Source organism: Apium graveolens, chromosome 3 (genome assembly GCF_009905375.1).
Source record: "Apium graveolens cultivar Ventura chromosome 3, ASM990537v1, whole genome shotgun sequence".
Lineage (NCBI taxonomy): Eukaryota > Viridiplantae > Streptophyta > Magnoliopsida > Apiales > Apiaceae > Apium > Apium graveolens.
Window position 1 is genome coordinate 58963494 of NC_133649.1, and position 72089 is coordinate 59035582.

At 35.5% G+C, this 72089-nt stretch overlaps 1 protein-coding gene across 3 annotated transcripts; it reads left to right on the forward strand.

The window, feature by feature from the left end:
• Positions 1-20287: 20287 nt before the first annotated feature.
• On the forward strand, positions 20288-38929 carry LOC141712321 (RNA-binding KH domain-containing protein PEPPER-like). 3 transcript variants are annotated; one of them, XM_074515211.1, is made up of 6 exons: positions 20288-20605; positions 21079-21093; positions 35021-35264; positions 36359-36461; positions 36978-37703; positions 38522-38929. In XM_074515211.1, exons 1-4 carry the CDS (start codon positions 20570-20572, stop codon positions 36379-36381), a joined length of 318 nt encoding a protein of 105 aa, XP_074371312.1. In that variant the 5' UTR covers positions 20288-20569; the 3' UTR covers positions 36382-36461; positions 36978-37703; positions 38522-38929. The 3 variants fall into 3 exon arrangements, with proteins under 3 accessions (XP_074371312.1, XP_074371313.1, XP_074371311.1); XM_074515212.1 differs by having other exon boundaries at positions 37068-37703; XM_074515210.1 differs by having other exon boundaries at positions 36359-37703.
• The last annotated feature ends 33160 nt before the right edge of the window (positions 38930-72089 follow it).

Genomic DNA, 72089 nt, shown 5'->3' on the forward strand with positions numbered 1-72089 from the left:
GAGGATGATGTTGAAGTCTCAATAGCCTCTCATACTATTCTTTTATCAGAGGAAGGTGATGATGTTGATTCTATAAGTTCTGATGCTGCTAATATTGAACTTACTGGTGAAGCTGATGTCAATGTAGATGTTGATGCAGCTGATCCATCAGGACATGCACCTCCACAAGCTCCTTCAAAAGCTGATCTTGTTAAAAAGTTTGTTAGAGGAGATGCACCAGTACCTTGGAGTGAAACTCTTAGAGGAAGGGAGTGGACCAAGGAATGAAACAAAGTTGATTTCGTTTCTACTTCACACATACTTGTTGAGCACTTGGCAAAGGTTGATGAGATGCTAGTCAATGATGATTTCAAGACACGGGTCAGGGTTACTGCACTCAGTACAAGACACCTTCAAAGTCAACAATCTGTAACTCAGGCCAAGGTAGACAAGATTCAAGAATCCTTAAATCAACAAGATATAGTTGCCAAGCTGGACAAGAAAAGGTTTTTCAAACCTACCTTTGACAGAATTGAGTATATTGAGAAAACTCAGGAGAAGCAAGAGGCTCAGATTGATGACATTTTGAAGAATCAAGCTTCTCATCAAAATCAACTCAATAAGATCCAATCCTCAGTGGAATTGCTTCTCTCTCTTCTTTTACCTGCTGATTCCAAAATGGGGGAGAAAGTAATTAAGTCCAAATGCAAAACTGTTAAGTCACTGAAGGGAAAGGTTGATGAAAAAGATGACCAGGGAAACTCTGGAATGGGTGGAGGTCATGATCAAAGTAAAGGTTTTTCATCAAGTAAAGCTGGAACTACGAGTCAAAGAACAAGTTCTGATACTGGGAGAAGAATAAGTTCTGATACTGGTAAAAGGATAATTTCTGATGATCATCTGGAACTTGATGAGGAAATTTCAAGACAGTTATTTCTGAAAGAAAATCCAGGAATGGACTTTGAGAGTCTAAAGGAAGAAGAAGCTAGACTTAAGTTAGAAAAAGTCAACTCCAAATCTGAAGCTTCTGTTATTGAAAAGAAAATGCCTAAGGCTAAAGGCATTGTGATAAAAGAAAGGATAAATCCTGAGGCAACTAAGGCCAAATCACAAATGGAGATAGATCCAAGGTCTAAAGGCAAAGAAAAAGTTGGCGAACCTGTAAAGGTTTATGTGCCTAATATGGATGAAGAAATATCTGATGAAAATGCTAATCTTACTCTGATTTCAAAGAAGATTTCTCAAACAACCTCTGACATGGCTCAAGTTATTCAGAGTTAAGATATAGTAAGTTCTGATATGACAATGAAGCAAGCAACCTCTGACATAGCTCAAGTTGGCTTGATATCAGAAGATAAGGAAAAGGAAACCTCTGACATTGCTCATGTTAAACCTTCAAAGTTACTCCTACCAGGATTCACCAAAGCTAAACAAACTCAACCTTTGAAGACTGCAACAAGTGGTTTTGAAGCAAGAGTGGTTACAGGAAAAGAAGCAAGAGATAAATCTGGATTGGGTAGTGCTGATGAAAGAAGAATACAGAACACAACCAATGATCCAACTTCTTTGAGTGAACCAGGTGTTGGAGCAACTCCTGAAAGATTGAATCAGCTTGAATCTATACAGATGGTTTACCATACCTTCTTGAAAGAACACATCTTGTTATATTTTATGACAGATGGAAGGGTATACCATATTAGGCAGAATGCAATACCACTGAAGTATTATGAGGAACTAGAACATGTTCTATTCTTACTTCAAGTGAAGAACAGATTAACAGATAGTGCTGCAAATTATTTGAAGACTCAAATTCAAAGACGGAAGAAGCTTTATTCTGTAAAGTCTGACAGCACATACTATCCCAAGTACAGAGATCACAAGGGTGATATTGTCAAGATGAAGCCTAACTCTGCTAAGATTATAACTACCTTTCTGGGTTATAAGGCTGTGGAATTCAATCTTGAGTCTGACAAGGCATATTTGATCAGACTAGATCAGGACATAAGAAAAGCTAGAATAAATGATCTCAGGGCTGCTATCTTTCAAATTGGTGAAGATACAGCTGAATTGAAGAATGCTGAAGATACAGGACAAATCAGTACTTAACTGGAAATCAACACTTATACTGAAGTCAGAACTTAAGTTGTCAGATCGTAAGTTATCAGGAGATATTTATCAGAAGATAATATCAGGACTTAAGGAGACTTTCAGATAAGGAAGGCGGCTGATTGAAAAGAAAGAAGATCAAGACAAACGCAAGAAGAGATATGCATGAAGAAGGAATTCTATGAAGAAGAGATATGCTTGGAAGAAAAGATAACTAGTTGATATATTTTAGGAAGCAGAATTATATTTCATATCAATTAGGGATTATCTTGTAACTGTGTAGTATATAAACACAGACATAGGGTTTACACTATATGTGTTATCATAATCGAAGATATTATTTATTGTAACCCTAGCAGCTCTCGTGATAATATGTTCATCACTGAGAGAGGACAGTTCCATATTGTAACAGAGTTTAATAAAGCTTTTTTAGTTACTTGTGTTCTTTAATTCGATTTGATTGTGATAAACACTGTATTCAACCCCCTTCTATAGTGTGTGTGACCTAACATGAGAAGCTTGATCGAAGGGTTCGCGAGATGATGAAAATATTGGCAGAGCAAAATCCAAATTTGAACATCAACCTCAATGCTTTGGATAAATCTGCAGAAGATTTGGATGGGTCTGGATCCGGATGAGTTTGAGTAGTAGTTGTCATGGTGACCCTTTAAATTTTATGAACTAGTACATTGTTAAGTTGGAAAAGGTACTTAAATTTGGTCAGGGTACTTAGCTATATATTATTGATATTAGATGGTATCAAGTTATTTTGCTTGCCTTGGATTGTTGGTAGTAGTTTATTTGGACTGCCTTGGATATATTGTTGGCAGTAGTTATATTTTGGCTAATTATGTATTGGATTGTCATTGTGGATTTTGGATTGAAATGATTGTTGGTTATGTAATGGGAAGTGGTATTTTCAAACACTATATTGTCTTTTTTTTAAAATAAAGTGTTAGCATAGCCTTTTAATGTGTAGCCACTGTGATGTAAATGGTCACAATTTGATGTTAGTAATACTTTAAAAGTGTAGGTAAAGCCAACAAAAACTGTTAGTAAAGCTAAATAATGTATATTAAAAACATGTTACTATATAAAAAGTGTTACCAATGAAAACAGAGTTTTTCAAAAAAGGCGTTTTGGTAACAACAATTTGATGTAACAAAAAAAAATACTGGTGTGACTATAAGTCTATCGTTACAGTACTCAAAATGTTACTATAAATGTGAAAGTGTAGGCGTATACCATCTATGGGCACAGTTTTGTCAATGTAACCTAAAAATTGAAAAGTGTAACCATAGACCCTTAAGGTAGCGGCCACATTGGTTACGAACTGTTTTTTCACAAAAGTGTAACCATAGCCCTTTTTTTAACTTACATCCACACTTTTTGGGCTTCAACAACACTTTTTTTACTGTTACAATAGGCCACTTATGGTGTAGTATAGGCAACTATTGGGTCATTGACACAGTTTCCATAGCTACACTAGAAAGCAAAGAAATTTGTGAAGTTGGAAGAGTGGAGACAGAAAAAATTACCTCACTTACCTGAGGTCCCTCCATTACTGGAAAGTAGTATAAGGGAACCTCCTTGTGATGGTTTGCTCTATTTAAATCTGCAATGATCCTTCTTTCTTGAACCCAACAATTAACTTGTTGGTTGGGTTCTCAAACATAATTTCTTCAATAAGATGGTTAGCAAGCATCATAAAGAATCTAGCATAATAGACACTTTTACCTCTCTTATTGATCTCTCCTAACTTAAAGCCTAACTCAAACAGAACCAAATCACTGAAATTAAAGTACTTATCAGTAACTAGCATGTAAAGCATAAAAATGTTTATAGAGTCAAAGTTACTAATTTTACCATAAAACACCTTAGTTACTACATCACATAGAAAACTCCATTTTTTTCCTAAGACCCTAACCTCTTAATTTCACTTAATTTAGATGTAGTGAGTGCATAGCCCATGGAATTAAACATATTAACAATGTTAGTGTCTGTGTGTGGAGTAGTTACAGTATTATCAGGAATCTTAAAGCATGCTTTAACAATATCACTATTTATGCAAAACTGCTTACCTTTCAGAGTGAATGTGATGGTCTTGTCTGTCGAGTTGTACACTGCAGTTGTCCATATCTCTTCAACAACCTCACAGTAAATGGTGGGTGATCCCAGCATGACATAGTTGAATTTGCAGTTCTTCACAAAATCCATCATTTTGTAATAGTCACCAGACTGTTGAATCTCCTTGTTCACCAAAGCTGTGAAGTTGTTTTTCTCATAGATATAACCGGTTTGAGACATGATTTTCACTACAGGTTCCATTGTTAGAGGTTTGGAATTTGCAGAGAGAGAGTTTGCTTTTGAGAAGAAAGAAATTAAGAAATTGAATCTTGAGAATGATAAAAGAAATGAATAAAAGTGAATTTGCTTTTATACTATCTCAGAAATTAACTGTCAAAAATAATAAAGTAAAATAAAGTAACCAATAAAAATTGCCCAAAATAGCTGTTTAAAAATAAATAAACTGTAAAAATTCCGTCACTTAACCGTCGTGTCATGCTTAAAAGCTGTAAGTATACTCGATGGATAATGTTCAGGAAATTAACGGCTAGGGTTGAGACAATTCGACGAATGAGGATAAATCAGTTATCCGTCGAGTTATAAAATATTCCAGAAAAATAATTGATTTTATTGACAAATTATATTCGACGGATGATTAAACTCGATGAATAATCATCATCCGTCGGGATGTAAATTTTGACTTAGCCAAAATTTCATCCAAAACAGAAAAATCAATTAAATTTCTGGCTACATACCCACTTGTAAAAATATCTGAAATGATTCAAGAATAATTAATCATACCTAACTCACTTACCAACCTTGAAAAGGTGGATTCATCAAGTGGCTTGGTAAATATATCTGCAAGTTGCTTTTCACTTGGAACAAAATGCAGTTCCACAGTACCATTCATCACATGTTTCCTTATGAAGTGGTACTTGATGTCTATGTGCTTTGTTCTTAAATGCTGTACTGGATTTTCAGTGATGGCAATTGCACTTGTGTTATCACAGAAAATAAGAATCCTCTACATTTGTAGACCATAGTCCAACAATTGGTTTTTCATCCATAAAATCTATGCACGGCAACTACCAGCAGTAATATACTCAGCTTCAGCTGTAGAAGTAGAAACTGAATTTTGCTTTTTACTGAACCAGGACACAAGCTTGTTCCCTAGAAATTGACAGGTTCCTGTTGTACTTTTTCTGTCTATTTTACAACCTGTATAATCTGCATCTGAATAACCAGTTAGATCAAAACCAGAATCTCTAGGGTACCAAATGCCAAGTTTTGGTGTTCCCTTGAGATATCTGAAAATTCTCTTAATAGCTACTAAATGAGATTCTCTAGGATCAGCCTGAAATCTAGCATAAAGACAAGTAGCAAATATTATATCTGGCCTACTAGCTATTAAGTACAGAAGTGAGCCAACCATGCCCCTATAGCTTGAAATATCTACAGACTTTTCAGTAGTGTTTAATTCAAGCTTAGTTGCAGTGGCCATGGGAGTTTTTGCAGATGTGCAATCCATTAGATCAAACTTCTTTAAAAGATCATGAATGTATTTAGTTTGACTAATGAATATTCCATCATTAACTTGCCTAACCTGTAAGCCAAGAAAATAAGTTAGTTCTCCCATCATGCTCATTTCATACTTACTTTGCATCAATTTGGCAAACTTTTTGCAAAGTTTTTCATCTGTAGAGCCAAATATAATATCTTCTACATAAATTTGAACAAGTATACTAGAGCCATTAACATTTCTAAAGAAATGAAGTTTTATCCACAGTACCTCTTGTGAAGTGATTTTCCAAAAGGAACTTTGATAAAGTGTCATACCAGGCTCTGGGTGATTGCTTCAGTCCATAGAGTGCTTTCAAAAGATAGTAGACATGATTTGGGAAATTTGGATCTTCAAAACCAGGAGGCTGACTGACATAGACTTCCTCCTCCAAATCTCCATTTAGAAAAGCACTCTTAACATCCATTTCATAGACCTTGAAATTAGCATGGGCTGCATAGGCTAAGAAAATTCTAATGGTTTCAAGTCTTGCAACAAGAGCAAAAGTTTCATCAAAATCTATTCCTTCTTGTTGACAATAGCCCTTAGCAACCAATCTAGCTTTGTTCCTGACCACTATGCCATTTTCATCCATCTTGTTTCTGAATACCCATTTGGTGTCAATTGGATTCTTTCATTTAGGCTTGGGTACCATCTTCCATACTTTATTCCTTTCAAATTGGTTTAGCTCCTCCTGCATAGCTAAAATCTAATCAGGATCCAACAAAGCTTCTTCTACCTTCTTTGGTTCTTCCTTAGATAGGAAGCTGCTATATAGACATTCTTCATGAGTTACTCTCCTTGTTTGAACTCTAGAAGATACATCACCAATGATGAGCTCAAAGGGGTGATATTTTCTCCATTTTCTTTGTTGAGGTAGATTAGATCTAGATGAAGCGGTCTCATTGTTGTCTTGATGTGTAACTGAGTTTTGATTATTAGAAACTCCCCCTGAGTTTATGGATCTTTGATTTGAGAAAGGGGAACTTTCTGTAAGTGATCTATTCTGACTTTCAGCTTCTTTTGATGACCTGAAAGATGGTGCATTTTGAGTTCTGACGGATGAAGCTGATTGTCTCCCGACAGATAAAGCAGATTGTCTCCCGACGGATAAAGTAGATTGCAACTCGATAGATGTTGAATTTTGCGCTTCATTAGTAATATATTTTTCTGCAATATCCTTTCTCATTGTTTCCTGATTACTTTCATCATCACTATCATCACTAAGCATCTCCACATTATCAAATTTGAGACTTTCATGAGAATCTTCATCTTGTAGTCCTTCAATCTTTTTATCATCAAACACAACATGTATTGATTCCATAACATATCCAATACAAATTCCTTCATCTGCTTTAGCATCAAACTTCCCATGTTGATCTGTCTGATTTCTCAAGATATAGCATTTACAACCAAAGACATGAAAAAAATTTAGAGTAGGCTTCTTGTTCTTGAACAATTGGTAGGGTGTCATACATTTTGCTTAATTAACCATAGAAATATTCTTAGTGTAGCATGCAGTATTTACAACTTCAGCCCAGAAGTATGTTGGTAATTTTGATTCTTCAAGCATTGTCCTTACAGCTTCAATAAGTGATCTGTTCTTTCTTTCCACTACTCCATTTTGTTGTGGAGTTCTTGCTGCTGAAAACTCATGCATAATCCAATTCTCTTCACAAAATGTTCTCATAACAGAATTCTTGAACTTAGTTCCATTGTCACTCCTGATTCTTCTAACTTTGAAATCAGGATGATTGTTGACTTGCCTTATGTGATTGATGATGATTTCACTAGCCTCATCTTTAGACATTAGGAAATATGTCCAAGAGAACTTTGATAAACCATCTACAATTACTAGGCAAAATCTTTTCCTTGAGATGGACAACATATTGACTGGTCCAAACAAATCCATGCGCAGCAGTTGCAGAGGTTTTTCAATTGTTGAATCAAGCTTCTTCCTGAATGATGCTTTAATTTGCTTTCCTTTCTGGAAGGAATCACACAGTCCATCCTTAGAAAACTCCACTTGAGGAATTCCTCTAACCAGTTCTTTCTTGACAAGCTCATTCATGGTCTTGAAGTTTAGATGGGATAGCTTCTTGTGCCACAGCCAACTTTCATCTTGACTTGCTTTACTGAGAAGATAAGTAATAGATTCTGCATTTGATGAGTTGAAGTCAGCTAGATACACATTTCCTCTTCTCACACCAGTGAGAACCACTTTGTTGCTTCTTTAGTTAGTCACAGCACAGGCTTCTGAATTGAAGGTTACTGAATTTCCCTTATCACAAAGTTGGCTGATACTCAGCAGATTATGCTTGAGACCATCCGCTAGGGCAACCTCCTCAATGATGATATTGTCTTTAGAAATCAAGCCATATCCCACAGTATAACCTCTGTTGTCATCTCCAAAAGTAATACTTGGGCCAACTCTCTCCTTGAACTCTGTGAGCAGGGTAGAATCTCCAGTCATGTGTCTTGAACAACCATTATCCAAGTACCATAGATTCTTTCTGTTTCCCTGCACACGTCAAAACCAAATCAAGTTAATTTTGGTACCCAAGTTTCCTTGGGTCCTGCCTTGTTAGCTTTTTTCTTTTGTTTCTTAGGTTTGATTTCATTTGACTTGGGGATATCAGATTCATCCTTAGTCATCTAAGTTGGACCTTTGAAACCAGTCATTAAAATAGAATTATCATGCATATTTTGATTAACAGGAAAATGTATGTTGTCTACAAACATGTTATTCCAGTAAGGCATGCTAAATGACATTTGAGGCATACTAAATACAAAATAATAAGGATTAGGTGTAAATGGCATATTAGCAAATTGTGCATTCATATTCTGTGCAAACATAGCATTCATAGGCATAGAAGGCATGGCATTCATGCTGGGAAAAGAAAATGGTACATATAGGAGTAGGCATAGCAAGTTTAAAATTAACAGACAGATGATTAACACTACCACACTTAACACAGATTTTTCTTGGAGCGTATTTATCAGGTGTGTAGTTGTTATGTTTATTAATCCCTACTTTCCCATTTTTATTATTTTTCTTTTTAGTTTATATTTTAACCTCAATATTTTCTAATCTGTCATTCAATTGTTTGATGGACAGATGACCAACATTCACTTTCTTCTCCTTCTTCACTTGACTTGATTCTCCTGGAGCAAAGTTTTTGGAAACTGATCCATATTTTTCATTTAACTTAGCTAGTTTGGCTTTTCTCACAGGTTTGCTCACAGCTGACAGATGAGGATTTATGTCACTCGACGGATAATCCTTTTGATTATCCGACGGATGACTCTCATCATCTGTCGAGTCCACATCTGTTAGCAATCCTTCAACCAAATTGGATTCCAGCTTTTCCTTACTTTTTTTCTAGGCTGCATCACAAAAGGACTCAATACCTTGAACTCTGGTGATTTGAGCATGAACATCTCTAGATGATTTCCATGCTTTAATCACCTCCTGTTCTCATTCGAGTTGCTTCTTCAAAATCTCTTCTTTCTTCAAGGACTCAGTTAATTCATCTATAGCAATCTTACATTCTATTCTCAATTTTTCAAATTCAATAAATTGAGACTCTAGCACATTGTTGCACTCACTTAAAAATAGATTGTTTTTTTTTATTTTAGCACTTTCCTTAGTGAGGGACTTAAGTGTAACACGTAAATAATATAGTTCTGTAGACATGTCATTAATTGTATCATTACACTCAGCTTTAGATAAATGTGCTAGGTTAGTGGTGATTACCTGATTACTTCAAGAACTTGTTTCTATTTCATCAAACTTGGCCATTAGGGCTAGATTCACATAACTGACATCTTCATCCTCATCCAAACCATCTACTGCCCAATCATTTTCTTGTGTAATAAAAGCCCTTTCCTTTTGTTTGAGCAACTCAAAATACTTCTGTTTATAATCCACAAGCTCAAACTTCTTCTTGTTGGAATCTGACTTTCTACACTCACTAGAAAAATGCCCTGCCAAGCCACATTTGAAATATTTGAATTTTGATTTATCCACCATGCAAGATGTTCATCAATATCATCCATATCATCTTGGCTCAAAGAATCTTCATTTTCAGCTACCATCCCCTTGCCCTTGTTTTCACAGACCTTTGTAGTAGACTCAACATCTTCTACCTTCACCTCCTTCTCCTTTTCCAACTCAGCAACCAGTACTATGGACCTTCCTTTATTCTTTCCTTTCTTCATCCTCTCATCTTGCTCTATTTCAAGCTCATAAGTTTTCAGGATGCCATACAGTCTCTCTAAGGTAAACTCCTTGTAATCCTGAGAATTTCTCAGTGAGACTGTCATTGGTTTCCATTCCTTTGGAAGAGATCTAAGGAACTTGAGATTGGAGTCTTTTGTCTGATAGACTCTTCCATGCAACTTCAGAGCATTTAGTAGCTTTTGAAACCTACTAAATATGTCAGTGAGAGTTCACTGTCTTCACAATGAAAGTGCTCATATTGCTGAATTAGCAGTTGCATCTTATTTTCTTTAACTTGCTCAGTACCATCACAGATAATTTGGATGGTGTCCCAAACCTCCTTGGCTGTCTTGCAAATGATGATGTTATCAAATATGTCACCATCAACTATATTGAATAAAATATTCATGGTCTTTTTTGTCCTTCCTGACTTGCTCAATATCAGGATCTGACCATTCATGCCTAGGCTTGGGGACTGAAGGCTCAATGCCAGTAGCAGCTCTTATTGGAACATGAGGACCTCTCTCTATGCAATCAACATAGGCCTCATCTTGAGAAAGAAGATGGAGGTGCATCTTCACCTTCCAGTGATGATAATTGTCTTTATCCAGAAATGGAATTTTGACTCCAACATCTTTCTTGTTCATCTTGCTATTTTATTGTGATCTTTAAACTCTTTTACTTCAAGAGCTTGCTCTGATACCAATTGTTATTCCCTAACAATACAACAAGAATTACAGAATGGGGGTTGAGTGTAATTCTGTCTTCTTTTTTAGTATGAAAAATGGTTCTAACTCAATTTATATCTAACTACTTGATTTGCAAAGTGCGGAATTCAGAGTTAAGTTAATCAAATATAAAGTAATAAAAACTCAGGTCTTCAAAACTTTCTGGTGGATTTAAATGTATCCACCAGATATATATATATATATATATATATATATATATCAAGAGAACCCTGTGAGACTTGAATAGCTCACAGCTGCTTTACAAGTGAACAAACAAAACTACAGAGAAATTCTACAGAATACAGCTTACTAATGTTTCTCTGCTAAAAATGTGTTTGCTTAGTTGTTTGTTCTACTAGCTACACTTGGTTGATATATCACCAAGTTTACATGGTAATAAGACAGGATAATAAAACAAAATCTATCAAGTCTAACTCCATGCTTCTTCACTACTCTATTCCAACATCTTTAAATATCTTCAAAATAGCATGGAAATGGTAATGCTTCCTAATTCTCAAAACCCTGCTAAACAGGCTGCCACATTCCTTTTGCAAACACCCAACGCATATGACTGTGTTGTCACTGTCCACAGATATTTGAATTGATCATCCATCGAGTACATGCTTGTTATCCGTCGGGTAGCTTTGTTGATCATCCGTCGGGTAGCTTTGTTGATCATCCGTCGGGTAGCCATTTATCACTTGACTCCATTTCATTTGTGCAGAATTACAAGACATCTTATATTTACATTTAATCAACCTATTATGCATATCTACTAGTAGTCTACATGATTCATATGCTACTATAGAATCTATACAAAGTTATTTGCCGAAATTTGTTAAGGTACTTATTTTTACATAAGCTACTCACCCGGTGGATATCAATTAGTCATCCGTCGGGACTATATTGAATCATCCGTCAGGACTATAATTGATCATCCATCGGGTGCTACAAAATTTACTAAGTTAAATCTACTAAGGTATTTTTTTAGCTTATCATCAAGTACACAACATATTCCTAACAGTATCTTTGCCTGATCAGCAAGATATCGGGTTTATGCCAAAGTTTTTCTTCTTTCCAAATTTATTGGGTATTATAACTCTGTTTATACTTTTCATAACAGAGGTTTTCAAGGAAAGTATGAGAGATATATATATAGGTGTGTATATATATCGGGACTTAATGAAGTATCTCGTAACTTCATTTCTTTTGAATGATATTTCAAAGATTGAATCTATTCGAGTCTTATCTTGTAGTCTCATGTATGTGATGAACTTTTGAAATTGATTATACCTTGAACGGTGGTAGTTCAGGTAGTATTCGGAAAAGGTATAAGTATATTGGAGTATTTTGTAACTTCATCTTCTCAACTTATATCTATTTAATGATTATCTTATGCATGACAAAGATTTTTAGAAAAACTGTTGAGACAAGGTTAGATATATGTGATCACCTTTCAACGATATTTTTATACAGTTATAAACTGGTAACTCTGTGTATATTATACATGGAAGAGGATTTCAAAGATTTTGAAAAGTATTATACATATATACTGAATATTTTGTGACTTGTCACGATAAGATATCAAACTTGGTTCATTTCTTCTTGACCAAGATTTTCATGAGTACTATAAGAATGCTCATATGTTGTTAATTATTATACATGTTATTTTGGTGGGCTTGTTGCTCACCCTTACTTTATTCTTCATCACACAACAATATCTAGACAAGATGAACAGGGCCAAGCTCCCAATTCACGAGCGGATAGGAAACGGTCCGCAGCTCCATGTAGGTGTTGATGCCGCCGCAACTTTTGATGTACCAGACTTAAGTATATTTATGAACTGTAATAATGGCAAATAATGTGTAAATTTATTCAGAAACCCTTTTGAGATGTAATGACTTATAATTATGGAATAAAATGACTTGTATTATTTTTTGTATTCATATATGAGACTATAACTTGTGGTGTGTGTGTGTATTGTGGGGCCACACTACGCAGTACTTGTTTGTTTATTAAGATTGAGTGTTATTAAGGAAAATGGAACCCGTGACAACCCGGATCCCTGACCCCGGATTTGGGGGTGTTACACTTGTCTACCCAGCTTGACTTGTAGCCTCCTCTAGTGCTTGACCCTGATGAGTAGCTTCCCTCCTGAAATTGCCCAGATGAACCCCTTGATTTGTAGTTGGGTTTTCTTCTGAATCTAACATGACTAAAATTTGCAGCCATGTATGTTATAGATTTATCCTCCAACCCCTCAAGTTTATCTTGAGTATAAAACTCACTTTCATCCTCTAGCTCACCATGAGCAATTTTAGCTACAACAATTTCCTTGATTGTTGAGGAGGGTGCAACCTTGACTTCTTGAGTTTCAGGTTCACGAGCAACAAGTGCAGTGGTTTTTGTAATTGTCATACTCTTACTGGCAACAGAACCAGGGCCATAGGTAATAGCTCTCTGCTCTTGTTCCAATTTATGGGTTCTCAGCTTTCCATAAATCAAGTCCTGGGATATAGTAATAAAATCAACTATTTCCCTGATTGATGTGTATTTGTTCCAGGTGAACTGGTAGAGCCAGCATAAACTTTCTATTAGACTCTCGTATCGGATAAACTTTCCCTTGTAGCTTCAATTCACTTAATAGTCTTGCATATCTTTCAAAGAGTGAAGACAGTGTTTCTCCGGGTTGAAGTTTAAATGCTTCATACTGAGTCGTCTAAATATCCATCATGTTTTTGTTGACTTCGTTTGTACCTTCCATCAGTAGCTCAATGATTTCCCACATATCCTTCGTACTATTACTTCCTAGAAGTTGATGACATATATCATTGTCGGTCGATTCCACTATTATGAGTTGAAGGCTTGTGTCCAGATTTATCAACTCCTTGTCAGCCTCCGTATATTTAGACGGATCCCTGAGAGTGGATGTGGAAGGAATTCTTACACCAGCCGAGGTAGTCGATTCAACAACTACTTCCATTGAAACATAAGGGCCATTTAGTAATATCCCAATATATAATGGATTCAAAGCTTTAATAAATAGCATCATCTTTTTGTTCTAAAGGTTGTAATTATCTCTATCAAATGGGGGGAACTTTGATACTTCCAATTCTTTGGTTGTTCATCATCTCGGAGGAATTAAAATGATTTAAAATTCAAAATTTCAAGAAATGAGAATTTTTGAAAATTAAAAAATTCAAGAAATTTTTAAAGAACTTTTTTCTTTCTCCGGATCTTGATTTGTATGTCAATCAACAAGCTCTAATAGCTTGTTAGTCCCAAAGTATCGTAGAAGGGGGGGTTGAACACGATACCTACAATCTTTTTTCGATTCATTATTCTTCGTTATATATACAGAATCAATATTGACACAAAAAATTCGAGGAATATATTATTTTATTAATATAAACCTTGAGGTTTCTATAATCTAATCAATTTAATGATTAGCTACAATAAATTGGATAGCATAATAGTATGTTTACAAGCTTAAACAAATAGAACCTTTAATGGAGCTTTGTAAAAATACAGTTGGTTGTTGAGGAAGATAACTTAACGAATTGAATTCATTCTGCTTCTTTTGTAGTCTTTCGATTCCTTCGGACATGTGACATGTTTATATCCACACAATACAAATCAATGGCTTTTGTTATTCAATGAAAATAATCAAGTCATTTACTGACGACTAGAGAGAATGCATCTTTCCTCTTACTTGCGACCGCAAGGTGATAGAATTTCCTTAGATATTTTCCTTGTCATGTTACTGGAGACTACAGTGTGACAGAAGCTCTATATGTTTACTTGCGACCAGAGTGTGAGAGAGTTTCCATATAACCTTTTCTTTTTACTAGCGACCACATGAGTACTATTTTCCTTATCCAATTTCTCGTAACATCTCTTGACTTGCGACCACAAGCCACTTGGCTTTGCCTTAAAATTATTTTTGTCTTACGACCACTATCAAAGAGCTTTTTTTCCTGACTTGCGACCACTAGTACAATATTTGACTTGGCATATTTTTCCCTTTGTGAACTTTAATAATTGTATCAATATCAATTCTTCTGTATAATTGAATTAAATCCAATCTGATATGTTGATTATTGGTGCACTGCTCTGGTTCACTAAAACAACTAACATGAATTGATTTAATTCAATTTCTTTACAATTCTGAACTGATACATCTTGATTGATTATTCATTGCTTCAATCACTGAACCCTTATCTGTAATACTTCAAATCAAATCATTTTACTGACACAGGAAGTCCTTTGATATTTTATTCTTCATGGAGGCTTGAAATATTAATGAACTTATTCCTATCACCTGGTTACGGACTTAGATCATTAATTCCATCTTTTGATTCTTTGTATTTATCTAGTCTTCATCTTCAGGGTTCCTGTGCTTCACAGCTTTATATTATTCATCTATTTTTGTTTCATGTTGAGTTATAATTTCCTCGATTATAAACTACGTTACATTATGATTTACACTAAAAAATACCTAAATTCATACAATTTGGAACATGTCAAATCCCACCTTGTTCTTGACCCAATTGTCTCTTCTTCAAGCACCAAATTTAAACACCATATCACCTCTGATTCTTCTCAAAAGGAATCAGTCATAAGATCAAAACCAATAGCTAAAACTGATGTGTCTCAGAGACAATCAGGTTCAAAGGTTGGTTCACCCTCACCTAAATCACTGGAAAAACAAGGTGAAGGAAGGAAGAAAGTGTACCACAGCCTACAAGCATCAAAGAAAGTATAGTTGGAAAGAAAAGAAGGACTACAACTTGTATTAAGCTGGTAGATGAGCCATGAGATACTGATTGTGATGGACTAGTTATTTTTAAACTGCCTGTTAGACCAGTGGAGGGTACTGGTGCTAGTACAGAGGAAGCAAGAGCAGAAATTGTAGCAGTTAGTCCTGTGCAAAAGAAAAGAAGGCTAGTTAAAATAGCTGACAAAGATCAGGCTAAGCAACACAAAGCTGGTTTGGAAGTTTTAGCTCAAGTTGCTCTTGGTCGGGAAACTGCAAATACTGATAAGTCTTCATCAGTTCCTGATCCATCACAGTCAAATTCTAATGAAGCTAAAAAAAAAGTTACATACACCACGGTATATGTCAGAAAGCAGTCCAAGCAGAAGTCTCCACAGAAGGGGTATAGTACACAATAACCATTTTCTCAATGTGAAGATGCAACTGTTAATTCCCCTGCTACACAAGAACCACATGCTCAAAGTGTGTGTGCAAGCACTAAAACTCATACTATTCTTGACATTGCTCAAGGGAGTCATATTTATGTGGGTGCTGATATTCAAAAGACAGTACATTAAATGGAAGCACATCAGAAGTACATTGCTCAACGAGATGCTGTCATTCATGATCCCATCTTTGAGGGAAGCACACAAGAACCTTCAGTTCAAAGGATTGAAGAAGCTTTTGAACCTCAAGTCCCATAAGAACCAATAGTTCAAAGTACTGTTGCAGGCTTATTATTAAATCCTTACATGGGATTAGTTTCTGACAAACAGAAATTTCTGACACAGGGTGCAGCTATTCCTGTCTCTACAAATCCTGATATACTGGTCACTGCTAAGGACAACACTAGATCCATCTTGATACAACCACTCAAAGCAACACCAATGGCTTCCAATACTCAAGGTATAACTCGTTCTAAATCTCCTTAATCTGCTAGCATGATTATTAATAGACCTATTACTAGGGATACCTTTATTTATATGACTACAGACTAATCCTCTTTTCCACCACTTATTTCTTCTTTTCCTAGTGAGTTGAGCCTTTCTAGTTAGATTGTGAGAAAAAATCAAGAGAAAAATAGAATTATTGAGAGGCAGTCTCTTGTACTGGAAAAAGGATAGGTAGATTTGAGTGATAAAAGTGAGCAAAATATACTATTAAAAGTAATATATGTGTGAGAAGCGATGAGATCACCTTAAATATAAAAGAGAGATTTAGGTTTTGCTTCTTTTCTTTTAGGTTCATCATAGATAACTAAGCTTTCTAAGTCAAATTCGGATTTAAAGCTCAAAGGAAAAGTTCTCGACTCTATTCCTGATGTTCCTGAGACATTTTCTGATGATGATAATGAGTCTGATGATTCTGATGCTAATCCTGATGATGCTGCACTTAAAGCTGGAATAGAAACTTCTAAATTTTCTACTTTTGGGTCAACATCAGGACATGCACCTGCTCTTAATGCTCACAGAAATCATGAATGGAATTATTCTTGGAGATTACCCAGTGAGAAGATTTCTCTGGAATCTGCGCACACTCTAGCTGATCATGTTGCTACTCTTATTTCCAATCCTGATCTGAAGCATTTTATCAAGGCCACTATAGTACTAGTCAAAGGGTTGCATTCTTCTGTCTCTGTACTCAAGGAAGATAATGTTGATCTTAGAGAAGAGCTTGCTGATCTGTCTGTGAAAGGTACAAACAAGAATAATGGCTTGATTAAGAGGATGTTTAGCATGGAAGCTAAACAAGATCAAATGTAAGAAAAACTGACAGCTCTTAAAGCTAGTCAGAATGCTACAAATTCTAAGTTGGATGTTATTCTCTCTCTATTACAAAGTCTAGATGCCAAAAAGAGGGAGATAGTAGTACCAAAGATAAAATATCAACCTGAATCAGTTTTGAGGGATCATGCCAATCCTGATGATGATGGTGATAAACAACAGAAGAAGACAAAATGTCAACATAAATCAGTTTTGAGGGATCAGGCCAATCCTGATAATGATGATGATAAACAACAGCAGAATACCTCTGATGTTGTGGTAGTTCAAACTAGAACTGGAGTTCAAAATTAAACACAAACTGCACAGTCAATTCAAGTCTCAAGGGATGGATCTAAAACTGTAAAGACAAAGATAGTTACTCACTCTCAAATCCTGATGGAAAAGCACCAGTCAGCATCTGCAAGACAGAGGAGAGGTGATAATTGACAATCCTAAAGATGCAAAGAGATTCTACAAGATATTCAGAACTTCATCTGGAGCAAGCATCACTCTATATCATAAAGAAAAGAGAGTGGAAGATATGTTTGAAAGAAGAGCTCTTACCCACCTGGCTGAAGAATTTCCTGATATGACACAAGATGAAATGCTCAAACAGTAAGAGGAGATTCTTAGTCAACTACAAAATCAAAGTGCTTCTAGAGGAAGAGGCAAAGCAAGAGGTGGTAAGGAAAAGCTGTTCAAACCATTCAGGTGGTTGTTCCTGTGGTTGTTCCTACTAAAAAGAGAACAAGCTCAAGTGGTGTTAGAATTGAGGAATTACCTGAGACATCTCAGTCTCAAGGTCCAAGAATAATTGTTGATCTTCTTTTCTTCATCCTGTACCAAGGCCTGTTTCTAAATCTATACACTCCCGAAAGTGAAGAAGAACCAGAAGCTCTCCTTGTTAGAAGATCAAGACAACTGCAATTAGAAGCTCCACCTGCTACTACAAGGTTAATTCCTGATAACAAAGATGCAAATCCTGATTCAGTTCCTAATAGGGTAAATCCTGACACTGTCAATCCTAGCAGTTCAGTTCCTGATACTGACAAAGTAATAATTATTCCTGATTATGTTAAAACTGAAGAAAAAGAAATTCTATTTCGGGTAAATCTAAAGATTTTATCTACATATGTTGAAGCTATTAATGCTGAAAACTTCAAGGAAGAAGAAGTGATTTTTGACAGCGAAGAAGGGGCTCAGGAAAGCAAAGTCAGGATTGTTGTTGACAGAGCAAAATCAAGCATACAGAGACATGCTTAGGAATTCTGAAAGGAGTAGATGGAGGTGTAATGATATAAAGTTTTTAAATGAAAAAGAAGAAAGGAAAGATCAAAACTTTCCCAAGATAAAAAACAAGTATGAGTGGAAGAAAGTTTCTGATCTCAATTGCAATGATGAGATGAATTTTGTTCCTGAAGGTATAAGGGTTGATGGTTTACCTAGTTCTAATAGCATGGGTGATAAAAAGTCTTGTTTGGTACAAGCCAAGAATCTAAAGTTAAATGAACCTTATACAAGAGCTGGGATAGGACATTATGAAGCTCAACTAGTCAATCTAAAATTGTTGAACTTCACTCTTGCTGATAGTCATGGTCAGGGAGTTACAACTGATCACTTAGACGGCTTGAAGCTGTGAAGATTATACTTGATAAACATGATGGTTCTGAACTAAAGCAGAAAATCTTACTCTTATTGCAAAATGATCAAGTCCAAGTTCTCTAACTTGATGAACTATTGATCATGTCAACAAAGGAATTGAAATAAATTCATTATTTGCTAAGAGTTGAAGATGAAGCTTCCAGAGAATGGTCAAATATGATTCTTGCTACTATTAAAAAAAGGATATTGGATAATGGTTCATAATACTTTGGATCATACATTCCTACTTACAATAATTTCAGAGGGCAAGAAGTCAACATGAAGGATAGAGGAGCTGTGATTGAGAATGTTCTCACAGAGAGATACATAACTATGAATCCTAATGGTTCTAAAGCTTTCTATGTGCCACTGAAGGAGTTGATAATTGAAAGAACTCCTATCAGAAATTTAAGAGCTTCTATCTATCAACTATCATATAAATCTGGATATGAAAAGAACTTGAAGATCAAATTAGAAGAGATAATGTTGAAGAAGATTGATGATAGGGTTAAAGCTTTTGTTCAGAGATAATTCAGAGTTTATCAAGAAATATGAAGATCAAAATCTGAACAAATTATGCTTTACACTCTACATTTTGTCTCTCTGGTTTTTGGCACTAGATGATACTTTAGCATTTATGCTTATTTTATAAAGCATAAATTATGGGAGATTTTTGGAAATTATCTATGTCAGGAATCAGGATCTGCCAAGGAGTCAGGATCTGACAGAGGTATCAAGATGTGTAGCCAATCAGAATCTGTCTGACATTTAGGATGTGTCAAGCCGTCAGAATGTAAAGACTTTTAGGATCTGAGTGGATAAGTCAAAGCTGCGGGATAAATCAGAATCTACTGATTTATAGGATCATAGTTGTTTATTTAGATATGTATAGAAAGTAGATAAATTATACTATAACATATCTTGTAATTAATAGAGATTGATTGTAGTTGTGTGATATATAAACACAGATTAGGTTATCACTTAATTGTGAGTGCACAACTCGAGTATTATATAACCTAACTGCTCTTAAGAATGTTGTTCTTGAGAGATTTTTGTAACAGTTTATTAAAGATCAATATAAACTATTATTTGATTCATCTGTGCTTTACTATTACTACTTCACTACTAGAAATAGTAGATACGACATTGGTGCTTAGACATCGGCATGTAATGCACCCGATGTTAAAATCCTGTTTAACATTGGTTTAGAAAAAAGTGATGTTGAATACGAATACTGACATTGATTTCATATAGTAGGCGTTGTCTATGTTCAAAAATTTAAAAGGCTAAATATATGCTTTTAACTTTGACATCGGTTAATTTTGTTAACCGTTGTCTATGGTCTTTTTTAAAAAAATAAAAATTTACTTATCTTTTTCCCCCCAGTTTCAGTACACTTTTCCCCGTTTAATTTTAACAAAAAAATTGTTCCCCCTTTACACATATTTCATTTTCCTTTTTCCAAAACTATCTCCCCTCTTTCCCTCTTTGCTTGCATGCCCGACTCTCTCTCTCTCTCAAACATCGATGGCAATTCTCTCTCTATCTCGAACCTCAACTTCATCTCAAACACCATGACTCTCCCTCATCTCTCTTCTCTTTCCTTCTTTTCTTGCCACCCCCTCTTGTAAACCCTAATTAAAAACTAGTACATAATTGACACTCAAATTGGACCTGATTAGGAACCAAATCGAGCTTCAAATTGGTAAGGTTAGACCTAAATAGTGGCTTTAGAGCTTGAAAAGGTCCATGGGTTTCGTTCCAAAAATATCGCCGAGTTCTTGTGTACATCTCTCTCTCTCTCTCTCTCTCTCCCTCCCCCCCTCGCACTCTCTCCTTCTCTCTCTCTTTCTCTCTCTCTCCCCCCTCCCCCTCCCCCTCCCCCTCCCCCCTCTCTCGATCTCTTTTAGTGTTAGGGTCTCAGTTTATTCATTTATGTTAAAGTACATTCTTAGCTAGTATAGTTCTATTATATATTTAGGGTTTACCTACTGCTTATATTTTCTATTCTAATTTGGTGACTGTGAGGTGCTAATTTTATCGAAATTAAAAATCTCTGTGTCTTCTCATAGACAACTGGTAATGATTAGTAAGTTAATTTAATACTAAATAAGGTATTATGTTTTTTTTTTGTATATTTATATTTGTTTGGGCTTAATTGTTGTTTATTTAGGCTAATAGGGATAGGGGTGTGATATGGTTATTGGAAATAATTACATGAAGTTGAAGGTATAATGCTTTGTTTTGCTGATATTTAGGTTTTGATATCGGGTAAAGAGTGTAACACCCCCAAATCCGGGGTCGGGGATCCGGGTTGTCACGAGTTCCATTTCCCTTAACAACACCCAATCTTAATAAATAATCAACTACTCTGTACTGTGACCCCACAATAAACACACACACCACAAGTTATAGTCTCAGAGATGAATATCCAAAAATAATCACAAGTCGTTTTATTCCACAATTATATGCCAATACACCTTAAACAGGTTTCTAAATAAATTTACATTTCTTTGCCATTATTACAATTCATAAATATACATAATCTGATACATCAAAAGTTGAAAGCCTAGCCTATTGGTAGTTCCTACCTCAGCTATGGCGGCATCAGTGCTTCTAGAAAACTGCGGAACGTCTCCTAACCTCTTGCGAATCGGGAGCTTGGTCCGGTTCATCTTGTCTATCTGATGTTGTGTGATGAAAGAAGAAAGCAAGGGTGAGCAGCAAGCCCACCAAAATAATATGTATAATGATTAATAGTATATGAGCCTTCTCTTAGTACTCATGAAAGTCTTGGTCAAAAGAAATGAACCAAGTTGATATCTTAATGCGATGAAGTCGCAAAATATTCAGTATATATATATACATATATACTTTTCAAAATCTTGGAAGTCCTCTTCCATGCATAATATACACAAAGTCCCAGTGTATAACTGTATAAAAAAAATATCGTTGCAAGGTGATCTCATATATCTAACCTTGTCTCAACGTTTTTCTGAAAATCTTTGTCATACATAAGACAATTATTAATTAGATATAAGTTTAAAAGATGAAGTTACCAGATACTCCAATATACTTATATCTTTTCCAAATACTACTTGAACTACCACCGTTCAAGTTATAATTAATTTCAAAAGTTCATCACATAGATGAGACTATAAGACAAGATTTGAATAGATTAAATTTTTAAAATATTATCAAAATAAAATGAAGTTACGAGATACTTCATTTGATGTAAACATCATTTTGAAAACTTGACCCTGCCAACACCCAACAATCGCCCAACCGTAGCCTTTCCATCGAAGTGCTCTGGGTAGTGTTGCAGAAATTATCCAATTGGATGATGAACTCATTACGGGAGTTTGCCGCGCCAGGAAGACCACTTACGATGATCAGTCGTAGTAGTACAACCCCACCATTTTCTACATGTAGAGGAGAACCTGTCGGATTTACTTGTCAACCGAACACTGAACTCCTAAGGAATGGACCGCCTTAGCGGAACTTCCAGGCCATTTGGGCCAATATAATAAGGCTGGGCCGGCGCTACTCGGCCACTTACGCCACTCCTAGTTCAGATGAAATCCATGACTCTGAAACGTAAAGCTCGTCCCCACTTTCCCCAAGTAGAAACTTGTTGATACGGCTCCACCAAGAAGTCGTATCTATTTGGAAAGGAGAACTCACTGATATTTCCCAGGCGATGCCTGTTAATGGATTAACTTGTTCCAAGAATTTTACTTCCCGAGTGTTGGGTAAGTAATCAATTCATTTATCAAAACAGCAACCTTGTTGCGAATATAAAACACACCACAGAGCCGGATCCCTCAGGTTTTGAGCGAGTATTTAAATCCCCTTGAAAAGGAAGATCTTAAATATAAAAATGAGTTTTGGGATCCGCTCTAACTTTTAAAAATCATTTTGAAGACTCGAAAACACTTTATAGAGTGTTTGGAGTATAGCTGATTTAATGAAGTAAATCAGTCCCCAGAATATTTAGAAAATAACTGAATATTATTATTTAAATAATATTCCCATAAAGAATAATCTTTATAAAAATAATTGAAGTAGAAGTATTAAAACTTATACTTGAAATGGATATCAAATAACCAAAGATATACTTATATGAAAGTACTATCTTTATTTGAATAATCAAAAATAAGTTTGATTATTGACACCTTATTCTTTAATAAAATAAAGAATATATCTCAGCAAATAATCGGAGTCATAGATCCTCAAATTAATATTCAAATAATATTCAATAAATAAAATAAAGGAGTCATAAGTCCTCGAATGAATATTCAAGATAATAATCATTAATAAAATCAAGTTATCGAATAAAACTTATTCGATTAATAGTTTTGAAAACTATAACTATATATATATATAAATATATATATATAAAATCTACTCGGGATCCTCGACTCCCGGTTTTAGAAAATGTTTTCACCTTTGGGTCCCTATACTAAGGGTATATGCAAATTACCGCTATTCTCTAGCATAGGTATTATCAACTGAACCAACAGATATATATGGCAAGAATATGAAACAGGCATGCATATATATACCATAGCAGCATGCTTCAATATATTGCAACATTTGCTAATATAAACATCATGCATCTATCGCAAGATAATGCATATACATATATACATCACAACAACAGTATAACGGGTAGAAAACTTGCCTGAGCGACTGGGGGTTACGAATGGCTCGGGACGAGTCTGGTAACCTATAAACAACAAGTAAGTTGGAATTAAACCAAAGTCACTTGTAAATCTATACTTTAACTAACTTAGACTCTAACGCTTGTTTTGCGCTTACTGATTCTCTTAAGTCACTCGAGTACCCTCGGCTCCACCATTTTTAATAATTTAACCTTTACGAGTTTTAAGGCGATTCCTTCGCGAGTGTCTTACCAACTGCCTAACACACTTACCATAAATGTTTCATACATTAATTAACCCTTTTTGGTCTTTAACCTATGTTTCAAAGTAAGGCGAGGGGAAAAGTTTCGTTCGCGAAACGCCGTTACCTGAAACGGTCGTTTCTCCTAAACCGTGCATCGGAATCGAACGAACTATATATCAAAACGAAGCTCGTAATATGAACTATCTAAACATGGCAATGGTCAAAATCTAGCAGGGGGTTATCGGGTCCTAATGTTATGCACAAAAACAGTCCAAAGAAAATCGGACATTACGACGGCTATGTTTACGCGATTACCAATGTTTAAACTACTCCAATTAACCACCAACCAACTCATAACCATCAATACAACAAAACTTCACCTAAACCATACCACATCAGTCCATAATCTCCAAGGTTTTCAACTCAAACAACCACAATCAAGACCTATGAACTATAATCAAGCTTCAATTACCAAAACACTTCCAAATCAAACCAAACTACTAATAATCACAATCCATGCTTCTCATTTCACAACACCAACCATTAAAATTACTAACAAATAAAGTAAAGGCTAGGGTTTGAATTTTATACCTTCCTTGGGAGGTGTTAAGTTGCTAGGAAGCCTTAAGGAGCCTCCTACAAGCTTGATCTTTCCAAAGAAATCAAGAACACAAAGTTAGGCTTTGAAGTTTCTAAAAGTCCGATTTAAAGAACTGTAAAAATGAGGGTCTTACCATGATTATTTGGACGAGACTTGTGAACAAGAGTTGTAGGCCATCTCAATACCTTTCCAATGAGCTATAGAACACAATATTTGAGTGAGAAATGAAGGAGATACAGCAGTTTTAGTGTTCTAGTTCTGTTTTGGCCGAGAGCATGAAGAACAATGCCTTGGTTTCTTTTTGATTTTGATGAAAAATGATTTGCTTGGCTTGGTTGGTTTGATTTTTGTGTTTGTTTTAGTCAATTACCTTGTTGCCCTTGAATTTGTGTGGTTCTCATTCAACCACACCTCCTTCCTTCCCATGTCATGCTTGTGTCATCCTCATGATGTCATCCTCCCCTCCTTGTCCTCTTTCTATTTGTTGGGTGACATCATCCTCTTTAATCCCTTTGATTAACTTCCTAATTGTTTGCCTAATGACCGCTGATCTGTTATACTGTTCGCTTAACTTTCGTTTTCTTTTATCGTTTGAGGGATCATACCCGGGATCTTATTACTTAGGTTCCCTTAACCTTTCTCAATACATTATATTCCTTTTTATGATCCTCTATTATAATCCTTTAATTTAAATCCTTTTATCCTGTTACCTTATACTCAATTCTTTCCGTATCTATTGGATTTCCGGGAAAAATCAAAGTGTTCGGATTTGGATTCTGACGATCTTTACATACACTTATATCCCATATAAAGTACTAATAAAATCTCAGAATATCCATATCAGAACCCCTACATAGTGTGGCATGAAAAATTTTCTCATTCAGCAAAAACACTATTCATAAGGGTTTCAAAAATTTCCAAAAATTGGGGTTATTACAGTCTCCCCTCCTTAAAAGGATTCCGTCCCAGAATCAGATAGAAATGAATAGGGATACTTTCTTAGTATTGCACTTTCTAACTCTCAAGTCAATTTTCCCACATTGTGGTTCTACCATCAAACTCTGACTAGTTTGATAACCCTTCTCCTAAGCACTTGTCCCTTTTCGATCTATAACCCTTTCTGGTTGCTCCCTATAGGTTATGTCTGGTCGCATGCCTATGCGCTCATATGCCCCTATTTATCTGGCATCCGAATTACATTTTCTTAACATTGATACGTGGAACACATTATGAACTTGCTACATATTCGGGGGTAGGGCTAGCTCATATGCTATCTTCCCAATATGTCTTAATATATCCAAGGGTCCAACAATTCGTGGACTTAACTTCCCTTTCTTTCCGAACCTCATCCTTCCTTTCCAAGGAAATACCTATAACAACACTAGGTCCCCCACTTCCTATTCCTTGTCCTTTCGTGTCAAATCAACATACTTCGTGTTCCTATCTTGGGCTACTACCAGCCGTCCTCTTATTAGATCTATTATATCCTTGGTCCTTTGGACCACTACTGGTCTGAGCATCTTGCGCTCTACAACTTCATCCTAACATAAGGGAGATCGACATTATCTTCCCTCAAGGATCTCATAAGGTGACATCTCGATAATGACATATGATCTATTGTCGTGATATAACTAAATCCGCGTTAAGTGATCATTCCAAATTCTTTCAAGTCTATTGCACAGACTCTCATTATAGCATTTAGCATTAGAGCTTTTGCTTCTCAATACCCATTCTTTTCTAGTTCGTAATCGCTACAACCTTCCGTTCCTAATATTATACTAGTTATACTTTTGCTCGTTAGCGTTCTATAACCTTTTAATAACCACTTCAACCTTAGTATCACGAATGTGTTTCCATTTCGAATACTACCACAACTTTATTACTCCTTTTTTCTGCTGTTTCTATTTCCCAAAGTTTGATCAATCATATAGAAGTAAAGGAATTTGTTGAGAGATCACTATGATCATGAACACTTGTTATATTGCATAGTTAGTACAGAAGGTGGCCAGCCTTTAGTACTTGACAAGCAACTAAACAATAGATGGTATCCAACTAGGCTTCTATCACAAAGATAGATAGTCATTCGGCAATACCTCCCCTTCTGGAAGGGTTGTTCTTCTCAGCTTACTTGAAATGAAAAGAAGAGAAAAGAACGAACTGAAGAGAATTGTATATATGTAAAAAAAATATTGCCATAAAATATCTGGCTTGGAATCTACCTCTGAACTATAGAGGTTTGTCATAGGAGAACAAAACATATATGTATTTATATCAACATAAAGTATTATAGCATCGTATTTTACATGCCTAAATATTTTCGCTATCCCGTCCATCATTCTATGGACCCATGCTCTTCCTCGAGCTTATACACAATCACCTTTGAAACTCCCTCGACATTGAAAATCGAATCTGGAATCTCATTCTAGACATCATCGTTACTAGAATTCTATGCTTGCATCGCAACCTTCCTCGTATAGTCATACGACCCTCAATTGATAAGGATGAATAAATATTCAATAGGTAAATAATCTACTTAATTAGTCTATTCAATGATAACTTATACATCACCACGACCCGATTAGTGGTACTTAATCTCAACATCCATTCCAATACAACTCTCATGGTTGTAACCAGCTCATTACTCGCAGAATCATTGTTGCATTACTATGGTCCACCACTGACCTACTGTAGTCATTAATTTTCCTTGAAGTCTTAATAGCTAACCATACGGAGTCCATACATATCGTATCGAATTCTTCTAAGGAGGTAACATAATCACCATTCATGATTCATGAAGAACACTCCTGATCCTGACATACATACATGACATGAAGCAAATAAAATTGCAGAAGAGTTTCGCTCAAAGCAACGATAGCAGGTTAATACCATTCGTAATCATATGCCTTCAATAGAAGACTTAACTCAAAGGTTTGTTTAGTCCTTTTTGAAACATGGTCCTGGCTTATCTCAAGATAGGACCTTCTAAGATAGATAGCCCGTTCATGGCGATTACACGAATTAAACCTTTACCAACTACTATTACGGTCGCGTATTGCACAGTCATCAGAAGGAATGTCAATCTTCCAAACCATAATACAACCTTCACAGCTTTAACCATCATCACTGTATTCTTTTGGCACAGGCGCCTATAATTATCCTCTTACCTTTAAAGTGTCGGCCACCTCTTTGGCCTTTCCTGATAGTACAATTTCCTTACAGTCAATGTCATTTTAACCACCTCCAAATAATTTTCTACCTCATTTCAATCACAGCTTATGTGAAGATGTTTTCCTTAAAATCTGATGAGAAAAAAAATCACCATTTTTTTCCATAAGTTATTGCCTCAATCTTTAGAGGCTAATCACTGTCAAGACTGACTCTTAATCATACTTAGAACATCTTTTATCTTAAGTCCTAATTGCCCTGAACAATTTCGACCATTACTGGTTCGATCCATACTTTCTCGTGGTTTAACACGTGCCCCACTTGGCAACATTATAGTTACGTCATATTTCCTTTATCAACATTTCTATTCTTGAGAATTTTGAATATTACCTTTCTCCTTGTAAAACCTTTAAGGTTATCCTTCAATCGTTCCTCCTGTATTCCCTAGATACAGGGCATATTAAGATACCATTTATTAATACCAGAACCATTGTCTATATACTTCTGAAAAATTTCTCCACTGATTCTTAAAGGTTGTTATTACCTTAATCCTTTCCAATTCATCCTGTCAAAACTCATACTGTCCCTATTAAGGGTGAAATGCCAACCTTTATGCATTCCCCTAGGATTCATTTTAAGTTACCGATGTTCTATTCTTAATTCCACCTTTAAAAAGGTACATGCATCCTTCCATGGATAAATCAAGTCATATATCCTTGATAGATTATCTTATTCATCATTCCCACCTCGATAGTCTATACCTAACTTCATAATAGCATCCTTATTCAAATTGAGGTCAATCCATATGGCCTCCAAAAGATAACAATGGTCATCCACTTTTCTTTCCTGATTTGGTAATGATAACATGGATGTTCTGGAAGATATTGGTCATGTTCAACGTGAACCTCTTCTTAATAATTCCTTATTTACTTTTGTTGTTTATCTCGACAGTCATCTCAATGTTAGGATATCTCTCATACCTGGCGTCTCCCTTTCTGGGTATCGAGCCACCGGTCTTACATTTCACATTATTGAAGGTCACTTCCTTCATCCAATTTTTCCTGATTTCTTACTTTCTTGTCTCCTCAGTCTATCCGTGTCTCAATATTTATCCTTCGAACTATCTCAAGGTTTCCTCGAATCCTCCCAACTTAAAGGGGGTACAATATATGTATCTCTTATGCCTTCAACCATCAATTTTAACTCATGGTGGATCATCATCATCCTGACGATTACATACTTTTCTATTTCTATTGCTATGAGTCTTTAGGGTTTCCTCATACCCAACTCCCTTATCATTCCTCAAACTCTATTGCCTTTATATTCCTTTCCACTTCAGTTTCTTTTTTTTTTATTTTCCTTTCTCTTATCATTATTTCACAAACCAATCACAATATAAGCATTGATTTCAAAAATCCCGTCATTCTGGATTCGTGTCCTCAGAACGAATCTTGACAACTTTTACAACTTAGATTCATAATTTATCATACTTGTCTGCCTTTGTTCTGGCTCTAAAGCTTTTACACTATCTCCTTATCTTTGGGAATTACTTTCCCGAAAACAATTGACTGGACTTAAATCAGTTTATTATAATCTCTTGCTCCGTGCCTTTCTTGGTCTTTCACCAGCGGGTGGTCTCTCTCTTAGGAGGGTAAGTGACAAAAACAGTCCTTTTGAGATTCGTCAATCATTTAGAATCTCAAATGATTCCTATATTTCCTTTATCCAGGCTCTTGCCTCGATTGGGTCAACCTGTTCCTTGGAACTCTGAGAGCTTAGAGACTTACAGGTCCTGAAAGAATTTCCTATCGCATTGTTTCCTCAAGGTGGTGGTTGGGGATAATAGTCTAAGTTCTGTCTAGACAGGTCCATGAATTGTCGTATAGGAGTACCGTCTCGGGTCTCCTTTCCTTACTCGACTTTCTATTTCCTTAGTATAAAATGTTACATCCTACTCCCCATAATTGGGGTCATCTTTTAATTTAAAATCCTCATTTTCCACTCCGATATGTCATGGGTTCCTTCTATCTTGATGGCGACCTCCCTGACTATCACGTTCAGGGTTTGCTCTAACTCTTATTCCTCAAACTAGCTTTCATCTAAGATTTCATCTTTAAGCTCTTAAACATTTGGAACCCAAATTCTATAGGAATACCTCATTATTCCCTTATCATCTCTCTCGGTATTAATCTCATATCTATTTGTTGGCTCTCGGCCTTCATTCATCACTTTTTCTGGCACAATATGTTCCTTTCCAATAATTCGGGCTGTATTGCAATCTCAAACAACTTTTCGGTACCGGCTCCGGTTACCTTCATATCTATTTCCATTTTTTTTTTCAAAATCTCTTATCAACCCTCCCAAAGTCATTATCATCTTGAGTCTCTCCTTTTTACTAAGGGCATCAGCCACCACATTGGCTTTCCCCGAATGATAAAGAATCTCCCAATCATAATTCTTGATTAGCTCTAACCGCCTCCTCTAGCGTATGTTGAGCTCTTTCTACGTAAGAATGTACTAGAGCACTTATGGCTTAGGTAATTCTCGCACTTCTCTCCATACAAGTAGTGCCTCCAATATTTAGGGTAAAACTATTGCCACGAGCCTAAGCTCATGGGCGGGGATATCGAATTTCATATTACCTTAATTATCTTGACGCAGACGCGATTATCTTGCTGTGCTAAGAAGCACCCTAATTCCTTATGCGAAGCGTCACTTACAAATCACAAAATCTCCTTTTTCCATCCGGCAATGCCAATATAGGGGCTGTCACCAACCTTTGCTTCAGTTCTTAAAAGCTATTCTCGCATTTCTCTGTCTATTCGAACTTCTCAGTCTTATGAGTAAGCCGCGTTAAAGGGGCTACTATCTTTACAACTTGAACGAACCTCCGGTAGTGACCGACCAATCCTACCTCTGGTAGTCGACCTAACCATGGTCATCAATTCATCAGTGGTCCTTTTATTCATTCTTGTCAGGATCCTCCATGGGATCCTCCTCAGCAACTATCCCTTCTAGGACAACATCCTCAACCGCTACATCCTCAATATCAACATCATCCGGTCCTGCATTAGGACACTCTATCGGATCCACAATCCGATCTCCAATTACTAATAAAACATCATCGCGTTGTTGCTCCTCAACCTCAGGGTTCGGAGTTCCGCTACCATATACGATAACGAACTACGCTCCTATCACGATATTTATAAGGGTTCCCATAAGGGTTTTAACTGTCAGTACTACGTTAGGTAGTCCGACTATGAACTTGGCAAGAGTTCTTATTATCTTAGTGAACTTATTATCTTAACGTCCCATCATCTCTGAGGTTTATAACGCTTAGCTCTGATACCATTTCTGTAACACCCCCAAATCCGGGGTCGGGGATCCGGGTTGTCACGAGTTCCATTTCCCTTAACAACACCCAATCTTAATAAATAATCAACTACTCTGTACTGTGACCCCACAATAAACACACACACCATAAGTTATAGTCTCAGAGATGAATATCCAAAAATAATCACAAGTCGTTTTATTCCACAATTATATGCCAATACACCTTAAACAGGTTTCTGAATAAATTTACATTTCTTTGCCATTATTACAATTCATAAATATACATAATCTGATACATCAAAAGTTGAAAGCCTAGCCTATTGGTAGTTCCTACCTCAGCTATGGCGGCATCAGTGCTTCTAGAAAACTGCGGAACGTCTCCTAACCTCTTGCGAATCGGGAGCTTGGTCCGGTTCATCTTGTCTATCTGATGTTGTGTGATGAAAGAAGAAAGCAAGGGTGAGCAGCAAGCCCACCAAAATAATATGTATAATGATTAATAGTATATGAGCCTTCTCTTAGTACTCATGAAAGTCTTGGTCAAAAGAAATGAACCAAGTTGATATCTTAATGCGATGAAGTCGCAAAATATTCAGTATATATATATATACATATATACTTTTCAAAATCTTGGAAGTCCTCTTCCATGCATAATATACACAAAGTCCCAGTGTATAACTGTATAAAAAAAATATCGTTGCAAGGTGATCTCATATATCTAACCTTGTCTCAACGTTTTTTCTGAAAATCTTTGTCATACATAAGACAATTATTAATTAGATATAAGTTTAAAAGATGAAGTTACCAGATACTCCAATATACTTATATCTTTTCCAAATACTACTTGAACTACCACCGTTCAAGTTATAATTAATTTCAAAAGTTCATCACATAGATGAGACTATAAGACAAGATTTGAATAGATTAAATTTTTAAAATATTATCAAAATAAAATGAAGTTACGAGATACTTCATTTGATGTAAACATCATTTTGAAAACTTGACCCTGCCAACACCCAACAATCGCCCAACCGTAGCCTTTCTATCGAAGTGCTTTGGGTAGTGTTGCAGAAATTATCCAATTGGATGATGAACTCATTACGGGAGTTTGCCGCGCCAGGAAGACCACTTACGATGATCAGTCGTAGTAGTACAACCCCACCATTTTCTACATGTAGAGGAGAACCTGTCGGATTTACTTGTCAACCGAACACTGAACTCCTAAGGAATGGACCGCCTTAGCGGAACTTCCAGGCCATTTGGGCCAATATAATAAGGCTGGGCCGGCGCTACTCGGCCACTTACGCCACTCCTAGTTCAGATGAAATCCATGACTCTGATACGTAAAGCTCGTCCCCACTTTCCCCAAGTAGAAACTTGTTGATACGGCTCCACCAAGAAGTCGTATCTATTTGGAAAGAAGAACTCACTGATATTTCCCAGGCGATGCCTGTTAATGGATTAACTTGTTCCAAGAATTTTACTTCCCGAGTGTTGGGTAAGTAATCAATTCATTTATCAAAACAGCAACCTTATTGCGAATATAAAACACACCACAGAGCTGGATCCCTCAGGTTTTGAGCGAGTATTTAAATCCCCTTGAAAAGGAAGATCTTAAATATAAAAATGAGTTTTGGGATCCGCTCTAACTTTTAAAAATCATTTTGAAGACTCGAAAACACTTTATAGATTGTTTGGAGTAAAGCTGATTTAATGAAGTAAATCAGTCCCCAGAATATTTAGAAAATAACTGAATATTATTATTTAAATAATATTCCCATAAAGAATAATCTTTATAAAAATAATTGAAGTAGAAGTATTAAAACTTATACTTGAAATGGATATCAAATAACCAAAGATATACTTATATGAAAGTACTATCTTTATTTGAATAATCAAAAATAAGTTTGATTATTGACACCTTATTCTTTAATAAAATAAAGAATATATCTCAGCAAATAATCGGAGTCATAGATCCTCAAATGAATATTCAAATAATATTCAATAAATAAAATAAAGGAGTCATAAGTCCTCGAATGAATATTCAAGATAATAATCATTAATAAAATCAAGTTATCGAATAAACCTTATTCGATTAATAGTTTTGAAAACTATAACTATATATATATATATAAATATATATATATAAAATCTACTCGGGATCCTCGACTCCCGGTTTTAGAAAATGTTTTCACCTTTGGGTCCCTATACTAAGGGTATATGCAAATTACCGCTATTCTCTAGCATAGGTATTATCAACTGAACCAACAGATATATATGGCAAGAATATGAAACAGGCATGCATATATATACCATAGCAGCATGCTTCAATATATTGCAACATTTGCTAATATAAACATCATGCATCTATCGCAAGATAATGCATATACATATATACATCACAACAACAGTATAACGGGTAGAAAACTTGCCTGAGCGACTGGGGGTTACGAATGGCTCGGGACGAGTCTGGTAACCTATAAACAACAAGTAAGTTGGAATTAAACCAAAGTCACTTGTAAATCTATACTTTAACTAACTTAGACTCTAACGCTTGTTTTGCGCTTACTGATTCTCTTAAGTCACTCGAGTACCCTCGGCTCCACCATTTTTAATAATTTAACCTTTACGAGTTTTAAGGCGATTCCTTCGCGAGTGTCTTACCAACTGCCTAACACACTTACCATAAATGTTTCATACATTAATTAACCCTTTTTGGTCTTTAACCTATGTTTCAAAGTAAGGCGAGGGGAAAAGTTTCGTTCGCGAAACGCCGTTACCTGAAACGGTCGTTTCTCCTAAACCGTGCATCGGAATCGAACGAACTACATATCAAAACGAAGCTCGTAATATGAACTATCTAAACATGGCAATGGTCAAAATCTAGCAGGGGGTTCTCGGATCCTAATGTTATGCACAAAAACAGTCCAAAGAAAATCGGACATTACGACGGCTATGTTTACGCGATTACCAATGTTTAAACTACTCCAATTAACCACCAACCAACTCATAACCATCAATAAAACAAAACTTCACCTAAACCATACCACATCAGTCCATAATCTCCAAGGTTTTCAACTCAAACAACCACAATCAAGACCTATGAACTATAATCAAGCTTCAATTACCAAAACACTTCCAAATCAAACCAAACTACTAATAATCACAATCCATGCTTCTCATTTCACAACACCAACCATTAAAATTACTAACAAATAAAGTAAAGGCTAGGGTTTGAATTTTATACCTTCCTTGGGAGGTGTTAAGTTGCTAGGAAGCCTTAAGGAGCCTCCTACAAGCTTGATCTTTCCAAAGAAATCAAGAACACAAAGTTAGGCTTTGAAGTTTCTAAAAGTCCTATTTAAAGAACTGTAAAAATGAGGGTCTTACCATGATTATTTGGACGAGACTTGTGAACAAGAGTTGTAGGCCATCTCAATACCTTTCCAATGAGCTATAGAACACAATATTTGAGTGAGAAATGAAGGAGATACAGCAGTTTTAGTGTTCTGGTTCTGTTTTGGCCGAGAGCATGAAGAACAATGCCTTGGTTTCTTTTTGATTTTGATGAAAAATGATTTGCTTGGCTTGGTTGGTTTGATTTTGGTGTTTGTTTTAGTCAATTACCTTGTTGCCCTTGAATTTGTGTGGTTCTCATTCAACCACACCTCCTTCCTTCCCATGTCATGCTTGTGTCATCCTCATGATGTCATCCTCCCCTCCTTGTCCTCTTTCTATTTGTTGGGTGACATCATCCTCTCTAATCCCTTTGATTAACTTCCTAATTGTTTGCCTAATGACCGCTGATCTGTTATACTGTTCGCTTAACTTTCGTTTTCTTTTATCGTTTGAGGGATCATATCGGGATCTTATTACTTAGGTTCCCTTAACCTTTCTCAATACATTATATTCCTTTTTATGATCCTCTATTATAATCCTTTAATTTAAATCCTTTTATCCTGTTACCTTATACTCAATTCTTTCCGTATCTATTGGATTTCCGGGAAAAATCAAAGTGTTCGGATTTGGATTCTGACGATCTTTACATACACTTATATCCCATATAAAGTACTAATAAAATCTCAGAATATCCATATCAGAACCCCTACATAGTGTGGCATGAAAAGTTTTCTCATTCAGCAAAAACACTATTCATAAGGGTTTCAAAAATTTCCAAAAATTGGGGTTATTACAAAGAGGAACCTGAAGCGGCGGTGTCGCCTGCAATGGATGCGGTACTAAGAATTGCTAAACGTGTCAATGGACTACCGGAGAGTGATGAAGATACGAAATTACCCGGAGCTGCTTCAATTGCATATTGTTCAATTAAGTTATTGTTGCCTTCACCACATGCTACTAATCTAATCAGAAAGCAGGGATCTACGATTAAGTCGATACAGGAGAGTTCTGGTGCCTCCATTCGGGTTCTTTCAAATGGTATGTTTCAATTTTGGATAACTAGGTGTAGATTGTAGATTAAATACTAGATTACGCACCATTAGTGATGCGGGGGACTATTCTTAGCAATCACACACACATATTTATGTTATTTCTTAAAGAAGTTGAAGTCACCCTTAACTATCTTTGATGACGTCTTTCAAGTTAAAACATGTATCAAATGAATGCAAGCGGTATCTCCCTCATTTCCTTCATGGTATGTCAAGGGTTCGAACCTTGTCGAAGACAAGGCCGGTGTGTGAGTGTGTTTAATTAGCAAAAAAAAATGCAGCCAAAATTCGTGGAAGAAGTTATTCAGAATTTCAAAAAAAGTGGACTAATGAGAGGATTATGCGTTGAAGATTTTTCAGTTATACATAGATCATAATGAATTGTCATCGTGGTTTTGTTTTATGTTGCTTAATGTTGTATTCCATCCAGTTGTTTCTTTTGTGTGTATTGTTTCCTTGTCACATCCACTTTAAAAAAATTATTCAATACACTAGTAGGTGAATTTCTAAATAATAGTGCAGCTGAATATTTTGCTTCATTATGGGAGTGAAATGTGATATGTCAAGAAGTTGATTCTACCTCAACTCTCAGTGTCTGACACTTTGAGTTCTGGTACATGTGCCCTGCAAACTCCACAATTCTAGTTTCACTACATAGTCCAACTGAATGTTTTAATTATTATTTTCCTTTTTCTTATATTAAAAAACAAATTAATTTAAAATGACTACTAACTTAAAAATAGATTCTTTTAGAAACATGTGTGTGCATTTTGAGCTGAGCAATTATAATGTTAAAACTTAAAAATAGTTTATTTTGAGTTGTCGTCTACTTCTGTTGATGTTACTGAACTATTTATTAGTGACCGGTAATATGCCCCTCTTGAAAGTAATACTGATATTTTTCTTGTTTTGTTCTTCTGTTACTTCATTTAGTTTGTGTAACTACCCAAGTTTCGATTTTTTATATTCTTGTTTGCGAAAAATTCATGATTGGTATATATGATTTTTGCCTTGGATTCTGCGTTTTCTTTATAATGTATCTGATGCATATTTTAAATTAATAGGTGATTGTTTATTTGTCAGGTAATTTTGATTCCGTAAGTTAGCTTGTTAAGATGGAAAGAGGGATTGATCCTGATGCACAACTTGATTATGCTGAATTTGAGCTTTTTTCGAGCGAGAACAGGTACACTTCATTCCGTAAATGAAACCCTCTTTAATGATCTAAATTTCAAAATGAATAATTTATCGATGGAGCCTGTTTGGTGGACCACGAGTTATTGTATATGTTATATTATATAGGTAGATTCAATTATAATATAGCAGTACAGGCCATATGTACTGGTGTATGTACTGGTGTAGGCACAACACATGCCTCTGTATGTGCTGGTTAGATATGTACTGGTGTTTCTTTAATTTGTATTTTCCTCAAGCCAAGTTAAAAGGACAGCAGAGATATGCCATTTCACTGCTCTTCAGAATTTCTAGATTTCAGTTCAGTTTCTAATACCTTGAATTCGACATTGCTAGTAATTTGTTCATTACAGAGTTAAAATTTTTAATTAATTTAAAGGAATTGCTATACTTGTTTTTTAATTATCTAAAAAATACTGCTGCCTCCTTTTAATTAACAAGGTTCACATCGTCTTGTTTTAAATTTATTTTATTTCGATGAATGACATACATTGTTTTCTTAACTTAGTAGCAGAGCCATAAATTCTAGCAACCAAACCATATTCATTCCAGAGAATAACTCAAGCAAGTTGTTGTCTGCGGTGACTGATTCTCACAGGGCACAAATAGCCTCTGAAGCTGTTCAGTTGGCTACAGGTTGTCCAGTTGCTGAGTTTGAGAAATTTTTACATTCTGCTTCTCCGGTGATCTGTACTTCACCAACTACTGTGAACTGTTAGAAATGTTTGCATGATATTTCTCATGCATTTCTGTGCAAGCATGAGGTGCCAAATACCAGCTTGGGCAAATTAGTGGCAATGGTATGAGAAATATGGAAGCTACGTTTTAGAAGTAAAAGTAGATTGTGAAAATTCATGTAGGCTGGGTATAGATAGCATAACTTTTCGTGCATATTTTGTACCATACTTGTCAGCCATTCAGTTGTTCACCAAAAGTAAGGGCCTTCGTTATGGGATTGAGATCTTTGGTGCTTCTGCTATGAAGAAAGCTGAGATGGTTGAATCATCAGAATGTCTAACATTAATCACATACTTTCCTTACTTGTTCCTCAGCGACGGGAAAGCTAAAGCATGTTGGCACCAGATGAGCACGTGGGATCTAAGCCGTCTTCAGAATCTTTTACTGAGAACGTAACTGTCTCACAAGCTGACTGTGGAAGGTCTGATCAGTTGGAGATTCTTTTCGAATATTTTGAATCTGAACAACCTCAAAGAAGAAGACCATTATATGACATGTAAGTTATTTTTAATTTTTTTCATTCTACTACCAACTTTAGCTTTTTTTAATAAATTATTTGGTGTTCATGTTCTTGATCAAGCTATTTGGATCATGTTTCTTAACTGTCATGTCTCGGTGCTTTATATATTTTCTAACTAAAATTATGAACTAAAACACTGGAATGAGCACAAATGTTGGTTCATATCACTAACTATATAAAACAATGTTTTCCTCCCCTGTCTATTTCTAGTAACTCAGTAATTATATTTTCTCTACATATTCCTTCTAAACTGACTTGATTCTTCTGTGACCATATGTCCTTAGTGTGACCTCTTTGTATATTAAATAATTCTTAAATTACATCTATTTATGTGTATGTGTATGTGTATACATGTATTATAAAAATCATCCCATCTATTTGAACCAACGCGATGCACTTATTTTAGACGTAGACTGGATTTTTCTCTCTAAATTAATTCAAGACTTAGAGGTAGTTTGGTTGAAAGGAAGTTTTTCGGGTATTTTAATAAACCTAGGAATTGAATATTGAAACACTTTTTGGTTTCACAAATTAAGGAAAGCGTAAGTTACTGGGAAGTGTAAATACCTAGATAACGTGGGAAGTTGCTTACTCAGCCTCTACTCGGTAATTCACATCCCGTGTGTCATACATAATATAAAAGATTTATAATTAATCTACATAATCAGAAAATACAACCATGTTTGGCAGAATGGCACAAGTTAGCTTTTCAAAATAGAGCTTAAATTTTTATAGTAGGAAATTACCATATAAATGTGTTGACTCAATTTTTAAAAGTCTACTTATATGTACAGGGTTTTCGTGCATCTTCAATGGGAAGGGGAATTTACAGTATGTATAGTAGAATGGAGGGAAAGCCAAACACACAATTGAAATTATAAGCCAAGTATACGGCTCTGTTGTTTTAGCAACACTTAATGGCTTGTATTGAAAAAAATATATGGACTAATCCGTGATAGCTTGAAGAAAGAGATTAGCTCATTCCTGAACTTGTGTATTCAAGTATGCGTTTTACTTTAATTTTTTTTGGTCATGTATAAACTCTTGACAAGTCCTCAGTTAAAAGAGTCTGGATAACTAAGTTATTTTATTTTTATTGGTTGGGATGTTTATTTTAGACTTGGAATGTATGTCCGAATTGGTTATTGGAATATTGTATGTTAAGAAATTTGGTATCAATATAGCTTTATGTTTCCGTTTGATGTTTTTGGTTGGATGTTGCATTGTTTGGTAATTTTTTTGGTTGTGTAAATGCAATTGGTTCATGTGGCTGTAAAACAGGACTGTAAAACAGGAACAGGATGGCATGTAATTTACAACACATTAACATCACAATGGTAAATGTAAACCGATGTAAAAAATACATTATGTAAAATAATATTAAATGAAAAAGAACTAAAAAACCGATGTGAAATAGTCATTTGACATCGGTTCTGAAAAGAAACTCAATGTATTTTAAGTCAAATAACACCGGTTAGAGAAATTGGATGATGTTAAACAAAAAGATTTAACATCGATTTCGTGAAGAACACCCATGTCTTATCCATCATTTTACATCGGGGGCTAATTTAACCGATGTCTGATCAAACATTTCACATCGGGCAACTAATCTAATCGATGTCTAATCTAGCATTTCACATCGGTTTGTTCGAAAGAATTTTAATAAATGGCTTTTAGAGCTATGTATATTTCATATTTTAATGGATAAATAACTCATAATATACTCATATTCACCTAAAAATACCGTAATATAAATTGAAATTTATTGCAAAGACATCACATTTAATCTTAAAACCGATGTATAGCACTATAATAAATATCGGTTGTTTAACCGATCTCAAAGGCTGATGACATTTAACATCACACGCGAAGACATCAGTTCAGATTGTTTTTAACATCGGTTCTGAACCGATGTTTGATCCCATATTTCTAGTAGTGCTTTACTTTTGTGATAAGTCAATTTTTTAAATAATTGTTTCCAACCCCCCTTAAACAATTACTTTACTGGGCAACACTTTTAATTTTAGTGAACCTCCTTTAAATATAAAATTATTTAAAATCCACCAAAATTAATATATCACAATTTTGCTCAGCAGTATTATAATAATTATCATTAAATTGATAATATTATAATTTTATGAAATAAAATTATGTTGAATTTATCTTACTCATAATTTAATTAATAGTAATTAAATTATTTTCAAATGAACTGAAAATATGAGTGTGCTTAAATATTTATCAATTAGATACAAGAACATAAATATTTGATTTACGATAATTAAATAATGGCAATAAATCCAAATGTTCTAAAAATATTGATATTTAATTAACAAATGAATTTATTCAAAATAAAATGCAGTTATTGACTTCTAATTAGATCAATTAGAAAGATTTAACTTCCTAAGTTCACTAACCAGCTTAGAGAAAGTAGATTCATCAAGTGGTTTTATGAAGATGTCTACAATTTGATCCTCTGTGCTTACAAAATGTAATTCCATGGTGTCATTTGTTACATGTTCTCTGATAAAATGATACTCGATATCAATGTGCATAGTTCTCGAGTGTTGAACCGGGTTATTAGAGATTTATATGGCACTAGTATTATCGCAGAATATTAGAATCTTTGACATCAGTAGCCCATAATCCCAGAGTTGGTTCATCATCCACAAGATTTGAGCACAACAACTTTCAGCAACTATATATTCAGTTTCAACAGTTGATGTGGATACTTAGTGCTGCTTCTTGCGCAGGACACCAGTCTTCTTCCAAGAAACTGACAGCTTCCTGAAATACTCTTCCATCAGTCTTACAACCTGCAAAATCTAAATCTGTACAGCCAACAAGGTCAAAACCTGTACCTTTAGGGTACGAAATACCAAGATTTGGAGTTCTCTTAAGATACCTAAAAATTCATTTAACAGCTATAATATGAGATTCTTTAGGGTCATCTTGAAACTCAGCACATAAGCATGTTGCAAAAATAATATCTGGCCTACTTGAAGTATAATATAATAATAAGCCGATCATACCTCTATAGCTTGTGATGTCAACCTTCTTACCGGTTTTGTCCTGATCAAGCTTAGTGACTGTTGGCAATGAAGTCTTTTTCGGAGTTGAATCTTCCATATTGTACTTCTTGAGAAGTTCCCTGATGTTATTAGATTGAAAAATGAATATTCCATCTTTCCTTTGACTGACTTGTAATCTAAGAAAGTAGTTCAAATCTCCTATCATGCTCATTTCATGCTTACTCTGCATTAGCTTAGAAAACCTCTTACAACGATCATTATTAGTAGAACCAAATATACTATCATTAACTTATACTTGCACTAATATCATATCATTCTTATGCATTTTATAAAATAGGGTTTATCTATAACACCTCATGTAAAACCAAATTCAAGTAGGAATTCTGAGAGAGTGTCATACCATGTCCTTAGAGCTTGCTTGAGACCATAAAGAGCTTTGAATATAAAGTATACAAAGTCCACCAGATTTGGATCTTCAAAGCCTGGAGATTGTTCAACATACACTTTTTCTTCTAACTCCCCAGTTAGAAATGCAATCTTCACATCCATTTGTTAAACTTTAAAGCCTGAATTGTAACGACTGGGAACTTTACGTTTATATTATATCATGATTATAATAAAATATGTGAATTAATGTGTCATTTATGTGTGATTATCTGATAAACCCTAACTGTTACGTGATACGTGTATTCCATGTCATTTCTGTATTTTAAGGTATTTTTCAGATATTTTATTATGCATTTATAGGTTTTATTTCAAACATTTTATGACCCAAACGATGATTTTAATGCCAGTATTTCAAATAAAATAATGGGCCTTATTTTTCATCAAATGGCTTTTACAATCGCCTTGTTCTGAACATCTAGATAATTTATAAATTTTCTCGTTTTGCGAAAAATGATTTTTCCGGGCCCCATTGGGTGTCAAAAACCCCACAAAAATCACATTTTTATTTTTATAAAATTATAGGACTTTCATTTATATTATTTCTTTGCATTTTTGCATTATTCACAATTTTTGGGAATTTTTGGCATATATATTGCATATATATAAAATATTTATAAATTAAATTTTAATACTCAAAAATTATAAAAATTAGGGCCCAATATTTTTATTTAATGTATAATTAGCCCCTTAATTTTAATTAGGAGTATTATTTTTACTACTATAAATAGCCTAATTTTTATTTAATTAATTATAATTAATCATTAAAATCTGCAAAATTACCAAAAATTCTCTGAAATCGGGCAGGGAAGAACAGGTTCGGGTCGAAGAATCAAGTCGTGATTTCTCACTGATTACAGCATCAAATCGTGTGATTCAAGTACTCAAATCGAAGGTTTTGATCCGTTCTTTCTGTTTCTTGCATCAATTTCACGTTTTATTGCATCATTTTTGATTTTTGATTCTTAGGGTTTATGTTCGAATTAGGGCTTTTTGATTCTGGGGTTATTTTGATGTTTTGATGATTGATATAGCTTTGTTGGATGATTTACAGTCGATTCATGGTGTTTAATTGAACAAACGATGCTTGGATAGTGATTCACGAATTCTAGGGTTTAGGTCGAATTTTCAAAACATAACTCGATGATTTCTGTGAATCTTTGGTTCCTGAAAGTTTAGGGCTTTGATTGTATGTATTCATAGCTTTAATTTGCACTATTAAACGTTTGATTTTATGTACGATTCTGCAAATTCGATTTTTGGCCGGAGTTTATGTCGATTTCGCCGGAGAAATTGATTCAGGAGTTATTCTGTGATGTTTTGGCCGTGGTTGGATTGCTGTGTTGATTTGCAATGAAAAGCACTCAAAAACAGCACCAATCGGTGTTGGTTTGGGGCTGATCGGAGCTTGGCCGGACTCCGGGAACTCACCGGAATCTGAAAAAATTCCGGCGTGTTCTTGGTGACCCGGAATCCAACCCGTTTGACCCGTTCAGATTACCCGGTTTTGATCTGTTTTTGTCAGAAACCAATTTCTGACAACTGTTTCTGAAATTTTAATTTTAATTTTATTTTTATTAATTTTAAAAATCAGTTTTATTTATTTTGTAAATTGATTAATTAATTATTTAATTAATTAATTTATATTATAAATAATTCTGAATTATTTTCTAAAAATCAGATTGAATTATTTTCTTAATTATTTATTATTTATTTATTACTTATTAATTATTTAAAAGTGATTAATTATTTTGATAATTAATCAAATAATTTTCAATAAATCATAATAAATTCAATTTAATTTCAAAAATTATAGAAAAATTATTTTTAATTCTGATTTTCTTAAATAATGATTTAAAAATTATTTTTGGGTTTTAAAAATTAGTAATAATTATTTATAATGATTAATAAATGGAATTATCATTATTTAATTAATAATAATTCAACCGTTAGTCCGTTTTGCGTGAAACGAAAGCCTGTTAACTTAGAAAAATGAATCCTTTTCATTAAAAATAATATCAAAGCTTAATTTTTTTTAGAAGTTAGTTGATTTTGTGACTTGTTTGATTATCAGTCAAGTTACGTGCCGAGACGAGTCCGAAAAATTCCGGAAAAATGGGAAACGAGTCAGATAACGATCTATTGAGCGATCAGCGAGTCGATTTTGGTTTTAAAAATTATTTTAACCATAAAAATGATTATGTGCTTATGTGCTTATGTGTATTACGTGGTTAATCGAGTCTTACTTGCTTATATGTAATACATGAGTCAGTCATAAGCGCATGGGTAGATGTTAGGATCTGTTTGAAGTCGATTCAAGATGCAAATGAAGTACGACGTGACTTAACCAGTCTGTTTTGCCAACAGAAGCTAAGCCAGCCAGGCCAGTTGAGTCGGTAATAGTCCAAGGTGATAGACATAAGTGATTCAATTGCAGTAAGTCGCGCAGAAGGCAGGTTTTTCCTCTATTCTACTTTCGGAATATTGATATTGATTCAAATATTTATCACATTTACATTTTTTTGATTATTGTTCTTGATCACTAATATACAATTCCTATTCCTTTGTTCATATTTCATTTCAATTCTTGATTTCTCCGTTTCTTTGGATTCTTGATTCATATTCTGTTGGTAACACATGGAGATTGATATATTCTAGTGTTTAGAATATATCAAAGCATACCAATTGTCCCGGTTGCTAAGCGATGGACTGGGTAAGGATATTTTAGGATTGAGTGTGTCTTAATCCTGAGGACCGGGATGACTGGTGCCTCGACGTGGGCCGTAGTGCCTGGGTACCCGACTGGATCTATATACTGAGATATGGATCTGCATTATATTCTGACTGATCAGCAGAATATAGATGCGAACTTGTGTCCAGTTTAGTTTATTTGTACTCGCCAGTAATGGCCTTCTTTCTATTCTCGTGAGGTTATATCTTGGCAGATATACCTGGGACGGCGGATTCATTTAAAATGCTTTAACACTGTTTATATGTTTGTGGACTTGTTGAGCAACTTTTGGCTCACCCCTTTTGTTGTTATTCACCTTATTGTTTTCAGTTAAGAAGGAATATGAAACCAATCAGGACTCGAGTGGTAAAGAAGCGAGTCAAGCCTCGGGATCCTCTTATACCCAAGGTGTTGATCCCAATCCAGGAAGAAAGCTTTGAGTTGCTCGAGCAGGTGGAGTGTTGATAGATAGTAGGTGTGTGTGTCTGAATAAAAGTTGAGCTTAGCTTAAAATGAATTAGACAATGGTTTGTAATAAAGAGAGTTTGTGAGACTTTGAATGTTGATTTGTAATAAAAGTTGTTAGTGGTTCTTGTTTTCATACTTCAACCTAAAAAGATCCTGGTTAGTGTTAAAGGGGTTTAATTTCATTTCTTTATTAATTGTTAATCAAATTGTACAGGTTTGGTGATTAGCTAGTAACCCCCAGACTTATACCCCGGGTCTGGAGGGCGTTACGGGTTTGGCATCAGAGCTGTAGGTTTGGTCCCTGAAAACAAGAACATTAGGATTAAGATAGGATAAAGAGATCACATAAGATAGGGATAGTCAAATTAGGATGAATAGTGTTAGGATTTAGGTCAGATTAGAATAGGGAAATAATCTTAGGATTGTTAATGACCTTTTCTTTTCTTTGGTATATTATCAGATGGCATCTTCTGGTTATTCTGCATCTTCCGAGAGGACAGTCACTGGGCCAGTAGCACCAGCCATACATCCAGTATCTGAGCATATGTTTCCTCCTCTACCACCTCCACTACCATTACCACAGGAGCCGGTACCACCAGTACAGGGGATAGTGCATGACCCCATAGAGATGTTTGATCCATTTGAGTTCTTCGAGCCGATGGTTCCTTTACCTATTGAGCACTAGTTTATACTAGGTATTGAGCAGGAGTTACCACCACCACCATTGTTACCTCCTATACCAGTGCATGCCCCAGAGCCAGACATAGTTCAGATGATTCCAGTAGAGGGGATGGGAGAGCATGATGTGGATCTACAGTTAGGTTTACCCCAGCAGGGTGCAGGTATTCCGAGGGTTCCTTCTCAGGAGTCAGTAGGTCAGGTTGCTCAGCCGCATATGGTACCATACCATGAGTATAGAGTTATGAGGGATGATGTGGAGTATTGGCGGGCACAGTGTCGGGAGATTATGCATCTGTTTGATCAGAGGGACAGAGGACCGTTAGCGGCCCTACAGCCGGATTATTATATGAGACAGCGATTACAGTCAGTATTGATGAGTGCTACTTGGGAGCTGGATGACTTGACTCATGATGGACCTCCTTCTTTTGCAGAGTTCTACAGGGTTTTTCGCTTGGCACAGACTGTGGTCCAGGCACTTAGAGAGGAGCTTAGGCGTATTCCGCCTGGGTTCTGAGAGGGTTTGAGACGGTGACTCTAGAGTGCATGTGTATATAGAGGCAGCATAGTATAACCTAGTGAGTAGTGTGTATGTGTGTATCAGTAGTTTAACTTGTAGTAGTAGTTTAACTTGTAGCGATAGTGTGACTTGTAGCCGTAGTGATGACCAGTAGCCCGAGACTTTTTGTATCAAGCATTTACACCTGAAGCTGGTGTCACATATATATAAGATGAACTTTTTCAAATTCTTTTATTTAAATTTTAGTCTTTACAGTTTTATAGAATTTACTTTCACTTTACAGTTTTTTATATTATAATTCCTGTTGAAAAAAAAATAAAATAAAATAAAACAATTATTTTATTTAACTGTTTACATTTCCAGTCTGTACACTCAGCAACTATTTTCTTTAAATAAACCATGTTATGAATACAGGATAAATTGTTTTCTATACATATTGTCGATTATTTATTAAGTTGTTAAATAAATATCACCTGTTTTATTATCAGAAGAAGATGGCACCAAAAAGAAAGACTAGGGCTGAGACCTCTAACAGCAATTCTGAAAATCAGACTAATGAGACCATGAACCAAATGTTCCATCTGATGCAACAACATATGATAATGATGCAGCAGCAGATGCAGCATCAGCAACAGCAGATACAACAACAAATGTTACAACAGCTACCTCGTCCTGAGCTTCAATTACCACCAGTATTACCTGTTGTTACTTTTAAGCAGTTTCAGTCAGTTAAACCTCCAGAGTTTGAAGGGACTACTGATCCTATTAAAGCTACCACCTGGTTAAAAGAAGTAGAGAAAGCGTTCGCACTAGTGAAGGTAGGTGAGGACCAGAAGACTGATTTTGCTAGTTACTTGTTGAAAGGAGAGGCGAATTATTGGTGGGAATCTAAAAAGGCCTTAGAGGGTGAAGAAGTTATTGCATGGGATAGGTTTAAAGAGTTGTTTTTAGAAAAGCATTTTCCTCGCTATGTGAAGAATCAAATGCAGATTAAGTTTCTAGAACTGAAGCAGGTAAATATGTCTGTGGCAGAATATGAAGCCAAATTTACTGAGTTGGCTAGGTTTGTTCCAGAACAGGTTGACACTGAAGAAAAACTAGTTCAAAGGTTTCAAGAAGGATTACGACCATGGATTCGTGGCCAAGTTGCAGTTTTCGAATTAACGACGTATACCGCCGTAATTCAGAAAGCTTTGATTATAGAAGGGGAAAGTGAAAGATCTCAGCAAGACAAGGGACATGGAATTTTCCAAGATCGCTCCAGCAGAAAGCTGGGATTCCAAGCCCGGGTAAATTTGAATTTTAAAAGGATAGGACAAGGTTCACAGAAGGCAGGTAATCGTTTCCAAACCTCCAGTCAGCAGGGAATGGTCAGAGTTCCAGTGCCGTACTGCAAGACATGTAATCGAAAGCATACTGGTGTATGTATCAAAAGGGATGTAACGTGTTATCGGTATAAGCAGAAAGGGCATTATTCTAACGAATGTCCAACAGGTAGAACAGCAGAGATGACTTGTTTCCAGTGTGGAAAGAAAGGGCATATCGCCAGAAATTGCAAAGGATCAGCTATGGCAGCCAGTGTTCCGAGAATGTTAGCATTACCTCCGCCGCCGCCTAATCAACCCAAAGCAAGAACTTTTAACATGACCATGAAAGAAGCGGTACAGAGTCCGAGTGTTATTGCAGGTACACTTTTGGTGAATTCTGTAATTTCAAAAGTATTAATTGATTCTGGAGCTACTCGTTCATTTGTTTCTGAAGAATTTTTTGGTAAGTTACATTATGAAATTGAATGGTTGGGCGAAACGTTAATTATAAAATTAGCGAATGACGACCAAGTTCCGGTAGATCGAGTATGTCCTGCGTGTGATATAGAAATAGCCAGACATCATTTTTCGGTAGATTTAATTCCTTTTAAGCTAGGAGAATTCGATATTATCTTGGGAATGGATTGGTTGGCATGTCATAACGCTCAGATAGATTGCGCGAATAAGAGAGTCAAATTGTGAACTGCGGAGAATGCAACAGTAATATTCAAAGGTGAAAAATAGCAGAAGAAATTTTTTACTGTGATGCAGACTAAACGATTGCTTCGACAAGGATGTGAGGCATACATAGCTTACGTGTTAGATACCGAAAGAGGAAGTCCTAGAATAGAAGACATTCCAATTGTGTGCGAGTTTCCAGACATCTTTCCAGACGAGCTTCCAGGGTTACCACTAGATCGAGAAATTGAGTTCACAATTGATCTAGCACCAGGTACAGAACCAGTTTCGAAAGCTCCATATCGGATGGCTCTAGTCGAAATGAAGGAATTGTCAACGCAACTGCAAGATCTTCTAGACCGAGGCATCATACGACCTAATGTATCCCCATGGGGTGCACCAGTGTTATTTGTGAAGAAGAAGGACGGCAGCATGCGATTATGCATTGACTATAGGGAATTGAATAAACTCACTATCAAGAATAAGTATCCCTTATCGAGAATCGACGATTTGTTCGATCAGTTAAAAAGAGCAGCATGGTTTCCAAAGATAGATTTGCGATCAGGCTATCATCAATTGAAGATTAAAGCTGAAGATATTCCAAAGACTGCGTTTCATACAAGATATGGGCATTACGAGTTTTTGGTAATGGTATTCGGTGTGACAAACGCGCCAGCAGCATTCATGGATTTCATGAACAGAGTATTCAAGAAATATTTGGATAAATTCGTGATTGTATTCATTGATGACATCTTGATTTACTCCAAGTCAGAAGAAGAGCATGCAGAACACTTGAGAATAACTTTGGAAATTCTGAGGAAAGAGCAACTATACGCAAAATTTTCGAAATGTGAATTCTGGTTAAGAGAAGTACAATTTCTAGGGCATATTATCAGTAGAGAAGGCATCCAAGTCGATCCAGCGAAGATTGAAGCTGTGTTAAATTGGGAAAGACCAAGGATGCCGACAGAAGTTCGAAGTTTCTTGGGATTGGCAGGATATTATCGAAGGTTTGTCAAAGATTTTGCGAAAATAGCAACGCCGCTGACCAAGTTAACTCGAAAAAGTGAAAAGTTTGAATGGAGTGATAAGTGTGAAGAAAGTTTTCAAGAGCTTAAAAATCGGTTAGTAACTGCACCAGTACTTGTATTGCCAGATGAGCTAGGAAATTTTGTCATTTTCAGCGACGCTTCGTATCGCGGGTTAGGATGTGTACTGATGCAGCACGGTAACGTCATCGCATATGCTTCGAGATAACTTAAACCTCATGAACAAAAATATCCTACTCATGATCTGGAATTGGCAGCGATCGTATTTGCGTTGAAGCTTTGGAGACATTATCTCTACGGTGAAAAATGTGAAATTTACACAGATCATAAAAGTCTAAAGTATATCTTTACGCAAAAGGAGCTGAATATGCGACAACGTCGATGGCTGGAATTGATAAAGGATTACGAAGTCCCGATTAGTTATCATCCAGGGAAAGCAAATGTTGTAGCAGATGCGCTGAGCAGGAAAGAAAGATTGAATCAGTTAACTTCGTGTGAAGACTTAATCAAGGAATTCGACAAATTGGAAATTGAGATTCGTATTCCCAATGAATCTGCAGAAGCTATCTACACTATGACTTTCTAACCGGAATTGTTAGAAAAGATTCGCTGCTGTCAAAATGAAGTGATGAGTCAAGATGACGACCTGACGGGAGAAGAAATCACAAGTCAGAAAGATAATGAAGGAATTTTACGCTTTGCGTCAAGAATCTGGATCCCTAACATAGTAGAATTAAAAGAAGAAATATTGCGAGATGCGCACAATTCGAAGTATTCCATTCATCCAGGAAGTACAAAAATGTATCGTGATCTGAAAGAAAACTTCTGGTGGCCAACATAAAGAAGGAAATAGCTGAATGGATAAGTAAGTGCTACACATGCCAGCGAGTTAAAGCGGAACATCAATGTCCGAGTGGATTATTGCAACCATTAGACATTCCAGAATGGAAATGGGAACATCTAGCGATGGATTTTGTGGTAGGACTACCAAGGACAAAGGCAAATCATGATGCGATATGGGTAATCATTGACAGACTCACGAAGTCGGCATATTTTCTACCAATCAATGAAAGATTTTCACTCGACAAGCTAGTACACATATATCTCAAAGAAATTGTGATGCGACATGGAGTTCCAGTATCTATCGTGTCTGATCGAGATCCTCGTTTCAACTCAAGATTTTGGAGACAATTTCAAGAATGTCTTGGAACTAAATTGAACATGAGTACCGCTTATCATCCGCAAACCGACGGGCAAAGTGAAAGAACTATCCAAACGATTGAAGACATGCTACGAGTTTGTGCGATCGATTTTGAAGGCAGTTGGGATGAACATCTACCCCTAGTGGAATTTTCTTATAATAACAGTTATCACGCCAGCATTGGAATGCCACCGTATGAAGCATTGTACGGGAGAAAATGCAGATCACCAGTATATTGGGATGAAGTTGGAGAACGCAAAATTTTGGGTCCAGAACTAATTCAACAGATGAAAGAAAAGATTGAACTCATTCGAAAACGACTCGATGTAGCGCAAAACAGGCAACGCAAATATGCAGATCAAGCCAGGAAAGATATAGACTATCAGGAAGGAGAAAACGTACTACTCAAAATATCGCCATGGAAAGGATTAACCAGATTTAGAAATAAGGGTAAATTGAAACCACGTTACGTTGGACCGTTTGAAATTTTGAAGAAAGTGGGAAAAGTTGCATACGAATTAGCTTTACCGCCTCATATGCAGCATATTCATAATGTGTTTCACGTGTCCATGCTTAAGCGATATAATCCTGATTCTAGGCATGTAATCGAGTATGAGCCGATAGAAATCTAACCTGATTTGTCTTTTATAGAACAGCCGGTAAGAATTTTAGATCGGCGAGAGAAAGTGTTGAGAAATAAGTCTGTATATTTAGTGCGAGTGTTGTGGAGAAATCCTATGGTTGAAGAATCAACCTGGGAACTCGAAAGTGAAATATTAGAGAAATACCCTCATTTGTTTTCATAGAAGATTCTGAGGACATAATCCTTTTAAGGGGGGAGGATGTAACGACTGGAAACTTTACGTTTATATTATATCATGATAATAATAAAATATGTGAATTAATGTTTTATTTATGTGTGATTATCTGATAAACCCTAACTGTTACGTGATACGTGTATTCCATGTCATTTCTGTATTTTATGGTATTTTTCAGATATTTTATTATACATTTATAGGTTTTATTTCAAACGTTTTATGACCCAAACGATGATTTTAAAGCCAGTATTTCAAATAAAATAATGGGCCTTATTTTTCATCAAATGGCTTTTACAATCGCCTTGTTTTGAACATCTAGATAATTTATAAATTTTCTCGTTTTGCGAAAAATGATTTTTCCGGGCCCCATTGGGTGTCAAAAACCCCACAAAAATCACATTTTTATTTTTATAAAATTATAGGACTTTCATTTATATTATTTCTTTGCATTTTTGCATTATTCACAATTTTTGGGAATTTTTGGCATATATATTGCATATATATAAAATATTTATAAATTAAATTTTAATACTCAAAAATTATAAAAATTAGGGCCCAATATTTTTATTTAATGTATAATTAGCTCCTTAATTTTAATTAGGAGTATTATTTTTACTACTATAAATAGCCTAATTTTTATTTAATTAATTATAATTAATCATTAAAATCTGCAAAATTACCAAAAATTCTCTGAAATCGGGGCGGGAAGAACAGGTTCGGGTCGAAGAATCAAGTCGTGATTTCTCACTGATTACAGCATCAAATCGTGTGATTCAAGTACTCAAATCGAAGGTTTTGATCCGTTCTTTCTGTTTCTTGCATCAATTTCACGTTTTATTGCATCGTTTTTTGATTTTTGATTTATAGGGTTTATGTTCGAATTAGGGCTTTTTGATTCTGGGGTTATTTTGATGTTTTGATGATTGATATAGCTTTGTTAGATGATTTACAGTCGATTCATGGTGTTTAATTGAACAAACGATGCTTGGATAGTGATTCACGAATTCTAGGGTTTAGGTCGAATTTTCAAAACATAACTCGATGATTTCTGTGTATCTTTGGTTCCTGAAAGTTTAGGGCTTTGATTGTATGTATTCATAGCTTTAATTTGCACTATTAAACGTTTGATTTTATGTACGATTCTGCAAATTCGATTTTTGGCCGGAGTTTATGTCGATTTCGCCGGAGAAATTGATTCAGGAGTTATTCTGTGATATTTTGGCCGTGGTTGGATTGCTGTGTTGATTTGCAATGAAAAGCACTCAAAAACAACACCAAACGGTGTTGATTTGGGCTGATCGGAGCTTGGCCGGACTCCGGGAACTCACCGGAATCTGGAAAAATTCCGGCGTGTTCTTGGTGACCCGGAATCCAACCCGTTTGACCCGTTCAGATTACTCGGTTTTGATCTGTTTTTGTCAGAAACCAATTTCTGACAACTGTGTCTGAAATTTTGATTTTGATTTTATTTTTATTATTTTTAAAAATCAGTTTTATTTATTTTGTAAATTGATTAATTAATTATTTAATTAATTAATTTATATTATAAATAATTCTGAATTATTTTCTAAAAATCAGATTGAATTATTTTCTTAATTATTTATTATTTATTTATTACTTATTAATTATTTAAAAGTGATTAATTATTTTGATAATTAATCAAATAATTTTCAATAAATCATAATAAATTCAATTTAATTTCAAAAATTATAGAAAAATTATTTTTAATTCTGATTTTCTTAAATAATGATTTAAAAATTATTTTTGGGTTTTAAAAATTAGTAATAATTATTTATAATGATTAATAAATGGAATTATTAGTATTTAATTAATAATAATTCAACCGTTAGTCCGTTTTGCGTGAAACGAAAGCCTGCTAACTCAGAAAAATGAATTCTTTTCATTAAAAATAATATCAAAGCTTAATTTTTTTTAGAAGTTAGTTGATTTTGTGACTTGTTTGATTATCAGTCAAGTTACGTGCCGAGACGAGTCCGAAAAATTCCGGAAAAATGGGAAACGAGTCAGATAACGATTAGTTGAGCGATCAGCGAGTCGATTTTGGTTTAAAAAATTATTTTAAGCCATAAAAATGATTATGTGCTTATGTGTATTACGTGGTTAATCGAGTCTTACTTGCTTATATGTAATACATGAGTCAGTCATAAGCGCATGGGTAGATGTTAGGATCAGTTTGAAGTCGATTCAAGATGCAAATGAAGTACGACGTGACTTAACCAGTCTGTTTTGCCAACAGAAGCTAAGCCAGCTAGGCCAGTTGAGTCGGTAATAGTCCAAGGTGATAGACATAAGTGATTCAATTGCAGTAAGTCGCACAGAAGGCAAGTTTTTCCTCTATTCTACTTTCGGAATAGTGATATTGATTCAAATATTTATCACATTTACATTCTCTTGATAATTGTTCTTGATCACTAATATACAATCCCTATTCCTTTGTTCATATTTCATTTCAATTCTTGATTTCTCCGTTTCTTTGGATTTTTGATTCATATTCTGTTGGTAACACATGGAGATTGATATATTCTAGTGTTTGGAATATATCAAAGCATACCGATTATCCCGGTTGCTAAGCGGTGGACTGGATAAGGATATTTTGGGATTGAGTGTGTCTTAATCCTGAGGACCGGGATGACTGGTGCCTCGACGTGGGCCGTAGTGCCTGGGTACCCGACTGGATCTATATACTGAGATATAGATCTGCATTATATTCTGACTGATCAGCAGAATATAGATGCGAACTTGTGTCCAGTTTAGTTTATTTGTACTCGCCAGTAATGGCCTTCTTCCTATTCTCGTGAGGTTATATCATGGCAGATATACATGGGATGGCGGATTCATTTAAAATGCTTTAACACTGTTTATATGTTTGTGGACTTGTTGAGCAACTTTTGGCTCACCCCTTTTGTTGTTATTCACCTTATTGTTTTCAGTTAAGAAGGAATATAAAACCAATCAGGACTCGAGTGGTAAAGAAGCGAGTCAAGCCTCGGGATCCTCTTATACCCAAGGTGTTGATCCCAATCCAGGAAGAAAGCTTTGAGTTGCTCGAGCAGGTGGAGTGTTGATAGATAGTAGGTGTGTGTGTTTGAATAAAAGTTGAACTTAACTTAAAATGAATTAGACAATGGTTTGTAATAAAGAGAGTTTGTGAGACTTTGAATGTTGGTTTGTAATAAAAGTAGTTAGTGGTTCTTATTTTCATACTTCAACCTAAAAAGATCCTGGTTAGTGTTAAAGGGCTTTAATTTCATTTCTTTATTAATTGTTAATCAAATTGTACAGGTTTGGTGATTAGCTAGTAACCCCCAGACTTATACCCCGGGTCTGGAGGGCGTTACATGAATGTGCTGTGAATGTCAAAAACATCCTAATTACCTCAAGCCTAATTACTGGAGCATATGTTTTATCATAATATATATTCACCTCTTGAGAGTTCCCTTTAGCTACTAGTTTGGCCTTATTTCTCGTTATAATGCCATCTTCATCCAATTTATTTCTGAATACCCATTTGGTGCCAATCACTATTTTGCCTTTAGGCCAGGTACCGGCTTTCATTCTTTCGGCCTTTCAAACTGATTGAGTTCTTCTTGCATAGCAATAACCCAATCTGGATCTTCAAGTGCCTCATCCACCTTCTTAGGCTCTATTTTTAAAAGTAATCCTGAGAAATGACATTCATTCTATGTGGCACGTCTAGTTCTCACTCCTGTTTTAGGATCACCAATGATCAATTCAATAGGATGGTCTTTATTCCATACCCTCTGTCTTGGAAGATAAGATCTTGATGTTTCCCATTGTTCAGCATTATGTTGAATGTGAACCGTAGATCCTCTTCCTGCTCCCCCTGAGTTTCTGCCTCGATGGCTTGATGATTCTGACCTTTGAGAAGTGGTTCTAGTAGGGCTTTCTGTTTGTTCTGCATTACCAACACCGTTACCACTAGATTCAGGATCATTATTGCCATTTACATTAGGAATGACACGATCAACCTCAGGTTCATCTTCATATAAAGGATCATCTGAAAGTTTCTCAAATTCCAGAGATTCAGAATCCTTTTCTCTTTGTAGGATTACAAACATGGTTTCATCAAACGATACATTAAGGCTTTCAATCACCTTCTGATCAACAATCACATAAATCATGTATGCTTTAGATTCTAGAGAGTAGCCAAGAAATATGCCTTCTTCTGCTTTAACATCAAACTTTCCCATATGTTCATTTCCTTCTTTAAGCACAAAGCATTTAGCTCCAAACATATGAAAGTATTTCAGCGTCGGTCTTTTGTCAGCCATAATCTCATAAGGAGTCTTGTCATGATCTTTATTAATTAGAGTACAATTCTGATTATAACATACTGTGTTGACTGCTTCAGCCAAAAAGTAGGTAGGAAATCTTCATTCACTTAGCATAGTCCTAGATGCTTCAACCAAAGTGCGATTCTTCCTTTCTACTACTCCGTTTTTCTGTGGAGTTCTTGGTGCTGAATACTGTCTGAATACAAAATTCATTAAGAAATGCATTCTTAAATTATGTTCCATTATCTGATCTAATCTTCCTAACATGTAGTTTTTCTTTCATCTCAATCTTTTTTATGTGATCAACAATCATCTGTGGTGCTTCATTCTTTGATTGTAAGAAAAACACCCACGTGTACTTTGAGTAGTCATCGACTATTACTAAAGCATATTTCTTCATTGATAGTGATAGTACATTTACTGGACCAAATAAATCCATCTGGATTAATTGATGTGGTTCAGTTATGCTTGTCACTTCCTTGCTTCCGTGTGATGCTTTTTTTTACTTCCCTTTTTCACATGCTTCACAGTGTCCTTCTTGAAAAAATTCCATATGTGGTAAACCTCTCTCCAACTCCCTCTTTACCAGTGAGTTCATTATCTCGAAATTCAAGTTTTAGAGCTTCTTGTGCTATAACCAACTTTGATCTAATAAAGCTTTGATGTAGAAACACCTCATCACCTCATCACAGGTAGAACTTAAGTCAGCTACAAACAAATTACCTTTTCTTACTCCTTATAAAGCAAGTTTCTCATCTTTCTAGTTTGAGATCAAACACCTTTCTTTTCTGAAGCCAATATTATATATTTTATTACAAATTGACTAATTCTCAGAAGATTATGCTTAATCCTTCCACAAGAGAGATGTTTCCAATGATGACAATCCTAATTTCCAAATTGACATATCCTGTAGTAAATCCTTGGTTGTCATCTCTAAAAGTAACTATAGGGCCAGCTTTCTCAACCAACCTGTGAGCAGGGACTTTTCACCTATCACGTGTCTAGAACACCCATTGTCCATAATCTACATGATCTTTTCCTTTCGTAGTTTACCCTGCAAACACGGATTGATTGAGAAGAATTAACTACCCAAGCTTTTTTGGGTCCTGAAGGTTTAGGGGAAGAAACAGGATCAACATTTGATGTAACCTTAATAGACTTAGCTTTCACTTTGACTATTTCTTTCTCAGTGCTAGTATTGACATCTATGTTGTCAGACTTAGAGACAAGTGCAACCTTCCCATCTTTAGGAGGTACTGCGGTCTTTGCCTATGTGTGCTTATTATTCATGCTTGTCTTAGTGTCAGTGCAAGTGCTAGAAGATGCATGAAAATCTTTAAAATACTCAGACATGGTAACAAATGCATATTGCATACAACCAACTACACCACAAGGCTAATGAAAACTAGGCATGTTAGGCATGGTAGAAAAACAAGAAGATATAACATATTCCACTTTAACTTTAGTGCATGCATGTGTAAGGTGTACAATAGAATTATAGCCATTACACAACTTTCTAGATGCAGATGAGAAAGATGCAAAATTAGACTTCTTATTCACACCTACCTTGTAATTTATGTTCTTCTTAGATGTAACGCCTGTAAATATTTGATATGAACGTAATATGATAATCTGATTTGTGATATAAAATTTTTGTGTGAATCCAATGTGTTCGTATATATTCTTCGTTGTATGGAATTCCGAATATCGCTATGTTATTTAAGCATATAATTTAGCGTACACAAGCTAATTTCGTTACGCGAGTAAATAATATTTGAGTTGTTGCAATTGCGATTAAGCGATAAATTATTATTCGGCTTAGAATCAAATTATTTGCATTTTCTTATGTGGCTTAGAATATTTATTATGGTTTTTCTAATAGAGTATTGACCTTAGAAAAATTCTTTTAAAATATATTATTGTTCAAAATTTTTGAAAATACTCTTATAAAACTTCTAAAATTTCATAGTATTTATGGTATTAATTTTGTGATTTATGAAGCTATATTTTATTTACTAAAATTCATTCTTTTTAATCATACTTTTATTAATTATTGAATTACTAGTATACCCTTGCATGCATTTAAGCTTATAAGAGAGTCCAAGGCTAGTATTGTCCATTCCAACCCCACTAACTTGCAAGATTACCTCTTTAACCTTGCATGCATTTTTTTCACTATTAGCAAGAAGGACATTATTGTACATTTCACTACCTTTCTAGTCAAATTAAAGATACAAAAAAACCAAGTGAGTGCCCTCATTTTCATCAACACACCCACTCAAACACCCTCTCCTCTCCTCTCTTTACTCCCTCTCGGCCGAAGCCCATCCCCACCCCCATTCTTGCCATTTTCTTCATATTTCTTCATCTTGTTTCACTTTTCAAGTTAGTCAATCCAATAACTTCATCATTTAGTGGAGTAGCATCATTTTGAGGTGAGTTTTATGCTTGCATGTTGAAGAAGCCAAGGTTGAGACCTTGGTTCTTATGACCTTAAGGATGCAACCATGGTGGCTTATAGAATGAACAAGATATGATCTTGGAGAGGTGTTACACTTCTATTTTACCAAGTCATACTCATTGTTCATAAAAAAATGGAAATGATGTCTTAAGAGCCGGATGTAAAGTGTTGATTTTGAGAAGTTTTTATGAAAAAGGATCATGCATGTTAATTTTTGAAGTCTTGCTCTTTATAAATGTTGTTTTGTTAATGTTAAACCCTTACATGCTATTTTTCCTTCAAGATATCTTAAGTTTAGTACTTGCATGTGATTTTAGTACTTGCATGTGATTTTAGTACTTGCATGTTGATTTAAGCACTTGCATGTTGGATATAATACTTGCATGTCGACTCAAAAGTGATTTTCAAAGTAGAGACCATACTTGTTGATTTTGTGCCTTGATACTTGACTTGTAAGAGATTGCATGCTGTGGTTTTTGGTTATAAAATGCTAGATAAAGTATTCCAAGATGATAAGTGATTATATTCACTAGATATCAAATGATTATTTTGATTATATAGTTCGAATTTTTGCTTAAAAACTCGAAGTCATGATATTGCTATTATAGTTGTTCTTTTAACCTCTTGATACTTTATTTTTATGAGTTGCATGCTATGATACCTTTGATAAAATGCTAATTTAAGTTATATATGATGAAATGAGCTTAAGGTCAGTAGGTGTCATGAAGTTACCATGCATGTTTACTTCGAATTTTTGCTTAAAAATGCTAAGTGATGGCTTGTCTTGTGATGTGTTACCTTACTTGTTTTTATAAGAGTTTTTCATGCTAAATAAAATTGCAAATGAGCCTTATATTTTTATAGTCAGTAGGTATTAGTGTATGTTAGGACTTTCCTTGGTTGGTTTTTGAATGTTATTTGGTTTTGGTGTAGTAAAGGGAGTAAGGTGGAAGGAGTCGCATTGATCTCACTTGGGCAGATTTTTATACTAGAAGTTTAGGTCACTTTAGGTGAGTTTTAGCAAGGCCTTGATAGGAATGAGCTCAAAAGAGTTGTGGTTTGGTTCATACTTGAGTCCAGTAGCTTTAGATTGCATAAAATCTTGCATTTGGTTAGGCGCACACATACAAACCTGAGAGCAACTCAAAACAGGGCAGATTTGGATAAACTTGACTTTTGGTTGATTATCATCATTTCATAGGTTAGGCCCTTCATGGTTTCTTGGTCTAAATAGATGTAATGAAGTCTTAGGAAGTTTAACAAGTCATTAAAACCAATAATTGAACTAAATAAGTGAGTTTTAAGTTGGTAAAATCAAGGCAATTTGGAAATCAGTGAAGGCAGTTTTGTGTCAACTTCCACTTGAGGCCTAGGGAGGCCTGAGTGAGGCCTTTGAGTCATTCCAACTTTAAGAGTCCTTTTAGAGTCTTAATAACCTTTGAGATTTGTTTTGGAATGAAGGCCCAAGGTGGAGATACCTTATTTTCACCAAAACACCCTAGAGTCACCATTAGAGTTGCCTATAGAAGCTTTAGAGAGGTGTGTTGCATTTGTGTGTCTTTTAAGTGAGGCCTTGATGTCAAACCAATTGTTAAAGTTAGCTTAAAGTCATAAGAATTCATAGGAGTCAGAATATAGCAAAGGCCCAAGGTAGAACTTCATATCTTTGCCAAGGCACACAATTGGTGCCAAGGTGTGCATTTGGTAAAATTTAGTAGTATGCATTGCATTTGTGAGTCATTTGAGGTGAGGCATAAGTGTGCCTTACTAAATTTAGGATGAGTTGAGTTCTGTTAAGGAGGATTAGGAGTATTGGTCATGATAATTGTATGTATGTGATTAAATGCCTAAGTGACTAAGGTCGTAAATAGAATATAAATGTGTACTATTAACTAAGTAATAAATTGCCATGTCATTTCTTGTTATGTGTTATGTGGTTTATATGGTGCATATATTATTTTTAATTAGTAGAATTTAAGTGTGTATATATGTATATGCATATTTATAGTATACACGAAAGGGTAGTAGCAAGAGTAGTAATGAGGATACTATTTATTATAGTTTCAAGTAGGAGGCCAGGAAAGGAGCCCATAGACGATTCAATTCAAGTACTCAGTAAGCGTAGTCCAGGCAAGTGAACTCTCAACTTACCTCTATAATTCTGTTGCTTGTGGTTAAAAACCCCTATGAATGCATGACTACAGTTTCAATAAGATTAATTAGTCCCTGACATCACCCAATGATTAAGTCTTTAATCTAGTTAATCTCTTTCATACTTGAATTGATTCCTTTTCCTCACATATTACCTTACATGTGAATACCCTACAATAGTTCCTTAATAAATCATGTGAATCCTAATACCCTCAAAACCTAGAATCATTTCCTTTGGAAACCCAAACAGTAGTATCATTTCCTTCATTTGAACTTTGAAAATACCAACCCTTGTTATCTTGTCCTTGATCAAGAACCCTTTTTAAATTTAAATGAATTGATTAAAAGGTTTTGGATGGTATGTTTGATAAGGCTGAGGCGCCAGTCACTGTTAAAACCTCAGCAGCAGGGAGGCTGATGGTTTTTATATGGCCAATGTGTGTCGAGGATCCTCAAAGGTTATGAATCACTTGTTATATGGTTTGGAGCTTTAATGTGGGCTGATCACCCCTCATTGCTCATAACACTGTGTGATTTCCAATTCCATTCACTCATTATAACTTGATCTTCTATTTGAGATTCATATTGCTGATTTATCTTCTGTTATCGTTTTATCACGGTTATGATGCATTGTTATATACTGTTATTCATTTGCTGGGCATTTTGCTCATTAATATTGTTATTGATGTTATCCCTTCAGTGAAACCCGAAGATGGTTTGTTTCAAGCAAACCGCGCGTAACACTTCTGGGGACTCAGGGTATGCCTATCATCAGATGTTGGAGCAGGTAGGGAACTAGTAGTTCCCTAAGGGTTGTAAACTTTGGGTTTAAAATTTGGTAGTAATTTGACTTAAGATTTTTTTGGTTTGTAGTAATGAAGATGTTAGATGTTGTTCAACCTCATTTCTATATATTCGGGGATTATGGATAAGGGTTGTAGCCTTAATATTCTATCTTTTGTAGTACTTTAATGTTTAATTATTATTATGCATATTTCTGCTAGTTAGTAGTATGGGTCCGTCACAGGTTGGTATCAGAGTCACAGTTTTGAGTCACTGAACAACATCGGATAAATGAATTTAAGATAGGAAATTAGAGGATAGGATAAACTTAGATCATTTGGGTTTTGGGACATTAAAATCTATAGGTTTTCTGACCCTTTTATTTATAACCACGTATATATATATATATATATATAATTCTTTGGCAGGCATCATCCTCTTAGACTATCATATAGTCCACTTATTTCCAGTATCGTTGTTGATTAGTACTTTGATTTCCATTTGTACTTTGTACCCGGATTATTTCGGGAAGACTTTATTTGCACTTTATTTCCTGTTCGTACTTTATTCGCACTTTTCATTAGAAGTAATGTTAAATTTGCACTTTAATTATCTCCATAATATTGCCATCTCATTACCATGCTATATACTTGCTTAAATAGAACCTTGTTGTTTAAATTCTGTCGATTCCTTTAGAAATTGATCATGTCAAATATTTCCCTAAAATATTCATTGAATGAGACCTTAAAACTTGATATTTACCTTTGTTATAACCTATATTTGCAAATATTGAACGGTGAATAAACCTTTTTTATCTACATTCAGAATCATGCCTCCTCGTAGAACTCGCAACACCAATACCGGGGATCATGAAGATCCACCACCCAACTTGACTCAACTCATGCAAATACTTCACCAACAATCTATTACCCTTGCTCAATAACAACAACTCCTTCAGCAACAACTTCAACAACAACCACCTCCACCACCACCAACCCCAATAACTTTCAAATCATTTCAAGCTGTGAAACCACCGAAGTTCCGTGGAAGTCAAGACCCTGTAGAAGCCCAATCTTGGCTTAAAGAGATGGAGAAAGCTTTCATGCTAGCTGTTGTAAGTGAAGAAAAGAAGGTCGACTATATGTCTTATTTCCTGAAAGATGAAGCGAACTATTGGTAGGAATCAGCCCGTGCTTTAGAAGAAGAGGAAGTTATCACTTGGGATAGATTCAAGAAGATTTTTTTAGACAAGTATTTCCCGAGGTATATGCAGACTCAAATGGAATTGAAGTTTTTTAAATTGAAGTAAGAAGGAATGACCGTAGGAGAGTACGAGAGGAAATTCACTGAATTGGTTAGGTTTGTCGGAGATTATGTGGACACGGATGAGAAAAGAGCGAAGAGGTTTCAACAAGGATTGAAGCCTTGGTTATGAAGCAGAGTGGCTACCTTTGAATTGACCACATATGTTGAAGTGGTCCAGAAGGCGATGGTAATTGAAGGAGAAAGCGATCAAAATTTGAAGGAGAAAGAGAGTAAGAAAAGGAAGTTTGGCGGTAATGGAGAAGGATCGGCTCAAGGGAGCCAAAGTGGAAGGAATTTCAAGAAGTTTGGATATTAGAATCAAGGAGGACCCCGAAGCTTTAAGAAGGGTGATAATAAGAGTCAGAAGAATAGGATTTCAGGGCCAAGTGGACAAAGACCCCAACAATCAACAAATCAGGAGTGTAAATTCTGTCACAAGAGACACATGGGTAACTGCAATAAGGTTGACATCGTTTGTTACAAGTGCAATTTGAAAGGTCATTATGCGAATGAGTGCCGAAACTCGAAGCCTCTTGTTACATGCTTTAAGTATGGAAAGACCGGACACTTGTCGAGGGATTGCAAGACCCCAGGAAATAATAAGCTGATGCAATTGACAGCCGCCCCTTACATTCAAGCAATGACATCTTCTGTTCCAATTATTCAACTACCTTCAAATCAACCTTGTGAATCTGCAACTCCAGTGTTTCCTCCTTCCTATCCTGCTCAGGCCCGGACGTTCAACATGCATATCAAGGATGTTGTTCAGAGTTCTGAAGTTGTGGCAGGTACGCTTTCAATTAACAACATCAATGCTAAAGTGCTATTTGATTCTGGAGCCACTAGATCTTTCATATCTGAATCTTTTGTTGGCAAGTTAAATTATAAAATTGAACTGTTAGTTGAACCTCTATCTATCATTATGGCTAATCAAGAACAAGTATCTATTAAAAGTATTTGCCCCCGGTGTAAAGTAGAGATTTCAGGCTATAGTTTCCCTGCTTCCCTTATACCTTTTCGACTAGGAGAATTTGATGTTATATTAGGAATGGATTGGCTAGCAGAGCATGGTGCTCTAATAGATTGTAAGAAGAAGAAAGTAATTCTTAAGTCCCCTCAAGGAAAGAAAGTAGAGTTTAAAGGACAGAAACAAGTTAAAACATTTTTGACAATAATTCAAGCTAAAAAATTGTTAAAACGAGGATGTGAAGGGTATTTGGCTCATGTAATCGATATATCTAGGGAAACACCGAATATAGAAAGTATCCCGATAGTTAGCGAATTTCCCGATAAATTTTGGACGAACATCCAGGATTGTCGCCTGACCGTCAAATTGAGTTTTCTATCGACTTAGCGCCCGACACGGAACCTATATCGAAGGCACCTTATCGTATGGCACCAGCAGAAATGAAGGAATTGGCCAAGTAACTACAAGAGTTATTGGATAAAGGAGTTATAAGGCCGAGTGTATCTCCTGGGGTGCTCCAATTCTGTTTGTTAAAAAGAAAGATGGAAGTATGAGACTCTGTGTCGACTATAGAGAGTTGAACAAATTGACAATTAAGAATAGGTACCCTTCACCTTGTATTGATGACTTATTTGATCAACTTAAGGGAGCAGCTTACTTCTTGAAGATTGACTTACGATCAGGAGATCATCAGTTGAAGATTAGGCCGGAAGACATTCCAAAGACTGCTATCAGTACCGAATACGGACATTACGAGTTTCTAGTTATGGCATTCAGATTGACAAATTCGCCAGCTGCCTTTATGGATCTGATGAACCGAGTATTCAAGGAGTTTTAGACAAGTTTGTCATTGTGTTCATCGATGACATTCTAATATACTCAAAGACTGAGGAAGAACATGCTGAACATCTGAGAATAGCTTTGGAAACTCTAAGAAATGAGAAGTTATATGCCAAGTTTATGAAGTGTGAATTCTGGCTACGAGAAGTTCAAATTCTAGGGCATATCGTCGGAAGTGAAGGTATTCAAGTTGATCCCGCGAAGATAGAAGCTGTAATGAATTGGGGAAGGCCGAAGACCCCGACTGAAGTTAGAAGTTTCATGGGATTGGCCGGATATTATCGAAGATTTGTGAAGGGTTTCTCAAAGATTACAGTACCATTGACAAAATTGACCCGAAAGAATGAGAAGTTTGAATCGACGGAGAGTTGTGAAAAGAGTTTTCAAGAATTGAAGCAGAAGTTAGTCACCGCTCCAATATTAGCCTTGCCAGATGATCAAGGAGACTTTTTAATATTCAGTGATGCATCACACAAATGATTGGGTTATGTTTTAATGCAACACGGGAAGGTGATAGCCTACGCATCAAGACAACTTAAGCCTCACGAGCAAAGGTACCCAACATATGACTTGGAATTGGCTGCAATTGTATTTGCTTTGAAGCCATGGAGATATTACCTATATGGAGAGAAATGCGAGATATATACGGATCACAAGAGCCTGAAGTACATTTTTACTCAAAAAGAATTAAACATGAGGCAACGAAGATGGTTGGAGTTTATTAAGGACTACGATTGCACGATTAATTATAATTATGGGAAAGCGAATGTAGTAGCGGATGCGTTAAGTGACAAAGAAAGATTAAATGTGTTGACTATGGCCCAAGAGTTATCAGAGGAATTTGAGAAGATGGGAATTGAGATTCAAGCCCCAAGTGCATCGACGAACATGATTTGTACAATGACTTTTCATGTAACACCCCCAAATCCGGGGTCGGGGATCCGGGTAGTCACGAGTTCCATTTCCCTTAATAACACCCAATCTTAATAAACAATCAACTACTCCGTACTGTGACCCCACAATAAACACACACACCACAAGTTATAGTCTCAGAGATGAATATCCAAAAATAACACGAGTCATTTTATTCCACAATTATTTGCCATTACACCTTAAAAGGGTTTCTGAATAAATTAACATTTTCCTTGCCATTATTACAATTAATAAATATACATAAGTCTGGTACATTAAAAGTTAAAAGGCTAGCCTATTGGTAGATCCTACCTCAGCTACAATGGCATCAACGCCTACAGGAAACTGCGGAACGTTTCCTATCCGCTCGCGAATTGGGAGCTTGGTCCTGTTCATCTTTTCTATCTGTTGTTGTGTGATGAAAGAAGAAAGCAAGGGTGAGCAACAAGCCCACCAAAATAATATGTATAATGATTAACAATATATGAGCCTTCTCATAGTACTCATGAAAGTCTTGCTCAAAAGAAATGAACCAAGTTTGATATCTTAATGCGATGAAGTCGCAAAATATTCAGTATATATACATATATACTTTTCAAAATCTTGGAAGTCATTTTCCATGCATAATATACATAGAGTTCCAGTTTATAACTGTATAAAAATATCGTTGCAAGGTGATCTCATATATCTAACCTTGTCTCAACGTTTTTCTGAAAATCTTTGTCATGCATAAGATAATCATTTACCAGATATAAGTTTAAAAGATGAAGTTACAAGATACTCCAATATACTTATATCTTTTCCAAATAATACTTGAACTACCACCGTTCAAGTTATAATTAGTTCAAAAGTTCATCACATAGATGATACTACAAGACAAGATTTGAATAGATTCAATCTTTGAATATCATTATAAATAATGAAGTTACGAGATACTTCATTAAGTCCCGATATATATATACACCTATATATATACATTTCATACACTCCTTGAAAACCTCTGTTATGAAAATTATAAACAGAGTTGCAATATCCAATGAATTTGGAAAGGAGAAAACCTTGGCATAAACCTGATATCTTGCTGATCAGGCAAAGATACCAATAAGTAACCTTTTCTACTAGTAGATGGACGAATTCCCCACTGGTCATCACCCTGGCCGCAATAGGACCATATGCTGGACTACCACTCAGCCACTTACGTATTTGATGGATTTCCACTGAGCCACTTAAACTTTCATGGACGCCCACTGAGCCCATGTTGCTTATGCCGACTCAAATAGATGAACTTACTTCCCGAACGATGGGCAAGTAATCAAGATGTTTTCTCAAAACAGCAACCTCGTTGGGAATGTAAAATACACCACTGAGCCGGATCCCTCAAGTTTTGAACGAGTATTTAAATCCCCTTTAAAAAGAAGATCTTAAATATAAAAATGAGTTTTGGGATCCGCTCTAACTTTTAAAAATCATTTTGAAGACTCGAAAACACTTTAAAGAGTGTTTGGAGTAATGCTGATTTAATGAAATAAATCAGTCCCAATATATTAGAAAATATCTGAATATTATTATTTAAATAATATTCCCATAAAGAATAATCTTTATAAAAATAATTAAAGTAGAAGTTTTAAAACTTATACTTGAAATGAGTATTAAATAACCAAAGATATACTTATACGAAAGTACTATCTTTATTTGAATAATCAAAAATAAGTTTGATTATCGACACCTTATTCTTTAATAAAATAAAGAATATATCTCAGCAAATAATCGGAGTCATAGATCCTCAAATGAATATTCAAATAATATTCATTAAATAATATAAACTGAGTCATAAGCCCTCGAATGAGTATTCAAATAATATTCAATAAATAAAATAAAAGGAGTCATAAGCCCTCGAATGAATATTTGTAATAATATTCATTAAATAGAATAAACGGAGTCATAAGTCCTCGAATGAATAATATTCATTAAATAGAATAAACGGAGTCATAAGTCCTCGAATGAATATTCACATAATATTCATTATTTAAAATAAAGTTATCGAATAAACCTTATTCGATTAATAGTTTTGAAAACTATATCAATATATATATATATATTTAAATATATATATATATAATATACTCGGGAAGATCGACTCCCGGTTTTAGAAAATGTTCACCTTTGGGTCCCCTATACTAAGGGTATACGCAACTACTGCTTATCTCTAGCATAGGTATTATGCAACTTATAAGCAATTGAATCAACAGATATATATCAAGATTACGAAACAGACATGCATATATACCATATCAGCATGTTCCAATATATCGCAAAATTTTCTAATTAACAACCATGCACTTATCACAAGATAATGCATATACATATATTTACATCACAACAACAGTATAACGGGTAGAAAACTTGCCTGAGTGCTCCCGGATAGACTTAAGCTTAAAGTGGGTCCGATAACCTATGAACAACAACATAAGTCGGAATTAAACCCCGGTCGCTTAAGAAACTAGACTTTAACCATTTAGAGTCCTAACGTTCGCTTTCGCGCTTAACGATTTACTTAAGTCGTTCGAGTACCCTCGGCTCCACCATTTTTAATAAATTAACCATTAAGGGTTTTAAGGAGATTCTTTCGCGAGTAACTTTACATAATTGTTTCATACCCCAATTAGTCATTTAAAGTCCTTAACCAAGGTTTCAACATAAGGCGAGGGGTAATGGTCCGGTCGCGAAACGCCGTTACTTAAAATGGTCGTTTCTCCTAAACCGTACATCGGATTCAAGCGTACCACATATCAAAACGAAACTCGTAACATGAACTATCTAAACATGGAAATGGTCAAAACCTAACAGTGAGTTAAAGGGTTCTGATGTTAAGAACAAAAACAGTCTACGGTAAATCGGGCATTACGACGGCTATGTTTACGCGATTTCCCAAAATTTTACCAAACCAATTCAACACCAAACCATCACCAATCAATCCCAATACAACCATATGACAATATCACCCATCAACCACTTTAAACCATTTAAACCAAGTCCAAATCATACCATGAATCATCAAGAACAACTAGTGCTAATCTTAACTCCCCAAATCAACAAAAACACTTAACAACTAAGATCTCAACATGACAAAACAACTACTACACTTAACCTATCATTCCATCATCATAATCATTTATACCAAACAACTTAATGCTAAGATAATTTAGAGTTATACCTTCCTTGAAGTTTTGAATCAATGAAAGATCCTTGGAATGCCCATGGAAGCCTTGATCTATGCTTAAGCTACCTTGAACTTTCATAAAAAATCAAGAAAACCAAAGTTATTTCTTGAAGGTTACTATTCACCATCTTCTTCCTTGATTTATTGGAAGAGATTGTGAAGAAATTAGAAGCTTAAACTTATAGGATATCCATATCTATGTACAAGGAACCTTAGATAATTACCTTTCGATTTGACAATGCTTGGAACTTGATTTTTGATTTTTCTTCCTTTGAAAAGAAGAAAAAGCCGAGAGCAAGGAAGAAGAAAGGTGAGAAAATTTTGTGTTTTTGGTGAAAATGAATTGTTGGCTTGGTTGGTTGACATTTTGATTTGTTTTGTTACCTTTTTACCATGGTAATTTTTGTGTGGTTCTAATTCAACCAACAACACACTTGCTTGGTCATGCTTATGTCACCATGTGATGTCACCCTCCCTCCTTTGCCCTCTTCTCATTGGTTTGATGACATCATCCCCACTAATCTCTTTGATTAGCTTTTAATTATTTGGCTAATGACCGCTGATCTGTTATACGGTTCGCTTAACTTTCGTTTTCGTTTATCGTTTGAGGGATCATACCCGGGATCTTATTACTTAGGTTCCCATAACCTTTCTCAATACATTATATTCCTTTTTATGATCCCCTCTTAAAATTCTTGAATTTAAATCCTATTTATCCTGTTACCTTATACTCACTTCTTTCTGTATCTGGTGGATTTCCGGGAAAAATCAAAGTGTTCGGAATTGGATTCTGACGATCTTTATATATACTTATATACCATATAGAGTACTAATAAAATCTCAGATATCAATAACAGAACCCCTACATAGTGTGGCATGAAAAGTTTTCTTATTCAGCATAATTTGCAAAATCACTATTCATAAGGGTTTCAAAAATTTCCAAAAATTGGGGTTATTACAGTCTCCCCTCCTTAAAAGGATTCCGTCCCGGCATCAGATAGAAAATGAATAGGGATACTCTCTTAGCTTTGCACTTTCTAACTCTCGAGTAAATTTTCTCACATTGTGGTCCTATCACCAAACTCTGCCTAGTTTGATAACCCTTCTCCTAAGCACTTGTTCCTTTTTACTCTATAACCCTTCCTGGTTGCTCCATATAGGTTACGTCGGGTTGCATGCCTATGCGCTCATATGCCCCTATTTATCTGGCATCCGAATTACACTTCCTTAACATTGATACGTGGAACACATTATGAACTTGCTACAGGTTCGGGGGTAGGGCTAGCTCGTATGCTAACTTCCCAAAATGTTTTAGTATATCCAAGGGTCCAACAATTCGTGGAATTAAACTTTCCCTTCTTTCCAACCCTCATCAATCCTTTCCAAGGGATACCTTTAATATTACTAGGTCCCCTATTTCCTATTCCTTGTCCTTTCATTGTCAAATTAGCATACTTCTTATGTCCATCTTGGGCTACTCCCAGCCGTCCTCTGATTAGATCTATTATATTCTTGGTCCTTTGGACTACTGCGGGTCCGAGCATCTTGCGCTCTACAACTTCATCCTAACATAAGGGAGATCGACATTGTCTTCCCTCAAGGATCTCATAAGGCGACATCTCGATGCCTGACATAAGATCTATTATCGTGAGAAAACTCATCCGCGTTAAGTGATCATTCCAAATTCTTCCAAGTCTATTGCACCGACTCTTATTATAGCTTTTTGCGCTATAGGTTTTGCTTCTCACTACCCATTCTTTTCCAGTTCGTAATCGTTACTATCTTTCGTACCTAATATTATACTGGTTACACTTTTGCTCGTTAGCGTTCTATAACCTTTTAATAATTGCGTCAACCTTAGTATCACGAACGCGTTAGATTCGGAATACCACCGCACTGATACTACTTCCTTTCTAGCTGCTTCCATCTTCGAAAGCTTGATCCATCGTATAGAAGTAAAAGATTTTATTGAGAGATCACTATGATCATGAACACTTGTTACATCGCATAGTTAGTACAGAAGGTGGCCAGCCTTTAGTACTTGACAATCAATTAAACAATAGATGGTATCCTACTAGGCTTCGATCACACAGATAGATAGTCATTCGGCAATACCTCCCCTTCTGGAAGGGTTGTTCTTCTCAGCTTATACAAAATGAAAAGGAGAGAAAAAATGAAATGAAGAGAATTGTATATGTAAAAGTTTTGCCACAATATCTGGCTGGGAATCTACCTCTGAACTATAGAGGTTTGATATAGGAGAACAAAACATATGTGTATTTATATCAACATCAAGTATTATAACATCGTATTTCACATGCCTAAATATTTTCGCTATTCCGTCCATCATTCTATGGACCCATGCTCTTCCTCGAGCTTATACACGATCACCTTTGAAACTCCCTCGACATCGAAAATCGAATCTGGAATCTCATTTTATACATCATCGTTACTAGAATTCTATGCTTGCACCGCAACCTTCCTCGTATAGTAATACGACTCTCTATTGATAAGAAGGAATACATATTCAATAGGTAGATACTCTACTTAATTAGTCTATCAATGATAACTTATACACTACCACGACCCGATTAGTGGTACTCAATCTCAACACCCATTCCAATACAACTCTCCCGGTTGTAATCAGCTCATTACTCGCAGAATCATTGCTGCATTACTATGGTCCACCACTGACCTACTGTCGTCATTCACTTTCCATGAAATCTTAATATCTAACCATACGGAGTCCATACATGTCGTATCAAATCCTTCTAAGGAGGTAACATAATCACCATTCATGATTCATGAAGAACACTCCTGATCCTGACATACATACATGACATGAAGCAGATAAAATTACAGAAGAGTTTCAATCAAAGCAACGATAGCAGGTTAATACCATTCTTAATCATATGCCTTCAATAGAAGACTTAACTCAAAGGTTTGTTTGGTCCTTTTTGAAATATGGTACTGGCTTATTCTCAAGATAGGACCTTCTAAGATAGATAGCCCGCTCATGGCGATTACACGAATTAAACCTTTACCAACTACTATTACGGTGGGATATTGCACAGTCATCAGAAGGAATGTCAATCTTCCAAACCATAATATAACCTTCACAGCTTTAACCATCATCACTGTATTCCTTTGGCACAAGCGCTTATAATTATCCTCTTACCTTTAAGGTGTCGGCCACCTCTTTGGCCTTTCCTGGTAGTAAAATTTCCTTACAATCAATGTCATTTTAACCACCTCCAAATAAATTTTCTACCTCATTTCCAATTACTGCTTGTGTGAAGATGTTTTCCTAAAAATCTGATGAGTAAAAAAAAATACCACCATTTTTCCATAAGTTATTGCCTCAGTCTTTAGAGGTTAATCATTATCACGACTAACTCTCGATCGTACTTAGGACGTCTCTTATCTTGGGTCCTTCTTGATTTCACCATTCTTGACCTTCGTTGGGTTCAATCTATACTTTCTCATGGTTTAACATGTGCCCCGCTTGGCATTATTTTTATTACGTCATATTTCCTTTATCAAAATTTATATTCTTGAGAATTTTGAATATTACCTTTCTCCTTGTAAACCTCTAAGGTTATCCTTGATTCGTTCCTCCTGTATTCCCTAGATACAGGGCATATCAAAATACCCTTTACTAATACTAGAACCATTATCTATATGTTTTTGAAAAAAAAATTCTCCACTGATACTTAAAGGTCGTTATTACCTTAATATTTTCCAATTCATACTGTCAAAACTCATACTATCCCTATTAAGGGTGAAATGCCAACCTTCATGCATTCCCATATGGTTCATCTCAAGTTATCGAAGTTATATCCTTAATCCCACCTTTAAAAAGGTACTTGCATCCCTCCATGGATAAATCAAGTCATATATCCTTAATAGATTATCTTATTCATCATTCCCACCTCGATAGTCTATACCTAATTTCATAATAGCATCCTTATTCAAATTGAGGTCAATCCATATGGCCTCTAAAAGATAACAATGGTCATCCGCTTTTCTTTCCTGATTTGGTAATGATAACATGGATGTTCTGGAAGATATTGGTCGTGTTCAACGTGAACCTCCTATTAATAATTCCTTATTTACTTTTGTTGTTTATCTCAACAGTCACCTCAATGTTGGGATATTTTTCATACCTGGCGTCTCCCTTTCTGGGTATGGAGCCACCGGTCTTACACTTCACATTCTTGAAGGTCACTTCCTTCATCCAATTTTCCTAATTTCTTACTTCCTTGTCTTCTCAGTCTATCTGTGTCTCATTATTTATCCTTCGAATTATCTCAAGGTTTCCTCGAATCCTCCCAACTTACAGGGGATAAAATATATGTATCTCTTATGCCTTTAACTATCAATTTTAACTCATGGTGAATCACCCTCATCCTGACGAATACATACTTTTCTATTTCTATTGCTACGAGTCTTTAGGGTTTCCTCATACCCAACTCCCCTATCAT

Bases quoted from the DNA above. Each gene is read 5' to 3' on its own strand.
- LOC141712321 (XM_074515210.1), top strand. From the start codon at position 20,570: ATGGGTTTCGTTCCAAAAATATCGCCGAGTTCTTGT. The intron at 35,265-36,358 runs GTATGTTTCAAT...TTTATTTGTCAG, and splicing joins CATTCGGGTTCTTTCAAATG to GTAATTTTGATTCCGTAAGT.